General features: G+C 41.1%; 1 protein-coding gene across 1 annotated transcript; it reads right to left on the reverse strand.

The window, feature by feature from the left end:
* Window positions 1–22,653: 22,653 nt before the first annotated feature.
* LOC132383521 (tyrosine--tRNA ligase, cytoplasmic-like) lies at window positions 22,654–59,989 on the reverse strand. The gene is made up of 11 exons (XM_059954610.1): window positions 59,840–59,989; window positions 51,901–51,982; window positions 51,175–51,321; window positions 46,707–46,882; window positions 45,904–46,033; window positions 37,985–38,065; window positions 33,623–33,715; window positions 32,591–32,726; window positions 27,325–27,410; window positions 26,167–26,305; window positions 22,654–22,955 (listed from the first exon to the last, which is right to left on the reverse strand). The coding sequence occupies exons 2-10, from the start codon at window positions 51,955–51,957 to the stop codon at window positions 26,171–26,173; spliced, it is 1,041 nt and encodes a 346-aa protein (XP_059810593.1). The 5' UTR covers window positions 51,958–51,982; window positions 59,840–59,989; the 3' UTR covers window positions 22,654–22,955; window positions 26,167–26,170.
* Window positions 59,990–66,296: the final 6,307 nt, after the last annotated feature.

Raw genomic sequence — 66,296 nt, forward strand, 5'->3', positions numbered from 1 at the left:
CGGGCCACAGAGTCTCCTAAAAGCAAGTCTAACCCACAAACCGCGCTGATCAAACCTTACCCAAGGCCCAAGACTCCTAGTATTTTGCCATGCGTTATCAGTTTCTGGGCACCAGATGGCTGGAGGAAGACTGGTATTTCAGCTTTAGTTCCTGGGCAGGAAGCTCTGCACAATTGTCCTCATGTTCTGATACTGGATATTAGGTGTGAGTCAATACATGGGTAAAAGTTGTTAACCTACTGCAACTATATGGAAAATCAAATAACGATAGATGAAAGCTGCGAAAGCTATAAAGAACAAGGCGAGGACATGGTAACACTGCTTCTCTGCCACCATTCACAGCAAAACAAAAGGACTGTAGGCCAAATGTTAAGCAGAAATTATATTAATTGGAAATGTTTCAGTGACTTTGATGCTGGTAGCTAGCCTCCCTTACAAATCTGGCCAAGCGCCTAGGGTCAGTTAATCACCACTGACAGTTTCTACTGCTGAAGCCATTTACAATTATCCATGGAGCCTTAAAAAAGATTTAAGGCTTCTGCAGCCTCCCGTCATTTCACAATTCCTCAGACTCTCTCCAGCACTCGTTGTTTGAGCATTGTTCATCTCCCATCTTGTTCGTTTGCTACTTGCGTTGTGAGCGAGAGGAAGGAGCTTAACGCTAGTAAGGGATAGCTGGCTAAAGTGCTACAGCCTCAAGAACTTAAAGATCATGGGAGAATCGGCATCAGCAGTGTTCCCAGAAGAGCTACGATGGTTGCGTCTGTACTGAACATGTACAGACTTTTTTTCTTGTCATTATTCCCAATACAGTATAACTATTTACATAGCAATTACATAGTATTAGGTATTAAAGTAATCTAGAGATGATTTAAAGTATACAGGAGGATGCACATAGGTTATAAGCAAATACTACGGCCCTTTATATAAGGGACTTGAGCATCCACGGATTTTGGTATCCGCCAGGGGTCCTGGAACCAATCCCTGCAGATACCGAGGGACGACTGTATTGTATTTTTGTGGTTTGTTTATTACGGAAATCTGCCATGTGGTTTGGGGTGTGATAGAAGCAAATGAGTTAGCTTAATCTAGTTGAAAGGGGTAAGCCATGGGATGACTTTTTTTTTGTTGACACTCTAATTTATTTCAACCACTTACTATGGTAACGCTTACATTAATTGGAACATTATTGGACCGCTTAAATACGCTGGAAATAACTTGGAAAATGTGTAGGTCAGTGGTTGATGGTTGGGTTGAGTTCTCTGATCTTGGCAATCATTTGAAAATGTTTTTTCACCATTGAAAACTAATTCTGAGGTCACTAGTTATAACACTTAGTTATGCTGATTTGAACACTAAGATCACTATATCACTGATTTAGTTTTGACAGGTGTTTTTTTTAAATTGCTATAAGATCGTTCATCTTTGCTGGTTTCATAATAAAGGATTGGATGTGCTTCAACTTTAGAACTTCGTTGCTTGGAAGCACATCATAGTGTCGATCTCCTGGCTTGGTCTCTCGGTGGTTCTGGTTTGTTTTAAAGTAACAGCTACAGAAGGATTAGTTCATTACAGACAGTAAATTCGTGGAACAAGCATCACTCCCAACCACCAACTCTACGCTATTCTACAACATTTCAGTTTCTGAGGTGTAGATCAAGTAGAAAAGGTTCAGGGTTCATGCCCTAGGTTGGGTCAGCTTGGGTTCCTCATGGGTGTTTCACAGCATTGGCCAATAGTGACCATTGCTTCCCACCAACGAGTCTGTAATTGATGAATAGGTAGGAACTAAGCCAACACATTACCCAGGACTGCTGACACAAATAGAGTCAAGTACAGACATGTTCAAAGTGCTACTCCCCCGGCAGCAAACAGGACACCCAGAAGTTAACCAGCGGCCCAAAAGGGTGAACACAACATAATTGTATGTGTAGGAGCCAAGTGTTTATTTTCTGTCTGTACTGTATTTTGTGTTGCATTTTTTATTACGTACTGTGGTGATCTGTCATGTGGGTCGGGGTGTAGTAGAAGCAAATCAGTATAGTCACGGGTTCTTGCTTTGTCCTCATTAGTTTGGGGGGGAATGAGCCAGGGAATTGATTTTTTTTTTGTTGAACGCTAATTTGGTTACACTATCCTCATTTTGCTAATTCCGATATTGCTAAATTTTACCATTCGTCTTTGGTTTCGTAGTAAAGGATCGAACGTACTTTTTTTGACGGAGAACTCAGTTATTTGGAAGTGCATCACACAGTGTTAATTCACTCAGCCAGTCAGCCTCTCGGTGTTTTTTTCTGTTCGTTTTTCAAACAGCCGCTTAAGTATGTAATGCAATGACCTCCTCGAACAGCAATGATGGAAGCTCCAGCCTACCTGTTAGCACCAGGTGATGTTCAGCCCAGCCAACCAGACACCAAGACAAACTAGAATCAGAGTCCTAATTTGTAATTCTCCACAATCTACAGCAGCCCCATCGAATATGAAGGAGAGTGGGCATCTAGATCTTGTATCTTTCAGAAACCTATAAAATTATAAAAGGCATAGATAAGATAAAGGCAGGAAAGTTGTTTCCACTGGTAGGTGAGACTAGAACTAGGGGCATAGCCTCAAGATTCGGGGGAGTAGATTAAGGACAGGGATGAGGAGGAACTGATTTTTCCCAGGGAGTGGTGAATCTGTGGAATTCTCTGCCTAATGAGCAGTGGAGGCTACTTTAGTAAATCTATTTAAGACAAGGTTCAATAGATTTTTGTATTGTAGAGGAAGTAAGGGTTATGTGGAAAAGGCAGGTAGGTGGAGGTGGGTCCACAGCCAGATCAGCCATGACCTTATTGAACAGCAGATCAGGCTTCCTGCTCCTATTTCTTATGTTCTTACAACAGAAGAAAAAAAGTCTTAATACCCCAATGTATTAAACATGGATTCGGCGAAACAAGGATGCAGTATTTTTATCTAGTTTCTCCTTGCAGTGAACAAATTTCTTCCCCCCTCTTATTCCCCACCCTGATCTTTTACTTCTCAGCTGCCCCCTTCTTATTTTCTTCACTCTAGCCTCCTTCCTCTCCTCACCTGCTGTCACCTCCCCCATTGCCCCTCTTCCTCCGCTTTCTCCTATGATCCATACCCCTCTCCTATCAGATTCCTTCTTCAGCCCTTGACCTTTCCAGTTAGCCTCCCCCCCCCCCCCCCACCCACCACCATCTTTTTCTTCTGGCATCTTCCCCCTTTCTTCTCAGTCCTGAAGAAGGGCCTCGGCCTGAAACATCAGCTGTTTATTCATTTCCATTTATGCTTGACCTGCTGAGTTCCTCCAGCATTTTGTGTGTTGCTTTGGATCCCCAGCATGTGCAGACTCTGTCATGTTTACATTTTTATCTAACAATCTTGTTTCCACACGATGTTAGTAAGCTGAGGGGGATTCATTCCACTGAATTCAACTCACAGCTGGTATGCTAACCAGCTTTAACACTTCACCCAACAATTTTCCTCATTGTCTGAGAATACAATAATCTCCTTTTCACTCCTATCTCAGTCATCCAATAAATAATAAAAATCTATCTACCCTTGGAGAACAAAGGACATATTTCAAAAATATGTTGGCATCTGATGTAAAATGCTTATTAACTACTCAGGGTTTTTGAATAATGAGCAGTGTTTATCATAGCACAATTATTTTCCCTACAAAAGCACAGCTGGTGATTGACAGAAAGTACAAACATATTTTGCAATGCACTGAGGGAACTCTCTCCGTAGCGATGGTGCTTAATGATGGCACACAATTCCGTGCTGAAATAGGTGATCTACTGTTCTGCTGCTCCTGCAGGTACTGACACTGAGAGCTTTAACATCAATTCCCCTCTGGATTCATCTGCAGCACTGTTGGCTCTGGGGATGCCAGCCTCCATTACATCTCTTGTGGTTTGACTGCACTTTGTCAAACGTCCTGACAATATTTTGCACTTCTCTTTGACAATTTGCTTACTTGTTCAATTGTTCTGCAGTCTCATCCCATTGATTGGGAACATTCCATTATCCCACTTTAATCCCTTTATTCATTAAACCAGTGCCTTGTTCCTAATGGTGTTATTTAAAGTGCATATTGGTAAAGCTCTTTCAAACTGCCTGGTCCTATCCCAAGGGGCTGGATGCTAGTTGTCTTTTAAAGACACAATTGCTAAGATTTAAGACTTCTGAAAATGAGAATCCACATCAAGTTAATCTGAACAGAAGTATTCAAGATTGTAATTGTAACACCCTGGGAAAGGTTTCACTGCTGATGTAATTTTCTGTAGAAGCAGTGTTTGTTTGGGTTGAGTTTAGATAACGGGTGCTTTGGAATGAGGGCCGTCCAATGAGGGGAGTGTGTTTTCGTGCTGTGTGCCTGACACCGAGGTAATCTGGGTCTTGGTGTTCGGCGGAAGATGGAGAGAGATGCCAGAAAGGAGAGGTTGTAGACACCAGACAGGAGTGGACCTGGGAGTGGGGCCAGGAGTCGATGAGGCCTGGGGAAATCGATGGAGGACCAGCGGAAGGGAAACTGTGAGCTCCAACTTGTGCACGTTAGACTGTTTCATTGAAATGACCTATTTTCCTTTTGTTTTTCTTTACTAACCCTTTAGCCAAATTAAGGATTATGAAGCTAAATCATTTAAATCATGTGGTGTACTGTCTGTTATTTCATGGTACTGATTTGTAACAAGAACAAATCACGCAGCACCCACACAAACAAGAGGTTTTGCACCTCAAATTTCACATGTTTGCCGGGGCCAGAGATCGTCTTCCCTAGACTTACGCCACCGACAGAACCGGAGGGTTACATAATGAACACACAAAATGCTGCAGGAACTCAACAGGCAAGGCAGCTTCTATGGAGAAAAGTACAGTCAATGTTTCAGACCGAGACCTTACAAATTCCTCCAGCATTTTGTGTGTGTCTGCAGATTTTCTCTTGTTTGGGACAAGATTGTAATGAGCTCAGTCCACTATAGGAACTGTTTAATACATTATCTCACTCAAAACTGCCATGCAGCAATTTAACGGTTTTTATTGTTAAGACTTTTAACCATCCTTACTGTGTGTGTGTGTGTGTGTGTGTGTGTGTGTGTGTGTGTGTGTGTGTGTGTGTGTGTATTTCCAGCATCTGCAGATTTTCTTGTGTTTCTAGCATAACAGTTCAGTCTAGTGCAGTTCTAACATCGAATAGAAACATAGAAAATCTACAGCACATTACAGGCCCTTTGGCCCACAATGTTGTGCCGACCATGTAACCTACTCTAGAAGCAGCCTAGAATTTCCCTACTGCATAGCCCTCTATTTTTCTAAGCTCCATGTACCTATCTAAGAGTCTCTTAAAAGACCCTATTGTATCCGCCTCTACTACCTTTGCTGGCAGTGCCACACACCCATGTGAAAAACTTGTCTCTGTCATCCCCCTTGTATCTGCTTCCAACCCCCTTCAAATTACACCCCTTCGCCTTAGCCATTTCAACCCTAGGAAAAAGCCTCTGACTATCCACATGATCAATGCCTCTCATCATCTTATACAGCTCTATCAGGTCACCTTTCATCCTTCATCACTCCAAGAAGAAAAGGCCAAGTTCACTCAACCTATTCTCATAAGGCATGCTCTTCAATCCAGGCATCATTTTTGTAAATCTCCTCTGCACTCTCTCTATAGCATCCACATCTTCCTGTAATGAGGTGACCAAAACTGAACACAGTACTCCAAGTGGAGTCTAAGGTCTTATATAGCTGTGACATTACCTCATGGCTCTTGAACTCAATCCCACGGTCGATGAAGGCCAACACACCATACGCCTTCTGAACAATACTGTCAACCTACATAGCAGCTTTGAGTGTCCTATAGACATGGACCCCAAGATCTTGCTGATCCTCCACACTGCCAAGAGTCTTAACATTAATATTATATTCTGTCTTCAAATTTGACCTACCGAAATGAACCACTTCACTCTAACCTGGGTTGAACTCCATCTGACACTTCTCAGCCCAGTTCTGCATCCTATCGATGTCCCGCTGTAACCTCTGACAATCCTCCAGACTATCCACAACACCCCGACTTTTGTATCATCAGCAAACTTAATAACCCACCCTTCTACTTCCTCATCCAGGTCACTTATAAAGAATCACAAAGAGGAGAGGTCCCAGAACAGATTCCCGCGGAACACCACCGGTCAGTGTCCTCCATGTAGAATTGGAACCACTCACAACCACCCTTTGCCTTTTGTGGTCAAGCCTATTCTGTATCCACAAATCAAGGTTCCCTTGGATCCATGCCTCATTACTTTCTGAATGAGCCTTGCATAAGGAACCTTATCAATTGCCTTACTGAAATCCATATACACTATACCCAATGCTCTACCTTCATCAATGTGTTTTGTTATATCCTCAAAGAATCCAATCAGGTTCGTAAGACATCACCTACCCTTGACAAAGCCCTGCTGACTATCCCTAATCAGATTATGTCTCTCCAAATACTCATAAATCCTGCCTCTCCGGATCTTCTCCAACAACTAGCCCATCATTGAAATAAGACTCGTTGGTCTATAACTTCCTGGGTTATCTCTACTCCTTTCTTTGAACAAGGGAACAACACATGCAACCTTCCAATCCTCTGGTACTTCTCTTGTCCCGATTGATGCAAAGATCATCGCCAGAAGCTCAGCAATCTCCTCCCTCGCTTCCCACAGTAGTCTGGGGTATATCTCATCCAGTCCCTGCGACTGATCTAATGTAATACCTTTCAAAAGCTCCAGTGCATCCTCTTAATGTCTACATACTCAAGCATTTCAGTCCACTTTGTCATCCCCACAATTGCCAAGATCCTTTTCACTAGTGAATACGGAAGCAAAGTATTCATTAAGTACCTCCACTACTTCCTTCAGCTCCATGCATATGTTTCCACTCTTACTCCTGATTGGTTCTATTCTCACATGGCTCATCCTCTTGCTTTTCACATACTTGTAGAATGCCTTGGTATATTCCCTAATCCTGCTCGCCAAGGCCTTTTCATGGCCCCTTCTAAGCTCTCCTGGCACCCTTGTAATTTCCTAGAGCTCTAACAGTACCTACTTTCTTGAACCTTTCACAAGCTTTTTTTTCTTCTTAACTAGATTTTCTACATCCTTTGTACACTGCTTCTACATTATATTTGTAACCCCTGAGGAGAGGTTTCACTGCTAACGTAATGGTCTTTCTGTAGAAGTAGTGTTTGGGTTATGGTTAGAGATAATGGGTGCTTTGGAATGTGAGCTGGGTCCTATGTTTGGCAGGAGATAAAGAGGGAAGACACTAGAGAGACCCGGTCACAGGATTTGACCCGGTGAGGAACTGTGATTCAATGGAGCAAGGTGCTGTAGTCGACTGAGGATCAGTGAATATTACTTTCCGAAGAGTTGAACTCAAACTTGTGCACATTTGACTGTTTAATTATAATGAGCACTTTTTGTTTTTTTTTCTTTCTTTTCTTTATTAACCCTTTAGTTAAGATTCATCAATATAATTCCTTTAATCAAATGCAGTATGCTGTGTTATTTCTTGGGACTGAGTTGTAACAGGGTAGCAAATTACACAGCATCCACACAAACCAAGGTCTGGGGTGGGAGAACTGTCTCAATCTTGTGGGTTTGGTGGGACCGGAGTGTGTATTCCCCAGACTTGTGCAGCCAAGGAAACCAGCAGGGTTTCACGTTTTTCCACAATCTGAAATATAATGATTCAAGCAGATGAGTTGGCAGATGGAATGTAATCCCAAGAAGCACAAGGTAATGCATTTTAGTGAGTCAAATAGTGGTAGGACATGTATGGTAAATAGTAGGGCGCATTGGAAAGCTGATAACCAGAGATCTTGGGGTATCAACAAGGTAAATGGGGTGGTGAAGAAGGTGTACACAATGAATATAAAAGTTGGATTTTCCATAAAACACTGGTTAACCTGTATTTGGAGTATCATGTGCCGTTGTATTCACCACACTGTAAAAACGGTTGTGTCAGAAAGAGTGCAGAGGAGGTTCCTCAGATAGTTGCCTGGAATTCAGTCATGGGTAGAAATTGGATAGGCTGGTTTTGTTTTCCCTACAGTAAAGAAGATCAGGAATGACTTGACAGAGGTGTATAAAGTTGTGGGATAGACAATCAAATCAAATGCATATATTTAAGATCAACTGTGTCATGGACAGCCTGAAGCTCGACTGCATGAGGCTAGCAACTCCATCCTGAAAAAACCCAGTGCTACAGAAATGCCAACATAAGCTCCAAAGTGCTCATCCTTGAGAGAGGAAGGATACACCAAGAAGACGGGCTACACCTGGAGATAATGTGAAAGACTAGCCCAGGACAGAGGACTCTGGCAAGTTGCTGTTGGTGGCCTCTGCTCCAGTATGGGTGATGAGCTGAAGAAGAATATATTGAAGATAAGAGGAGGAGCTTTAAAGAAGATTTGCAAGGAAATTTGCTTCTACATAGATACCTTTAACTCTCTGCTACAGGAGATGGTGTCAGGTACAATTACTGCATTTAAACAGGCACTGAAATAGAGAAGACATAGACAGACATAGAACTAGTATTGACTGTAACAGATGGAATTAGTATAGAATGGGCCCATTTCTGTGTGTATAACTCTAAATTTATATCACTCACTGTCATGGCCTTTGTGTTGTTGTAAAATATACTTAAAATTCTATTCTTACTTTATAAATGCATTTTTGTTCTGGGTGATGATTATTTTGTTGAGTTTAGAAGATATAGCAGTTGTCACCGTTGTCACCGTTCTATGTACGGAACTATGCAAAACTCTTAGGCACATTTGCAGTATATAGCTAAAACTTTTACACAGTACTGTAGTAATTTTATGTATTGCACCCTACTGCTGACATATGTGAGTGATGATAAACCTGATTCTGATATGGGTCTCTATTGTAGACTGAGAGTGGGAAGGGAGCAGGGAGAGGGGAAACATAGTTTGGAAAAGGGGAAGGGGGAGAGGGGAGGGAGCAAGAAGCACCAGAGCGGCATTCTGTAATGGTCAATAAACCAATTGTTTGGAATCAAATGACCTTGCCTGGTGTCTCAGGGCTGGGTGTGTCTGCACCTGTGCCATACCCCACCCCACTTCGCCTCTGGCTCTCCTTCTCTGCAACCTGTCTCACACCCCTCCTGCAGCCTCACCATTCCCAATGTCCTTTACTCCCACCAGATTTATAAACTCGCTCTCTGGTCCATGTTGGCAAATGCTGTACTGTGCAAAAGTCTTGGGCACCCGAGCTACATATATATAAACCTAAGACTTTTGCATAGTACTGGAACTAGAGAATAGTGTATTTCATTGCCTATGTTTGCTGCTTGAAAATTTTGTATAGCAGCTATTTCTTGAATATTGTTGTTTAAAGCTGACAAAGAGGGCTAATCAACAGCTACAGTCAGGGGAGAAGCTGAGGCAGAGATTCTCCATATTCCTGAAGAAAACAATTCAATTATTACCTTCCTCTAGTCAGTTCTTATATGATAGTTGTTGGAAATTTTACATATGCTTGTGAAATATTACTGTTTTTCTACAGCTAAAGGCATTCCACCCTGTGGATAGCTGCATCTGTAACTACTGGAAACATGAAACAGAATGTTTTCTTTTTTTCAAGTAGGAATTTCCCCAAGGACTTTCTGAACAGGGCCTTGTCTGTTGCTCTTCTGTTTATAAACAGGGTTTGAAAAACCTATTTCTGAGAAATACTCTGAGGAAAACAGAAAAATCAAGTTTTTATCAATTGTGAATGGGATTTCATACTCTGCTGTTACTTTTGGCAATGTTAAGTAATAAGTGTTTAAGAGAAGTTTCAATAGGTACACGGATGGTAGGGGTATGGTCCTGGTGCAGGTTGATAGGAGTAGGCAGTTTAAATGTTTCAGCACAGACTAGATGGGACAAAGGGCCTGTTTCTTTGCTGTTCTTCTCTATGACTCTATTAAAAGAAAAGAATACCGACACTTTCCAATATTGGTACAGTGGTGCTGAAGATAAGTTTCAGCACTGATTCTCAATTTGGCATTTAACTCAGGCTGGTAGTTAAGAACTTCTACTAGTGAATATTGAATTTTTCACAAATCCAAAGGACAAAGTGAACTAATATCAGAAATTGATAAGTAATTGCCAAGGACAGATTTAATTAAAGAGAAGGGTTACAACAGAAGAACAAAACTCTGAAAGTTTTCAAAAAAAGTTAGAGGAAGCACAGATGATAAATCTCTACCATGCTGCAGGCGATTACAAAGACACTTCACGATGCAGTTGACTGCTCTTGACACTGGCAGTTCCAGTTCTGTACCCTTCTGATCCTGAGGCAAGTGACACTGTTCTGCACATGACCTTATGTTGTCTCAGATGTAGAAGATTATTTTGTCACCATCAGTCAGGGAAATTAAGTGATGCTTTTAACCAGTTACAAACATCTTGACATATTCAACTGAACAACTTGGTTGTTGCCCCAGATTTGCATTCCTTCAGGTGACTCCATATAAAGCAGAGTTTAGTATTATTGGGAAGTCTACAAAGCCCAGCTGTTGGTTAGAACTTGTATGCCCTTGAATGGAAACTCCTACAAAAAGGAGTGGATACGGCCCAGTTCATCACAGGTAAAGCCCTCCCCACCATTGAGTACATCTAAATAAAACGCTGTTGCATCATCATGGATTTCCCCCCCCCCCACCCACCCAACCCTGGACAAACTCTCTTCTCGCTGCTTCCATCAGGAAGAAGGTACAGGTCCCTCAGAGCTCTCACCGCCATGTTCTGGAACAGTTACTACCCCTCAGCCATCAGACTCTTCAACCAAAGGTTCAACCTCACCATCCCAATCATTGAAATGTTTCCACAATCAATAGACTCACTTTCAAGGACCCTTCCTCTCGTGTTCTTGATATTTATTGCTTATTTATTTATTATTTCTTCTTTTTGTATTTGCACAGTTTGTTGTTTTCTATAGTTTGGTGCTGTTCTTCATGGGTTCTGTTATGATTATTATTTTATAGATTTATTGAGTATGCCTGCAAGAAAAAGAATCTCAGGGTTGTGTGTGGTGACTTTGTGTAGTGGCTGTTGGCTTGCTATGTCTCTAGAGATGATCAGGTTCTGAGACCCATTACCTGCATGTCCTGGTATTAGTTGGTAAGCATTGCTCTCTGTGTGATTTGACTCACTCCCCACCATCCCTTCCCCCAATCCCTTCCTCACCTCATAGGACCTGATCATCTTCCAGGCATCAAAAACTGGCATTGTTGTTGATGTCAGTAATGATCAGTGGAAAATTAAAATGATCCATGCAGAGATTCAGGAGGGAAAAATAAAGTTACCTTCAAATTGTTGTGTCCAGGGGTTCCTAACCCTGGGGTTAACAGACCCCTCAGTTAATGGTAGGGGTCCATGGCACAAAAAAGGTTGGGAACCCCCCCCCCCAGCCTAGTCCTCGTCTTCTTTTCTTTCCCTTTATCCCCCACTGCCCTCGGCCCATCAGATATCGTGGGCACAGCTCAACCCAACAGATCATGCCCCCACCCCCCTCACCAGCCACACATGCAGTGAGGGCTAAGCTGTATGGGAGGGAGCAAATGACTAATAGAACCGATGTACAGATTTACATTTATTTATCACATGTATAGGACATTGCTGAAGCCTAATTTGGGATATTGTGTGTGGTTTTGGTCACCTACCTACAGGAAAGATGTAAATCAGGTTGAAAGAGTACAGAGAAAGTTTACAAGGATGTTGCCGGGTTGGGACGACCTGTGCTATAAGGAGAGATTGAATAGGTTAGGACTTCATTCCTTGAAACATAGAAGATTGAGAGGATATTTGATAGAGGTATACAAAATTAGGGGTACAGATTGGGTTAAGTACAAGCAAGCCTTTTCCACTGAGGTTGAGTGGGACTAGAGGTAATAAGTTAAGGGTGAAAGATGAGAAGTTTAAGAGGAAGATTAGGGGAAACTTCCACTTAGAGGATAGTGAGATGTGGAATCAGCTGTGAGAACAAGTGGTGCATGCAAGCTGGATTTCAACATTTAAGCAAAATTTGGATAGGTACATGGATGGTAGGGGTATGGAGGGCTATGGTCCCAGTGCAGGTCAATGGGAGTAGGCAGGTTACATAGTTTAGGTATGGACTAGATGGGCTGAAGGGTCTGTCTCTGTGCTATACTTCTCTGATGACTACTTCTGTAACAAATAATTAAATTAAGCATTTAAAACGAGGTATAACCAAAGTCTTTGATCAAGTATCTTGAAATACCACCAATTAACAAGTTTAATAATTTATGCTAACATTAAAGGAAATTATGTTAAATTACTTAATTACGTAAGTCACACTGCACCTGCCAAACTCTAAACAGGATTTAAATTGCAGCTTCAGGAGCAGTAGACATCAATGAGCAAGCTTCACAGAAGGTTGGGTATCACACAGTGAATGGTAGGGCACTGAGGAGTGTGGTAGAACAAAGGGATCTGGGAATAGAGGTCCATAATTCATTGAAAGTGGTGTCACAGGTAGTTGGAGTCATAAAGAAAGCTTTTGGCACTTTGGCCTTCACAGTTCAATGTACTGAGTACAGGAGATGAGATGTTATATTGAAGTTGTACAAGACATTGGTGAGGCATAATTTGGAGTATTGTGTGCAGTTTTGGTCACCTCCCAATAGGAAAGATGTAAACAAGGTTGAAAAGAATACAGAAAAAAATTACAAGGATGTTACAGGGGGACCTGAGTTATAAGGAAAGACTGAATAGGTTAGGACTGTATTCCTAAGATCATAGAAGATTGAGAGGAGATTTGATTACTGAGAGCATAGATAGGGCTAATGCAAGCAGGCTGTTCTCCACTGAGGTTAGACGGGACGACAACTAAAAGTCATGTTTTAAGGGTGAAAGATGAAAAGTTTAAGGGGAACATGAGGGGAAACGTCTTCACTCCGACAATGTGGAATGAGCTGCCAGCACAAGTGGTGAATGTGAGCTCGATTTCGACGTTCAAGAGAAATTTGGTTAGGTACATGGATCGTAAAGGTAAGGAGGGCAATGGTCAACGGGCGAAGGCAGTTTACATGGGTAGGTACTGACAGGATGGGCCAGTTTCTGAGCTGTACTGTTCTATAAGTCTAAATGAGGTACACAAGTCTCCTGGTCGTACTTAATAGGAAATTTTATACTTATGAACACCCAGTTCCCAAGTAGCCCAAACCTGAGCTTATTTTGTTTCCCATATTTGTTAAACTGAATGGAGACAGTGTGATGGGGCGGCGGGGGTGAACAAAAGAATGAAGTGAGAAAGCAGGCTGCGAATGAGAGGAAAGAAACGCGTGAGGGGGGAAACGAAACACGAGGGAGGAAATGACCGAAGGATAGGGCGGGGTGAACGGTGAAAGAAAAATGCCTCTGCCGAGTGAGATTTTCCGAGACAACATCGAGTATAAACACTCACAGTTCGGCTTTCACCGCGCGCTTCTCCTTGTGGGAAAGCGCGCCGGTCCCCACGAGACGCCGCTCCGCCGTGACAGAGCCCGCCAAGTGGTCTCGCCCATCGTGCTCTCGCCTCCCTTCGGTCCTCATGGGCCCCGAGGTCCAGGTTGTTGGGCGCTGAGGCTTGCCAAACGCCCACGAGGCACGAAAACCTTGTGGGCTACCCGCTAGCAGACAAAGGCGGCTTTGTGATCTCACTGAGAGCTTCCACGTTGAAGCTGATGGGGGTTTTTTTTGAGGCGATTACTGGTGCAGTCGAGGGCAAACATCGTTATGTCTCCCGCTGAGATACTTGGGTGTTGAAATGGGTGGAGTGCCATGTCTTTTTGTATTTTTTCTCTCTCCCTGGTGAGCAGGGTGCTGCTTAAGTTTTGGCAAGGACCTTCTAATAATTGGCCTTCTCAACTCCTTTTGTTCTGACCGTTCACTGGGGTATTAAAGACCAAATAACAGCAACCAAACACGAGGAAATCTGCATCCAAATATCTTTGTTCTTCCATTTGCAATTGTCAGAGAATAGCACCTCAATGCCAGGAATATTAAAGTATTATAAATTGGAATCACATACTGGCCATGATTATACAGCTCTTCAGAAGAAGACATATTTGTGATAAACTTGTGTTTTGAAGGAGTTTTCAACTGAGATATTAACGTATAATGTACAATTATATTAAACCCTAGTGTTAAAATGCATAATTGTCTTGTACTTTTTGATGGCAAGACTGTTGTCTTCAGCTGCACTTACGGATAATGCATTCATCACTTTGGTTCAGCTTGCTGATTATATTTTGTCGGATCAATTGTTTAAATTTAATTGACCTAAACATGCACTTTGAAGCTCTAGGATGAGTTAATTCTAGGTTTGAAGTTTTAGAATGATCGAACTTTCAGTGATTCAAAAGATCCTGTTTTATCTCAGTCAAGCTCTCCCTCAAAAGGAGTGAGGTGTTCTTAACTCTATACACTGTGATAAACTCCATAAATGGATAATTATTTCAGCATTTATCTTCAGGTTTCTGAGGATAGGCCTAAAACAAAAAAAAAAATTCAGAACAAATGGAACAGTAATCCAAAAGCAAAATACTACAGACGGTAGAAATCTGAAATAAAATCAGCAACTACTTGAAATAATTTACAGGAAAAGACAATGTTTTGGGTCAACGATTTGTCAATAACCTAAAATATTATCTCTGATGTGCTCTGTTGAAGATTGAGACCAATGACAATCAGGAAGCATGCCACCCACATCCTAGTAAGATGCGGGCATTCACCTGAATTGTTAACTTTATTTCTTCCTCCACAACTGCTGCCTGTAGGGTTACAGAATACTTTTCAGACACGATCTTCATGCAAATGGTATGAAGAACTTGATAACATATCTGTCTTGTTTATCAGCACCATCGGCACAGGTGCATCACTGTATGCTTAGTCCCTTGCTCTGCTTGCTTTATACTTGTGACTGTGTGGCTAGGCACAGTTCCAATGTTATATTTAAATTTGCTGATGACACCACTATCGTTGGCCCAACCAAAGGAGTTGAAGAGGAGTGAGATTGAAAACCTGGCTGAGTGGTGCCGCAACAACAATCTGTCTCAATGTCAACAAGAGCAAGGAGCTGATTATTGACTTCGGGAGGAGGAAACCAGAGGACCATGAGACAGTCCTCATCAGGATATCAGAGGTGGAGAGGGTCCAATTAACATTTCACAGGGCTCAATGTAGGTCCAGCATGGAAGTGCCATTGCAAAGAAAACCTAGCAGCACCTCTACTTCCTTAGAAGTTTGCAAAAGTTCAGCATGTCACCTAAAACTCTGACCAAGTTCTATAGATGTGTGGTAGATGGGTCACATCATAGCCTTGTATGGAAACACCAATGCCCTAGAACAGAAAAACCTACAAAAAGTAGTGGATATGGCTCAGTCCATCAAAGATTCACCTTTATGGACTCTTCATCTCATGTTCTCAAAATTTACTTATTATTTACTTTTTTTCTTTTTGTATTTGCACAGTTTGTCGTCTTTTGCACACTGGCTGTCCGCCCTGTTGGTGCAGTCTTTCATTGATTGTATTATGGTTATTGGATTTATTGTGTATGCCTAAAAGAAAATGAATCTTAGGGTTGTATATGATGACATTTATGTTCTTTGATAAATCTACTTTGAACTTTGATCAATTAAAATCAATCTAATTATTCCATAGACAATAGGTGCAGGAGGCCATTCGGCCCTTCCAGCCAGCACCGCCATTCACTGTGATCATGGCTGATCATACACAATCAGTACCCCATTCTTGCCCTCTCCCCATATCCCTTGACCCCACTATCTATAAGAGCTCTATCTAACTCTCTCTTGAATGCATCCAGAGACTTGGCCTGCACTGCCTTCTGGGGCAGAGCATTCCACATATCCACCACTCTCTGGGTGAAAAAAAATTTCCGCATCTCTGTTCTAAATGGCCTACCCCTTATTCTTAAACTGTGGCCTCTAGTTCTGGACTCACCCATCAGCGGGAACTTGCTTCCTGACTCCAGCATGTCCAATCCCCTAATAATCTTCACTTTTGATTAACTTCATCCATTGGTCAAAGATAAAAAATGTCTCCAGGTAGTAAGACAATGGAAACAGAACATGAACATAAGTTCAAAAAAGAAAATTCTGGAGTCTGTTTTAATAAAGAAAATGTCAAGCATGTGTATTTATTTCTTTTAAGTAGTTATTGTGAATGTAAAGGATAGTTGCGATCCTTTGATCTATTTATCTGTCCCTATCTTGCATTTACCAGCTGGTATGTCATGTCAGAATATCTACACCCCATCACAAAGTAATGAACTTCAAGTGAAATTTAATACAATATCTTGATTACCTGATCATTAATCATTTCTTGAGAGCCTCAGTTACAAATTGGATTTGTATGAAACATGGTGTGAGGACTTTATATCTGCTCAGATATAAATCTAGGAGCAACAAATGTATAATTTATTCACCAATTACAATTAAAACCTATCTCTCACTGAGGAAGATTGAAACCATCAAGGCAGGTGATTTCAATCCTCCAGCTCACTGCTGCAGGAGGAGGCATCTGTATGTGGTGGTCTCTCACTTGCTGCTCCCGGGGAGAAGTCCTTGCATTTGAGTGGTCGTTCTTTCCCTCGATGCTGTCAGCGGATGGCCCCAGAACAAGGTTTAATCGGCATGATTTGTAGATTTGGACTCTAATTCAGGTTTATGATGTTCTAGTTTCTAGTTGAAGTCCTGGTCGTTACTTTTTTGTCATTACTTTTGGGCAACTTTTGAATCGGGGTAGCTTCCAGATAGTGAAACACTGGGCCAAACTGTACTGAAATACGTCTTTTGATTTTGTGCTTTACGTTGTTTTCTCCCATATATTTTGTTGCCGTTTGAACAATTTTTTTTTGCACAGGGTAGGGGGGTGGGTTTGATGTTTGTTTTTAAACGGGTTCAAAGAAACATGGTTCTTCTTTGTTTCATGATTGTGAGGAAGATGAATTTCAGGGTTGTGTGCTGCATATATACTTTGATACTGAATGTACTTAGAATCTTAAGTTGGAGGATGTTAGTTTTTCAAAGAGACATTGAGAACATGAGGAAAACAGTTCCTGTATCCTGGAAATCTCATGTTAGATCATGAGTATATGTTCTGTGTGGCCAAACATACAGTATGTGACAAAGGCTGGCCTATCACAGACTTGCCAACCAAGATGCATGCAGCGGCATCCTGCAAATGGATTTGGAGGATTTGTAAACATATAGCACAGAAATGGAGCAGTAAGATGCCCATCCAGGCTAGTCCCATTTGCCTTTGTTTTGCAGAAATAACCCTTAGAATTAATCAGGGAGAATGCGGCAGGCAGTTACTGCTGAAAGGAGCTCCTTGCAAAATCTGCTCAGTCAAGATGTTGACCTTGATAGATTGTCCTTAACGTCATCCTACACCACACCATCTGCTACAGTATCACCATTACCCCACCCTGGTAAGAAGTTGATAAGATAACTTGACAAGTGAAAACCATCAGGGGATCGAAGCACACCAAACTCCTGCTTAAGTATAAAAGTACTTCAGGCAGAAATTCATAACCTTATTTCCTCCAGCAAGAGAATGACAAGGCAACGGGACCTTGCGCACGCCATTGTTGTGATCACCTGGAGAATGGAGATTAGAGGAGCCTTACTTCTCTCTGTCACAGGGAACAGTTATTGCCAGGATCACTTCAAATACCTTGTGGCAGTTGTAGAACATCTTCTCTCAAAGGTGAAATGGAGATTCCTTCCCTAAGGCAGAATAACAGACATGATCTTCGCTATATGTGGTGTTAGAACAGGGCACCTGGTCTCACCGTGTGTTCCCTTTTCCCAATCTCTCACCATTCAGATAAGAACCAAAATGAATAATTTCATTTTTATCCATGAGGGTGCGGAAGGCGATCGAGTGGTTAGCGCTGACTGCCAGCTGAAGGTGTCTGTGCATGGTGGTCTCACACTTTTTACTCCCAAGGGAACATTCTTGCATTTGAGTGACCTCCCTCTCTCCCTCCCTCTCGATGCTGTCAGCAGATGTTGCCAAAGCAAGGTTTAATTGAAGCGGATTGTAGATTTGGACTCTAATTCAGGTTTATATCTAGTTCTGACTAATCAAGAATCTATCAACCTCTGCCTCAAATATACCCAATGACTTGTCCTCTCTCCACAGCCGCCTGTGGCAACAAATTCCACACTCATCACTCTCTGGCTGAAGAAATTTCTCCTCATTTCTGTTCTAAAAGGACACCCCTCTATTCTGAAGCTGGCCTCCTCTGGTCTTAGACTCCCCCACTACAAGGAAACCTCCTCTCCAAATCTACTCTATCAAGGCCTTTCAACATTCAAAAGGTTTCAAAGAGCACCCCCCACCCCTTCTGCATTCTAGTGAGTACAGGCCCAGGTCCATCACTCATCTGAAAAGCCATTCAATCCTGGAGTCATTTTCACGAACCTCTTTTGAACCCTCTCCAACGTCAGCACATCCTTTCTTAGAAAAGGACCCATAACTGCTCATAACACTCCAAGTGAGGCCTCACAGTGCTTTATTAAGCCTCAACAGTACATCCCCACTTTTATATTCTAGTCATCAAAATCCAAAACAAGAGAGTCAGGAAATCCAGAGTAAAGCACAAAAAATACTGGAGAAACTCAACAGGTCAGGCAGCATCCACAGAGCGGAATAAAGAACCCAGGTTTTGGCCAGAATTAGAACTATAAAAAAAGTCCATTTTAGTGATAAGTAATTATAGTGATCAAGGTTTTGCCAGTTGTTTCAAGAACCAAATAGTTGCAGGGAAGCAGCTGTTCTTGAACCTGTTATTTCTTGCTATTTGTGGGACATTATTATTAGCACATTTGCCTAAAGTAGCCATGGTATTTCAGAATTCTTTGTCTGATGTACTTTTAAGGCCATTTAAAGAGATGAGCTGTAATAAAAATACAAAGACCAATTTTATTTTGTAGTACTTCCTGAATGAAAACCAATGCCTAGAATTTGAAATGAAAAGTTCAGTGTTGTAATTTGTGGTCACATTATAACTAAGGAAATCAAAGAGCAACTTCTGAACATTTAAATGCAGGAATTCAGAAACTCCTGAAGAAGGGTCTCAGCTCAAAAAGCCAACTCTTCATCCCTCCCCATAGCTGCTGCCTGACCTGGAAGCTTCATTTGGCTTACATCTATCATTACCTGGTTATCTATCGGAGATGTGATAACCTAATGACTTAACAAAACTAAGTTGTATTCCTTCACCCAGGACATGCCCTCTTTCATTGCTATCATCGGAGAGGAGATACAGAAGCCTGAAGGCGCACATGCAATGATTCAGGAACAGCTTCTTCCCCTCTGCCATGAGATTTCTGAATGAACATTGAACCCATGAACACTACCTCACTATTTTTTGTTTCTTTTGACACTACTTATTTAACTTAAAATATATATAGTTTAGGTTCTTTATTATGTATTGCATAAAGTTTGTCACATAATGACATTTCATGGCATATGCAGATGATATTAAATGTGATTTTGATATAAATTCAGAAACAGACCCTTCCATAAGCAATTTTAATATACAACATGCACACAACTCTAAATTTGAACAAAGCATCATACATATGCTGGCTTTCTGAAAGAACTCTCCAACTAATTACGCTCCTCTGGCTTTTCTTGGGACATTGAGTATTGGTCCTATCTAAAGTTTGCCAGAAAGTTTACTTGTAAGTCTGAAAATGGAAAGGTGGTAAATGGATTAAATTCAAATGCCTACTTGAAGGACCAAGTAATACCCACAACCAATTAGTTTTCATTAAAATGCAAACTATGTGAGTGAGTGCTCCATCCATGTTTTACACGTATTCACATCTGAATTTGTGCACGCTCTCTGATTTGTGTATAATTCATGCTGATTTGTTTTAATGTGTGCAACTGGTCTTCAGGTTTTCTATAACCAACACCCTTTGTGTTTTAATTCTAAAGGCAACATATATAGGTTATGGTTCAATTGTTATCAGTTACACTCAGCTACAGGCCATTTGAAGTAAACAATAACATCATCCCTAGTGGGGTGGCTTTTGAGCAAATCTTAAGTAGAAACATAGCATCTGTTGCATGTTTATAATAACTAGTCATTCAAGTGGGGGCGTGGTAGAAGTGAAGGCTATAAGTTATGCATTTGTGTTTTGTTCTGGGGACCGTTGGATATCACATCTTTTTTGACCACTTAGTTATGCTTAATTGCATCACTTCATGACTGTTTGGTTTGCTAGTTGTAATAAAGGACCTAATATATTTCTTCAACTCTGTGGAACATCATTACTGGAGTGATTGCAGGGCGCATCACACAGGGGTAACAACCCGTGCTGGGCCGCCAGCAGGAGCAATTGGTGTATTAGAATTGGCCATTGCACCTTACATATGAACAATATTCGTCAAAAAGTAAAGAGTGCATAACTAAATGGAGAGCTGTTACAAAGCCAAACCACCTACACATGCATAAAATAGAGCATCATGATTCCCAAGTTACACTTGTAATAGGTCTTGGAGGTTAAATAACTAAATTAATTAAAAAAAATAAAAATTATACTGATTGTTTTTAATTGAAACATATCAATCACCTCCAATTAGTTTCCAACAGAGTTCATAGTTTAAAAAAGAGGCTGATTATTTTGTTCTTTCTCAAAATAATTTAAAAACTCCCTATTTCTTCAATACACAAAATAGAAATTGCAGACATTTAAATATTAAAGAAATTGTTTTCACTTATGATCAGCATATCTAAGTTACAAGTGCATTGATATATTCTGTCCCAGCTAGAGCTTGAGGCAACTTAGATTTAGAGAAGTAAAGCAAAGAATTTCTGGGTCCCAATCAATTCTTAGGAAAAACAATTTCGGTTGCTTAATTTTTCAAAGATTATTTTATCATTTATACAACATAAAATTTAAGATGTCTCAAATCATTTAAAAGTCAGAATAAACTGAAAATTTAACGTGGGTCTTGGCAGCTGGTGATATTTCTGATGCAATGACAAATTCCTTGCTAGAACATGCAATGTCTTACTGCTGCACACTCAGACGTGCATTCTATGGATCACAAGTACACAATGAAATCTGGTTATAGTCCATTTTCTTGCACATTACTTCTTATAAGAATTAGCATCTGGCCCTTCAAGTTTGCTCTGACTTTCAAGTTCATGGCAGCTCTTTTACCTCATTTCAATTTTAATCTCAGCCCGAAATGACTTTCCCCTTTTTCGCTATTCGCTCACTCGCTCTCTCATTTATAGGAACAATCCACTTTAGAATAATCCTTCAGATTTCATCACAGTCACAACAACCTCACACTCAACACTAGCAAAACCAAGGAACCCTGGTTTGAGACACTTTAACGAGGAAAAAAAACCTCCTCTGCACTAACCCCTGTGAATTTTTAAAAATCTCAGCGAGATTACCTCTTATTCTTCTCGATGGTAGAGAATTCAAGACTTGCCTCCTCGATGTCTGTTCATACAGCAAGCCTGCTTTCCCAGGAACCAGCTTGGTGAATCATCATTCTCTGTGACATGTACATCCAATTTTATGGAAGCCAACCAAAACTGTTCTCAACACAGTGTAGTCTCACCCAATATAATTGTGACATGAATCACAATCAGTAAAGTCACACAGCATGGAAAGACACCCTCCAGCCCCAGAACCTGTCCAGCTGGTAAGCATGCATTTACATTAATTCCATGTTATTCTCCCTACATTCCCTTCAACTCCTCCACATTCCACCACCACACCTACTGTACACTTGTGGAGCAATTTACAATAGCCAATTAACCATCCCACTTTTTTTTGGGATGTGGGAAGAAACTGGAGCACAGTGTCAGGGAGAATGCACAAAAACCCCAGACAGCACCAGAGGTCAAGATTTAAACTGGGTTACTGACACCTCTTCCCCCCCCCCCCCCCCCATTAACAAAAGTCACACAAGATAAATATCAAAGCAGGCTCTGAGGCTGCGTGAACATAATTACTCATTTACCTTAAGGAATGAAGGCAAGTTACAGATGTTTACAGATAGTCTATGTATATTCAATTTAAGCCAGGGAGTACTACGAGGCCAAAGAAACCAAAAGCCATTCCGATGAAATTTAGAGGTATGGTCAAATTATTACCACTAGTTATGTGGGCTTTAATGAATATAAACATTCTTCCTGAGCAATTCCTCAAGATAAAAGTCAAATTCTGCTCCTGTTTGTGGCTTTACAAGTGGCTAATGATGGCACCATGGGAAGCACAGACTTTTTCCCAGCTACAGGGCAGAAGATGCCTGTTGGTGTGCCAGGAGGAGGTTAGTTTATGAGATGCTGTATTCCTTCTGCTGTTTGGACTTTATCAGGGCTATATACCAACTATGATATTTATAATTAGCAGATAGTGGACTTTTACTATCTAATTACTTGAGTGTCTAGTGAGCCAACTATCAAACATCTCAACTTAGACACAAGGTACATGCCGATGAAACGACTGATGCAGTGCAAGGATGTCACCTGAGCAATAAATGCATTCTGACACATTGATAATTGGTATATTAGATACTACTAATGAGAATGTGATTATTCCAAGATTAATAACTTTTATTCAATTCATTGATATTTCATTATTTCATGATTTCACCACTAGAAGACAACATAATATGCGTTTCAGCTGAGAGACTGCAATAATGTCCTCAACTGTACAGGGCTGGAGCTGAAGCCTTAAAGCCAGACGAAAAGCAATTTCTGTACTTTCAAGTAGGATGTATTAATTAACTTATACTTCCTCCTTTTAGCGATTTACATGTAATGGCACCAAGATTTGTCATGAAGTTCTTCTCCTTCCACTGGGCAATGCAGTCATCAGAAATCCTGAGATCTACCTGTAAAATAAATAAGCATTGATTTTAGAAAATTATCTTTGCGCAACATTTAACAGCAGTAATGGAATGTGCAAAAGAGATAAATGCTTCCTCAAGGATTAGTTGTGGATTGCTCCAACAGAGCGAAGAAATAGCAGAGTCCATATTGTCCTCTTTTGTGCTACACAAAATTCTACGTTAGGAGTTATTAATGTTAATGTCTGGACTATACCAGATTAAATCTAAAAGTGATGTATTTGAACTAAAGTTTTCCTCACTAAGGTTTGAACATTATTCCAAAATTATCTTAAGGGAAATTATGATGCAGAATTGGTGGCATATCTTTTAGGGAATTGTCCTGACATTGTCACCTTGCATGTCAAACTTAGAAAATTCTACCTGAGACTGAATAGGATCATGACCACTAATTTACTGTGTGCAAAGGAATGGCGATTGTCAACTACCTCAGCCTCTAGAGGTTGCTACTAGTCCCACATCTGATCTGACGCAGCTCTCTCAAGGGAACTTACTGCTTCCATGATCAGCAGAGAGGGTCCTTTATCAGTCAAGTAATTCTCACCAATACATTTTGTTTTTTATAAAAGGTAATTATTTTGTTAAAGGAGAGCAAGACTACAAAAAAATCCTTTTCGCAACTTCTTCAGGGCCAAAGAGGTTTATTAGTTGCACGATCACTAATAATTCCTGTAAAAACTCACTTAACCCCCACCTGCATGATATAGTAATACTCATGAATTTTTATTTATGAAAATTCTTAAGTTTACGACTTGCAGTGAGTTTGTTCTTGTTTTACAAAGGCTACAAAACTGTTTATGGAGAAAGAAGACAGCATCGAGTCATGGTTCAATACAGCACAAGTACAGGCTCTTCAGCCCAACACTTAACATCCCACTGAACCTTGCCTACTATACTTCTAAACATTCCTATAAAGGTCATCCGTTATGTTTCAAGCAATGGGGACCAAGCCTATCCATAACTCAGACCTGCTGATCCTGGCCACTTCCTGCACTGTTTCCAGATTAACCCCACCTTTCCTCTGACACTATGACCAAAACTGCAATTTCAGTTGCAGTAAAAGGCTCAAAGGAATCTCCTGGCTTCTGATGAACTGTGCATATGCAGATATCAGAACACGCAGTTAGATTCACAGTGAATGCCATAACATTGCCAAGATTAAAGCAGTACAGGTAGGGCCACCCTCTCTTATGAATGTGAATAATTTTATTCCAGGTAGAAAATTAAGGCAGAGCTTTGCAGTAAACTGCACAAATACAAATTATCAGTTAAGGATGCCAGGCTCAGGAAGTGAAGTCAACTGTCACTAACAAATCTGATCAGTTAAAAGGCCAATACTGCCCACTAGAGGTAAAATGGAAAATAAACAACCAACCCATGAACACACATTTAAGTCTTACCATATAACAATTACAGCACGGAAACAGGCCATCTCGGCCCTTCTAGTCCGTGCCAAACGCTTACTCTCATCTAGTCCCACTGACCCGCACTCAGCCCATAACCCTCCATTCCTTTCCTGTCCATATACCAATCTAATCTTACTTTAAATGACAATACCAAACCAGCCTCTACCACTTCTACTGGAAGCTCGTTCCACACAGCTACCACTCTCTGAGTAAGGAAATACCCCCTCGTGTTACCCCTAAACTTTTGCCCCCAACTCTCAACTCACGTCCTCTTGTTGGAATCTCCCCTACTCTCAATGGAAAAAGCCTATCCATGTCAACTCTATCTATCCGCCTCATAATTTTAAATACCTCTATCAAGTCCCCCCTCAACCTTCTACGCTGCAAAGAATAAAGACCTAACTTGTTCAGCCTTTCTCTGTAACTTAGGTGCTGAAACCCAGGTAACATTCTAGTAAATCTTCTCTGTACCCTCTCTATTTTGTTGACATCCTTCCTATAATTCGGTGACCAAACAATACTCAGTGACCAGTGACAATGCTCCAAATTCAGCCTTACCAATAACTTGTACAATTTTAACATTACATCCCGACTCCTATACCCAGTGCTCTGATTTATAAAGGCAAGCATACCAAAAGCTTTCTTCACCACCCTATCCACATGAGATTCCACCTTCAGGGAACTATGCACCACTATTCCTAGATCACTCTGCGTTACCTTAATGAATTCTACTGAGAACAAAAACAAAACATACATTAATCTTAAAAAACCAGAAAACAGCAATCAAAATTCTTTGGACACACATGCGGAGAGAGACGTTGGAACATTTAGTTACAACTGGAAAGCTGGAAGGAAAAAGAAGCAGAGGCAGAGAAGGAAATTGATAGACGGATTAACATCATGGTTAGAAACAGAGGAGGCAACAACTACAATTCGGAGGGTCAGGTCAGTGATGAATGGAGAGATACGCCCGCCTACGCCAAACGGCAAGGCACCTGAACCTTAATGAATTTATTACTTGTTAACAACTTCCTCAATCCATACAAATCCTAAAGCTACTCTGTCCATCAGGCTAGATAATTACATTTATTTGCTTTCACAATTCCAATTTTTCTATATTTTCAGCTTGTTATTTGCTCTGAATTCCAGCAATTAAAGTCTCTTGTGTCTTCAAACTCATGCCGATGTTCCGAATCAGGAAGGGCTCAAGACAAAAATGCTTTCACTTTTATTCTTCAGCTTTGATTTGCAGAAATGCTCCAATGAATCCATTACATTCTAGACACATTAGTTGAAATTAATCATAAGGCTGAGATATAATGAGGCTGACATTGGTCTCTTGTGATGGTACTAAATGAACATTAGGAATTCACATGCACTTTTACCCCCACCAACCAATTTCTCCTCAAATCATTTACTCACCCGATTCCGGGTCTGCAGGTTCCTTCTTCTATTATACCAGGTGTTATTATCCTGTGTTTAAATTCTAACAGCTTTCAATCAATCCCTTCCCCTGCCACCAATTAATCACCTCTCCTGCCTATCCCCTCCCCCACCCCTTGATCTTTCCTCTGATTGGTTTTCCACCCTCACCCCACCTTCTTTATGGGGCCCCTGCCCCCTCCTTCTGCAGTCCTGACAAAGGGTCACTGCCCAAAACATTGACTGCTCATTTCAACGGATGCTGCCCGATCAGCTGAGTTCATCCACCTTGTTTGTATGTGTTACAATTAACTTGTTTCCTTCCTGTTAAACAAGGCAAAGAATCAATTTGACTAAAATCTACTCACTTGGTTACTTCTTAGGCACAGGATAAGCTTCTTGGATTAGTTGTTGCATCTCTGGAGTCTGAAACTTCTTCCTGATTGGGTCCAACAGCTTATTTAACATGACTTCCACAGAATTCTTCAGGTCCCCAGGATGGATAGTCTGAGGAGAAAATGTTTTAATCTATTAATACACATAAATACTAACTAAATGTGGATATTCATGCAAGTGACACTGCACCTGCCAAACTCTAAACAGGAATTAAATTGCAGCTTCAGGAGCAGTAGACATCAATGAGCAAGCTTCACAGAAGGTTGGGTATCACACAGTGAATGGTAGGGCACTGAGGAGTGTGGTAGAACTAAGGGATCTGGGAATACAGGGTCCATAATTCATTGAAAGCGGTGTCACAGGTAGATAGGTCATAAGGAAAGCTTTTGGCACTTTGGTCTTCATAAATCAAAGTATTGAGTACAGGAGATGGAATGTTATGGTGAAGCTGTATAAGACGTTGGTGAGGCCTAATTTGGAATATTGTGTGCAGTTTTGGTCACCAACCTACAGAAAAGATGTAAACAAGTTTGAAAGAGTACAGAGAAAATTTACAAGGATGTCGCTGGGTCTGGAGGACCTGAGTTATAAGGAAAGATTGAATAGGTTAGGACTGTAATCCTTAGAATGTAGAAGATTGAGAGGAGATTTGACAAAGGTACAGAAAATTATGTGGGGTATAAATAGAGTTAATATAAGCAGGTGTCTGAGGTTAGGTGGGTCTACAACCAGGGTTAAAGGTGAAAGATGAAAAGTTTAAGGAGAACATTAGGAGAAACTTCTTCACTCAGAGGGTCGCGAGAGTGTGGAATGAGCTGCCAGCACAAGCGGTGCATGCAAGCTCAATTTCAATGTTTAAGAGAAGTTTGGATAGGTACATGGATGGTAGGGGCATGGAGGGCTATGGTCCTGGTGCAGGTGATGGGAGTAGACAGGTTACATGGTTTTGGCATGGACTAGAGGGGCTGAAGGGGCCCTCTGTGCTATACTTCTCTGTTGTCTCCTTCTATAACAAGCATAGTTAAATTAAGTATTCAAAACAAGATATATCCAAAGTTATATCTTGAAATACCACAAAGTAACAAGTTTAATAATCTTTGTTAATATTACAGGAATTAATGTTAAATTACTTGATCACGGAAGTCACTTTCAAGTTGATTATATTCTACGTAGGTCTTCTCGCCACCCCACTTTTCATCTCTCAAAACTACAAATTCTGAAAGGGAGCAGAAAAAAATACATTTTATTGCAGTTGAACAGAAATAAAACTAGAGTTTAAAAATAAATAATGTATACATCAACTATCCTCTAAGTCAGGGGTTCCTGACCTGGGTCCACAGAACCCTTGATTAATGGTATTGGTCAATGGCACAAAAAAAGACACTTGCTCTAAGTTTTGACTGACATATAATATTGCAATAGCAAATCCCTTTAGTCATTCAAAATTAAACTTCCCGTTCTTCCAGTCACAGGTGCAATACAAAGCATATAAAAGCACAATAGGAAAAGTGGGCCTCCATTCCATATGAAATTGGCTGAGCTACCTTTGATTGTAACTCCTTTTCTGTACCAGTTTCCCATAGCTCTCAATTCCTTGATCTTTCAAATATCTACAGACAGCTTAATACATCCAATAATATGGCCTCAACCACCCTCTGGTGCTAGGAATTCCAGTAATTTGTTACCTCCTGAGAGAAGAAATGTATGTGCATCTAATTTTCTCACTTATTTTGCTGCCATAACCCCTTGTTTGTGACTCTTCCACCATGAAGTCATCTCAATATCCACCCTGTTAATTCCTAGGATAAAATAACTGAAGTGCAATGGCAACTTTCTGAATTCTGTGAAAGACTTGGTAAGCGACATAGTAGTCCAGATTTCATGAGGAAATGTTGAGAACATTATCAAGAATTGATTAATATTATCTTGTGTAATTGACACCTACATCAGTGTTTCAGTAAATGTGAATGTGGCAATCAAGGTGTTGGTGTAGATGGGAGTCTTGATGGACAGTGTGCCGAAGCTGTAGTTCATTGGAGCAATGACTCCTCTTTGGGTAGGGAAACTGTCCAAGGAACCTGCGCTGCATGGGAGTAGGCATAGCAAAAACTCTAGAGGAAAACAATTCCAATGAATTTTGGGAAAATGATCTAAATTTTTTAAAACATCAGTGCACCAGATGCATTTAATTTTCTAAAAAACTAATGACAACATTTTAATAATTTGTAATGGTTTTGTGGGAGCAGGTGGTGGATGATTGTACGAGCAATTGGTACGCGTCACAAATCCTGACTGGGTGACCACTGAAGTCAAGCAGACAATCTCTGAAGAGAATTGGTAATGGCTGGGGTCTCCCGTCTTGTAAAAAAAGGAGGAAATGGCAAACCAATTCTGGAGAAAAATTTGCCAAGAACAACATGATCATGGAAAGACCATGATCACGCACTTTATATGACACATCACATAACAACGAATGAATCGTTTTTGGAAATCTGAAGCATTCAGTTACACTTACAGCTGAATTGAAGAGTAAGAATGTTTCTGTGAATAGAAGTTTTTTTTTAATGGAAGTAGCTCACTTTGATTGCACTGTATGAAATTCTACATCTAACTAGGACCCTGCCATGCAGTATCAGACTAGGGTCCCACCCACCAACCTTCAAGCCAAGATTTTATCAGGCAAGTTTGTAAATCTTTCTGGCAAGTTGCAAATTCTATCCTATTGCAATGCAAGTACAGAAAAGTGCACAGAGTGGAGGAGCAAAAAAAAAGTACTTGAAAGATAAGAAAAGGAAAAATTAGAAATTTATTTCTGGAGGTAGAGGAAGCACTTGGAGATATGTTGCATCTTAGATCACCGCCAACCGCTTGAACAATACTTTCTGTACATTGGAGATTTACTGCTCCCCGGCTATTCTTCAAATTGACACTCATGTCCCAAAAGGAGTAGTGTCAAATGTTTTTGGAAATTAAATAACGGCTGATCACTATATCAAACGCACTTATCAATGTTTGAACCTGCTGTCCCATCTCACTACATTTTACATCAGCCTTTATTGTGAAAGATACTAGCAGTATGCCAGAAATTTGACTGTGTCAGAGAGGCAGAAGTGAGTGTAGTTGCCGTCACTAAGGAGATCACTTGGACCAGATGGACAATACCCCAGGGTTCCGAAAGACATAGCTGAAGAGATTGTGGGTGCATTAGTAATGATCTTTCAAGTATCATGAGATTCTGGAATGGTTCCAGAGGACTGGAAAACTGCAAATGTCACTCCACTCTTTGAAAGGGAGGGAGGGAGGCAGAAGAAAATAAATTATAGGCAAGATAGCCTGACTTCAATGGTTAGGAAGAAGTGGGAATCCATTAAGAATGAAGTTTCGTGCTACTTGGAGGCACATGATAAAGTAGGCCAAAGTCAGCAAGGGAAAATCTTGTCTGACAAATAGAGGAAATAACATGCAGTACATATAGGCAGAGTCAGTGGATGTTGTTTACTTAGATTTTCAGAAGGTCTCTGACATGGTACCACACACGAAGCTACTTAATAAGATAAAATTACAGGAAAGCTACGAGCATCAACAGAAGATTGGCAGAGGCCAAGAGATGGAAAAAAGGAGACCTATTTTGAACCTACCAGATTCAGCAATTAAACCTGAAGACTTCACCAATTCACAACTTGGACTGAACTGTAGATTAAGAAAAGGCAAAAGATAGGAGTGTGTCTTTCATGATAAACTCACTGTGGTGCTCATACCACAGAGGGATGTGTCATGCTCTAGTTCCTCCAACCTGAAACATCTCATAATTAAGTGCCAACTGTTCTATTTAACAAGGAAGTTCTCCCTGACAGTTACTGCAAATCGCCGACTGTAATCAGACATGAATGCATCTTGCCATCAACAAACAAAAAATAGTCCACCCTGACACATTTCAAATCATAGTCAAGGGACTTCAATCAGGCTTGTTTGAAGAAATCTCTGTCCAATAACTATCAGCATATAATCTACACCACCAGACATCCCAACACACTAGACCGCTGCTATACTACGATGAGGAATACCCAACGTTCCATGCCCAGACCACATCTTGGGAAATCTGATCACTTGACTGCCCTTCTCCTACCTGCACGCAGATAGAGGCTAAAGACAAGGCTCTTTAGCTGTAAGAACAACAAAGAGGTCTTTGTGGGAGGCAGAGAAACAGTGACAGGATTGCTTCAAGTCAGTGAACCAGGCCATTAGAGGATCTGAAAGAACACACCACGGGCATCATGGACTTCATAAGAACAATTGTGGACTAGCGTGTCGCCCACAAAATCATTCAGGCTTCCCCATCCAGAAGCCCTGGATGAACCATGAAATCTGCAATCTGCTGAGGGCCAGATCAGTAGCACTCAGGTCTGGTGACCAAGATACAAGAGGTCCAGGTATGATATCCAGAAAGCCATCTCACAGGTAGAGTGGCAATTCCAGACTAAACTTCAATCATTGAAGGATGCTCAATAGCTGTGGCTGGGCTTGAATGCTATCACCTCTTACAAAGTGAAACCAAGCGATATAGGTAACAAGGCTTCGCTTTCAGATGAGTTCAATGCCTCTTTTGCTCACTTTGACCATCAAAACATGGAGGAATCTCCATGACCTCCCACAACCCTTCAGTGACCCTGTGATTTCGGTCTGAAGCCGACATGAGAACATCCTCCAGGATGGTGAACCCACAGACATTATTCTGCCCAGATGACAGACCTGTCCAAGTACAAAAGACCTATACTAATCAACTGGCTGGAATGTTCACCGATATCTTTAACCTCTCACTTCAGCAGTCTGAGATACTCACCTGCTTCAAGCAGGCTTCAATTTTACCAGTGCCTAAGAAGAACATGGTAACCAGCCTCAATAACTATTGTCCACTGTTATGTTTTGAGAGGTTGGTAATGAAACCTATTAACTCCTGCCTGAGACGTGACTTGGACCCACTCCAATTTGCTAACCACCACAACAGGTCCACAGCAGATGTCATTTCATTGGCTTTCCAATCACCCCTGGAAAGCAAAGATATTAGGATGCTCTTTATCAACTACAGCTCAACATTCAATACTATCATCCCCTCAAAACTAAACAATAAGCTTCAAGACCTTGGCCTCAATACCAGCTTGTGCAATTGGATCGCTTGCAGACCCCAACTGGTTCAGATAGGCAGTAACATCTTCACCATGATCTGCATCAGCACAGGTATGCTTAGCCCCCTGCTCTGCTTGCTTTACAGTTATGACTGTGTGGCTAAGTGCAGCACCAATGCTATGTTCAAGTTTGCTAACGGCACCACTGCCATAGGCCAAATCAGCATATAAGAAGGAGACTAAAAACCTGGCTGCCAGAGAGAGCTGTGGAGGCCAAGTCATCGAGTGTATTTAAAGCAGAGGTTGATAGGTTCTTGGTTAGTCAGAGCATCAAAGGTTACAGGGCGAAGGCAAGAGAATGTAGTTGAGAGGGATAGTAAATCAACCACGATAAAATGGCAGAGCAGACTCGATGGGCCAATTGGCCTAATTCTGCCCTTATGCCTTAAGGTCTTACACACTCCACACATTTGAATCTTTTCCAGAAAAACTACACCGAATATTTAATGCTGCCAACATCATTACTCTTCACAATTTCACCTCCCTTTGCATGCCCCATAGCCTGTACAATACTTTCTCAAATTTCCCTCATTGGTTACTCTTACATTTAATTTCTCCTCATGACTTCCCAGTTAAACATTTTGCTTCCTAAAGCTCTCAGGTGGCATGGTTGCGTAGCTGTTAGCACAACCCATTCCACTGCCCTTGACTGGGGTTCAATTTCCCAATGCTGGCTGTATGAAGTTTGTACATTCAATGTGGGTTCCCTCCAGGTGCTCCCATTCCTCCCACATTCCAAAAACATACAAGTTAGGGTTAGTAAGATATCGGCATGCCATTTTGGCACCGGAAGCATGGTGACAATTGCTGCTTGCCCTCAGACTGTTCTGGTTGTTGACACAAATGACACATTTCACTGTATGTTTCGATCTTTAAAATCTTTAATCCTTAATCTCAACCCTCAGTCTTACTCTAATTAACATTTTAAACCTTTTGATCTTTTAATTGATATATTTTCTTTGGAAATGTTTGGCAAATGGCTTGACTAAATTTGTTGTTAAAGGCTGGCATTTGCTAGGTAACGCCAATGGCATTCTGCATGCCAAATTCACTGCCCATGCAAAGTGGAAATGGCACAATCTCTATTATCGTTCAATCTGGACCAATCCTTAACCAATCAGATAAAGTGACTGTGACAGATAAAGCATTCAGTTCTGCAAGTACAGGGCAGTGATCATCTTTGGCCAGAAACAGAAGTATAACTTATTCTCACCTCCATACAATGGAAACAAGACATGCCTCACAAAGGACAAAACACCATTGTTCTCCACATTGCCAGGTTCACAGAACGCCTTTTTTAACTTCTTTTTTACATCTTCCCTGTCATCAAGCAGATCAATTTTGGATTCCTAAAAGCAACATTTACTGCATTATCAAAGAGACTACCAAAGCAATTACATTCAGTATTTTGTGTCTTTTGCTTTACTTTTCGTATATAAATATGATAACACCACTATCTTCTTCTAAGATTTCCGTTACATTTCTGACTTGTTACAGAATCAAATTCTGGCTTAACAGTATATATAGACTGATTAACCATTCAATGGTTTATATCTTGTGAGAGCCGAGGAATTTTTTTCTAAGAATCAAGACATTAGCAGATATTCATACCACAACATCCATTTTCTAAGCATTAAGGGCAATTTGAGTGGCATGGTAGCATAGCGGTTAACACAACGGTTTACAGTACAAGTGACCTGGGTCAATTCCTGCCACTGCCTGTAAGGAGTTTGTATGTTCTCCTTGTGACTGCCTGGGTTTGCTCCTGATGCTCCGGTTTCCTCCCACAGCCCAAAGGCCTACTGGTTGGTAGGTTAATTGGTCACTGTAATTGACCTGTAATTAAGCTAGGGTTAAATCGGGGTTTGCTGGGCGGCATGGCTTGAAGGGCCAATTCCATGTTGTATTTTAATAAATAAATAAAGTTTAACATCACTGTCTTTCCTATTCTCTCCTGACATAGATGGAAGCCATTTAATCCTTCAGGCTTATGATGCAGTTTGGAGTGAACACATTAATCCCATTCCCCAAACACATCAGGGTGACACCTAGAGAACATGATCCCCATTAGATACGATATCATTAGCCTGTATCACCTCGGGGCCATTACTTTCCCTTTCTTGTTGAATTTTATTCTTATTTTTGGATGACGATCTAGTTATGATTTATAACAAGCCATGGGCATTTACAATTTTGTTTCTCAATTAGTAAAATTATCCAGAACAATAGAAATTGAAATCAATACCTCTTCTGAGGAGCTCATTTTCCCTCCAGTCAGGCCTGGGACCATAGGGTTCATTAAATGAATGCGCTTGGAATACCCAAGAGCTGGAAGGTACTGAAGAAAGAACAATTAAGAGTTAAATACATCCAGATACTGCTTGAAGATTTTAGCATTCTGCAACCAAAAGTTGGTGTCCACCTGAACTGAGAGGAGGACTGATAATCTTAAAAAACATTTGCATCATCCTGACAACGTTGTTTAGAAAGCTTTATCGTCAAAGTATCTCTGAAGATTACTAATAGATTACTTACGAGTTATGTTTAATCCTGTTAAATTTTATAAAGTGATAACTCTAGATTTAGATGATCAATGAAGTTATGTAATCTAAAGAGTTGTCATTCAGATCTAGCAAGATATCAACATTAATAGCATAGGGTATCATATATTAATTCCATGTTTAATAATGTGATCAAAAACTAAGCCAATGAATAGTCTCAAAAGTACAAGGAAAATGCAAAGAGAAAGAAGTTGTTACATTTTAGACATCACATTCTATAAATCAACAACTGTTGTGCATTGAATTAAGTTATTTAAATTTTACATTTTTATCATCATTTGCTTGGTCCTTGAAGCAACTGAAGCAGCAGCATCTTGAAACAATAACATAGGGAATATTCAGCATTTCAAATGAATCTTAAAAATTGCATTTTCCAATAAGATATTAATATTTCTAAAGATTTAAAATATATGCAATTAATAACCTATCCAGACATCTCCAGCTGCATTACTCATAACATTGAATGCTAGTTCTGGCAAGACCAACAGACACTTGGTCTCATAAAGCACAGATCATTACAAATTACTTTAGATCAAGTAAAATAACTGAGGTATTATGCTTGTAACATTGGAAACACAGTCATCAGTTTACATATATCAAGTTTCCAAAAAACAGCAATATTATGTTAGTTGGAGTTTATTGAGGACAAAGCTTTATCAGGGCACCAAGAATCACCCATTGTTTTAGGTTTTATTGTGGGATCCTGGTTTAACATCCTATACGAGAGATGCCAGCTGCAGATGGTGCAGCAAATCCCATCCCTCTAAATCTTGAACTAGAGAAATAACCTAGATTATAAATTCAGATTTCTATGACAAGGTATTCTTAATGTAACTGAACAAAAAAAATGCGTACTTTTCCAATAGATACAAAAATTTCCTGTTGAACTCAGCTGAAAATCAACTGTATTGCAACACAAAATTTGAAATGCTCCTCTGAAAGGACACCCCCCAAATATCATTCTGTAAATAATTCTAACTTTTAAACTGGAAGTTGAATTCTGGGATGTGCTTTTGCAACCTAATATTTACAGAGTTGTTCTGGGACAAGAGGACATTCTAGTCTTTGCCAGTTCCAAGTAAATCATTGGATCTGCTCTTACACCTTTGCAAACCAAATTATTCTCCAAGTAAGAGATGCTGAACTCTTCTTCCGCAGGTTCCGTCTCCGAGCTTACTTCTTTGACAAGGTCTCTCTTACCCCCACCGATGACCCCTTCTCCCGTCTTCAACCCTCCTCCTTTTCATGGACACCCCGCTCTGGTCTTCTGCCTGCTCTGGATCTTTTTATTGCTAATTGCCAAAGGGACATCAACTGTCTTGACTTCACCACACCCTGTTCCAATTCCAACCTCACTCCTTCCGAACGCTCTGCTCTCCGCTCCCTCCGCACCAATCCCAACCTCCTATAAAACCTGCTGATAAGGGGGGAGCTGTTGTTGTCTGGCATACTGACCTCTACCTGGCCGAGGCACAGCGACAACTCTCTGATACCTCCTCTTATTTACCCCTTGATCATGACCCCACTAAGGAGCACCAGGCCATTGTCTCCTATACCATCACCAACCTTATCAGCTCTGGGGATCTCCCATCCACTGCCACCAACCTCATAGCTTCCACACCCCGCACTTCCCGTTCCTACCTCCTACCCAAGATCCACAAACCTGCCTGTCCAGGTAGACCTATTGTCTCAGCTTGCTCCTGCCCCACTGAACTCATTTCTGCATACCTTGACACTGTCTTATCCACCCTTGTTCAATCTCTTCCCACCTATGTTCGTGACACTTCTCATGCTTTGAATTTTTTCAAAGATTTTAAGCTCCCTGGCCCCCACCGTCTTATTTTCACCATGGACATCCAGTCCCTATATACCTCCATCCCCCACCGAGATGGTCTCGAAGCTCTTCACTTTTTTTGGATTCCAGACCTAACCAATTCCCCTCTACCACCACTCTCCTCTGTCTAGCGGAATTAGTTCTTACTCTCAATAATTTCTCCTTTGGCTCCTCCCACTTCCTCCAAACCAAGGGTGTAGCCATGGGCACCCGTATGGGTCCCAGTTATGCCAGCCTTTTTGTTGGCTTTGTGGAACAGTCCATGTTCCAAGTCTATACCGGTATCCATCCCCCTCTTTTCCTTCGCTACATCGACGACTGCATTGGCGCTGCCTCTTGCACACATGCTGAGCTCATCAACTTCATTAACTTTGCCTCCAACTTTCACCCTGCCCTCAAATTTACCTGGTCCATTTCCAACACCTCCCTCCCCTTTCTTGATCTTTCTGTCTCCATCTCTGGAGACGGCCTATATACTGATATCAACTATAAGCCTACAGACTCTCACAGCTAACTGGACTATTCCTCTTCCCACCCTGTCTCTTGCAAAAAGGCTATCCCCTTCTCACAATTCCTCCGTCTTCGCCACATCTGCTCTCAGGATGAGGCTTTTCATTCCAGGATGAAGGAGATGTCTTCCTTTTTTAAACAAAGGGGCTTCCCTTCGTCCACCATCAACTCTGCTCTCAAACGCATCTCTCCCATTTCCCGCACATCTGCCCTCACCCCATCCGCCCACCACCCCACTCGGGATAGGGTTCCCCTTGTCCTTACCTACCACCCCACCAGCCTCCAGGTCCAACGTATAATTCTCCGTAACTTCCGCCACCTCCAACGGGATCCCACTACCAAACACATTTTTCCCTCTCTCCCTCTTTCCACTTTTCACAGGGATCGCTCCCTACGCGACTCCCTTGTCCACTCGTCCCCTCCATCCCTTCCCACTGATCTCCCTCCTGGCACTTATCCTTGTAAACGGAACAAGTGCTACACCTGCCCTTACACTTCCTCCCTCACCACCGTTCAGGGCCACGGACAGTCCTTCCAGGTGAGGCAACACTTCACCGGTGAGACGGCTGGTGTGGTATACTGCGTCCGGTGCTCCCGGTGTGGCCTTTTATATGTTGGTGAGACCTGACGCAGACTGGGAGACCGTTTCGCTGAACACCTACGCTCGGTCCGCCAGAAAAAGCAGGATCTCCCAGTGGCCACACATTTTAATTCCACGTCCCATTCCCATTCTGATATGTCTATCCATGGCCTCCTCTATTGTCAAGGTGAATCCAAACTCAGGTAGGAGGAATAACACCTTATATACCGGCTGGGTAGCCTCCAACCTGATGGTATGAACATTGACTTCTCTAACTTCCGTTAATGCCCCTCCTCCCCTTCTTACCCCATCCCTGACATATTTAGTTGTTTGCCTGTTCTCCATCTCCCTCTGGTGCTCCCCCCCCCCTCTTTCTCCCTAGGCCTCCCGTCCCATTATCCTTTCCCTTCTCCAGCTCTGTATCACTTTCGCCAATCATCTTTACAGCTCTTAGCTTCATCCCACCCTCTCTGGTCTTCTCCTATCATTTCACATTTCCCCCTCCCCCCACTACTTTCAAATCTCTTACTATCTTTCCTTTCAGTTAGTCTTGACGAAGGGTCTCGGCCCAAAACGTTGACAGCGCTTCTCCCTATAGATGCTGCCTGGCTTGCTGTGTTCCACTAGCAGTTTGTGTGTGTTGTTTGAATTTCCAGCATCTGCAGATTTTGTGTATTCTCCAAGTTATTTATTGAGATACAGCGCAGAGTAAGGAGTTTGTACGTTCTCCCTGTGACAGAGTTGGTTTCTGTGCTAAGCTCTTCCAGCCACGGCAGCCAGCAACCCTGGATTTAATCCTAGCCTAATCACAGGACAATTTGCAATGACCAACCAATCTACCAACCAGTACATCTTTGGCCTGTGTGAGGAAATCTAAGCACCTGGAGGAAACCCACGCAGTCATGGGAAGAACGTACAGGCAGCGGGTGGGAATTGAACCCAGGTTGCTGGTATTGTAAAGTAACCACTACACTAATGTACCTTAATAAATTTCACATCCAACCAACTCGCTCAACCTTTCCTCATAAAACATGACAACAATATGACAAGCACAGTTAGACATTCAATACTGCAACTGCTTAATATTTCAAATAACTGTAAATATTTTGATAACAGTAGTACCTTTTCTGCAAAGGTGAATATTTTCCTCTGATCAATCCCACCAAACTGTGCATCAACCTTCAAATACTCTTCATCTAGGGCCTAAAAGGAGTGAGAAAATATTTTTAAAAAAACAACGTTAACACTTGGGATTAAAATAAAATAAAACTTTTAAAGTTTTCAATTAATGAAAATATTGAAGCTTTGAAAACAAAGAAAGCTGTTAATAAAATGAATTACTTGCCACACAAGATCATTTCAACATTTGAACAGGGCTGGCATCACAGGTTTATTTTAACCTAGGGCCCTATGGGGGGTTTTTTTGTAATTTATTTTTTTTAATTGAAGTTCATCATCAAACATTTCCATAAGATGTATTTCAAACATTGTACATATATATCACCAATCTCCACATAGTATTTATCTGAGGTATACACATAGAAAAGAGTGGAAAGAAAAAACAAGCAAAAGGAAAGAACTATGTACAAGTAGGGAGTGATTTTTTTTAAAACAACAGATTCATTGATTTGTGAGAATAAGATCAGGCCTATGAGGCATTATGTAGTTAAACCATTTTTCCCAGTATGAATCAAATTGTTCCAGCTTATGATTAACAGATGCTGTTATCTCCTCCATTTTGTAGATGTCCATTGTAATTTCCATCCATGCATTTAAAGTTGGGCTCTCCTGTGATATCCATTTCCTAGTAAGAGTCTTTTTACCAGCCACCAACACAATATTCATTAAATATTTATCTCTTTTCAACCATTCTTGAGGTATATATCCAAAATATATAAGGGTATTTCACATTTAAAGATGTCTTGTAGGGCATTGTGTATCCCCCTCCAATAGTCTTCGATAACAGGGCAGTCCCAAAAAATATGATATGATTTGCATTTTGATTTCCACAATTTCTCCAGCAAACAGGGAGGTTACTATCATAATGGGATTTCTGAGAGGGTGTAATAAAATATCTTATTAAGTTTTTCCATCCAAATTCCCTCCATTTCTGTGAACTGGTACACTTCCATTGATACCTCCATATTATTATCCATTCTTCCTCAGATATAATTATCCCTCCTTCCTTCTCCCATTTTATTTTAATGTATGAAGTCCAATGTGTTTTAAGATTTGACAACTCCTTATACATGCTTGAAATGATTCTACTACCATTATCTGAATTATATGCTTTTATAAATAGCTCTATCAAGCATGTACTTACCTTTGTTACAATAAGTGTCTTATTAACATATTGTCACATCTGTATATACCGATAAAAACCTTGTTTTTTGAATGTGTTTCTCTTTAAGCATTTCAAAACTGAACAGTGTTCCTTCTTTCATCATGTTGCAAAGGACTGTTATTCCTTCAGCTGTCCAGTCCTTAAACCTAGCATCCAATTTATTTGGTGTAAAATCCGAGTCATATCTCCCTCTAGATTATATTCTTTTATAGCAGTTTTCCATATTTTAAGAGTCAATTTCACCCATGGGTTATCAATAGTATTGATGTACCTTTGCAGGTTGTTATCTGCCAAAATTGCTTGTATGGGGATGGGAAGTACCCGCTTGTCAATGTTTTTGAGCTGTGCAGCAAAATAATAATCTCTAAGAGAAGGTAGGCCCCATCCCCACTTTTCCTTTGCTAATTGCAAAGTTTTGAGACAAACCCTAGGCCTTTTTCCTTGCCAAATATACCTTGATAACATCTTGTTCCATTCATGGAATTGATTTTGATTAATCTCTATTGGTAGGGTCTGAAAGAGATATAACAGTCTGGGCAGTATATTCATTTTAATAGACTCAATCCTTGAACTGAGACTGAAAAACGAATCATGTTCCATCTTGCCATATCTTCCTTATTTTTTTATATTAAAAAAACCTAAACCTAAAAAACCTAAAAACCTTAGGAACACCACTGGGATTGTGAAATGAGCCCAGCAGAGATTGCACTTTCTGAGGAAGCTTAAACAGGCATCACTCCCCACTAACATCTTAACTACATTCTACAGAAGAGTGGTTGAGAGTGTGCTGACCTTTTGCATCACAACCTGGTACTCCAGTGTAGTGCTGCCAACAAAAAACCCTTGCAGAGGGTGGTTAGGGGAGCAGAGAAGGTTATTGGGGCCTCCCTACCTTCTGTCCAAGACCTCTTTCAGAGTCGATGCCTCCAGAAGACACGGTACATCATTAAAGACCCCTCACACCCTCTCCATGAACTGTTTGTTCTTCTGCCATCAGGTAAACGTTACAGGAGCATCAAAAGTAAAACCACAAGGCTACTAAACAGCTTCCTCCCACAGGCAGTCAGACTGCTAAATAGCTGCTCTACCTGACTCTGCTTTGGACACTTTTAACTTGCACTGGACACTTATAACTTGTTTTTAACTGACATGTGGCTATTGCGTTTTACTATTTATTGTTATGTCTATTATTTACTGTTGCGTTTGTTATGTTATGATTGCACTGCTCCTGGGAAACGCTGTCTCATTCAGCCCTGCAGAGCTGATGTATGGTTAGAATGACAATAAAGTTTTTGAATCTTGAATAAAGGCTGATAATTACATTCTGATAATTCTGCCAAATCTTTTGGCATAATGATGTCCAAATATTTGAAAGGCTCTGTTTGCCACGCCCAGGGTTATCTACTTTCAGTTTCTCTTGGTGGGTTATAGTAATATGAAAGTAATTGGGTTTTATCTATGTTGATCTTGTATCCTGTTAATTGACCATATTGTTCAAACGATTGCATCAGCTTAGGTAAAGAGTATGTTGGTTGCTCTAGATAGATCAAAATGTCATCCGCGTAACAAGCCAATTTATGCTCTGTCCCTTTAATAGTAATTCCCCTGATATCTACATTTTGTCTGATGTATTGAGCTAATGGTTCCAGACATAATGCAAAGAGTAGCGGTGACCATGCATAACCCTGTCTTGTGCCCCTTTCTAGGGTAAGACTATTTGATAAATATCCATTGATTTTAATCCTAGCAGTAGGGTTGTCATATAGTATCTGGATAATTTTAATAATTGTGGCTTGGAAACCAAATCTATGTAAAACTCTGTAAAGAAAATTCCAATTAACCGACTCAAATGTCTTTTCAGTGTCCACGTTTCTCATTATTGCTTCGATTTTATTTTTTTGTATATGATCCATAATGTGAAGTGTCCTTCGTATATTGTCTTGTGTTTGGCATTGTCGTATAAAACCTGTCTGATCGTTACATATCAGTATGGGTAGAAACTCCTCTAATCATTTGGCCATGATGGAGGTAAATAACCTATAATCTACATTAAGAACAGATATTGGTCTAAATGACCCGCATTCCATTTTTATCCTTGCCTTCTTTCGGTATAGCTGAGATTATCGCTTCCTTCATTTGTGCTTCCTTCATTGTGGCATTTGTGCTTTTTTTTTAAGAGCCCAGATCAGTGTGGGGAGTAAAGCAGGAATTAACTCATTTTTAAATTCTTTGTACCACTCTGCCGTATACCCATCTGATCCTGGTGACTTGCTTAATTTAAGCCTACTGTTATGAGTGATGGACAGACTTGATGGACAATGGGGTGCAGAGTTAACCATTCCCCCTCCCCCCCGAGAACTACGGACTATTGCTGCTGTGACGCTGCTATTGAGAGAGAGAGAGAGATAAAGCCCAGGCAAGAACATCTGCTACAGATAAGAGGGGGAGGGAGACTGTTGATTTACTGTATTATGACTCTTCCTGGATTATTTACCTTCTACTACAAGGACTGTACTTTGCTCATTAACGTTCCTCAGGAGATAGCAGGAGTGGCCTGATTTGATGGGCACGGTCATTCAAAGTTGATGGATAGCTGAGACCCCGTGAGTGGGGATAAAAGACAGGTCTGGAGAGACACCCTTCAGACACACTAGTGGACACTGACTGAGTGTTGGGAACCCACAGAAAGGTGGGGGGCTTCAGAGACCGAACCAGGAGATCGGTCAGTAAAACTCACAGTGTTACAGCAGGGCCGGTGGGGACTTGTGTGTGTGTCCACTCATGCCAGAGTGACGAGTCCACCACAGAAGACCAGAGGGGTCATAACTGAATGACCACAACGACACGACTGGTTAAGAAAGCAACAAAAGGTTTGCCTGCCGCAGCTGTTGCTGTTACATCTCGCTCGCGCTCTCTCTTTCTCTCCAATGATTTCAATACAACCATAACTACTTCAGCATTTATGAACTGAACTCTATACTTTCCTATGACAATTCATTTACCCCTAGACATCAATAGAGCTTGTTTATTATTATTACTCCTACACTTTTAGGTTTATTACTGTTAACTTGTTTTATATGTATATTTGCATTTTTGTTATTGTATTGTGTAGTTTACTAATAAACACCTTTAGTTTGGTACCACCAGACTCCAACGGATTCTTCTTCCTCTGCTGGTCAGACACACAGGGTACGTAACACTACTAATTGCAGCTTTTAACTCAACTTCAGTTATGTCAGCACTCATCATTCTATTTTGTTCTTCGCTTAAAGTGGGTAACTAGAGAATTCAAGAAGGTGGCAATTTGGGTTATGCTTCCCCCTGGAACTTTGGAATATAGAGTTTTGTAAAACACTTCAAAAGCTTCTTGAATTTCACTTAGCTTATTTTTTATCATTTTCGTTCTTGGGTCCCTAATTCTATGAATTGTATTTTCTGCTATCTTTTTTTTTTCAGTTTCCACACCAGTATTTTCATAGACTTTGATCCACTTTCATAATGTCTCTGTTTCAGAAACATTAAATTTTTCCTGATTTCTTGTGTAGCCAAACTATTAATTTCATTCCTAATTCTTTAAATTTCCCCTAATGTATCCTGTACCAAATTCAATTTGTGTTTTTTCTCTAGTTCCTTCAGCCTATTTTATAATTCCTCTAATGTTTTATTCCTTATTTTTTTCTTATATGAAGATATCATTATAATTTTCCCTCTTAAAACAGCCTTCAGAGTATCCCATAAAATGGGAGGTGAAACCTCTCCATTGTCATTAAATTCTAAGTAGAGGCCAATTTCTTTTTTAATTTGTTCCTTAAAGTACGGATCATTGAGTAGACTTGAATTTAGTTTCCAAATAGTATTCTTTGGTTGTAGGTCAAAATCAACAGATAAATATATAGGTGCATTCACTTACATCTATTGTTCCAATTCCACAGGTGTTTATTTTGTCTTTGTCTTTTCCAAATGTTATGAAACAGTCTATTCTTGTACATACAGAATGGGAAGCAGAATAATGAGTGTAATCCCTTCTGTCGGGGAAAAGGTCCCTCCATATATCAATTAGACCAACATCCTCAATAAACTGTATTAACTTTCTTATGTAAGGATTTTGTTTCATAGGCTTTTCTATTGGAAGAGTAAGTTTGGTTGTAATTGTAAATTTAAGTCTCCCCCACATATCAGGAGACCTTCTGTTTCCGCTACCATAATATCAGTAATTTTCTGAAAGAAACCAATATCACTTCCTGGGGGTGCATATATATTCAATAGAGTAACTGAATTTCCATCTATATTCCCCCTTACCAGAATGTATCTGCCCTCTTTATCTCCCATTTCGAATGCTTTTTCAAAAGTTAGCTTACTTGAGATAAGAATAGCAACTCCTCTCCTATGTCCTGATTTATATGAGGAGAAAACAAATTAGTGAAGCCCATTCTCTTTAGTTCTCTATGCTCATTATCACAAGCCCTCCGCTCCTTCGGGAACGTTGTAAATTCTGTTATCTTTCCACCATATTCGTCCCTCCAGGTCAAGCAGTTTATCTTCTTGTTGATTTAATATTTTTATTGCCTTACTTAGTATCCGTTCCACGTTTTGAACTCGATCTTCCACCTTCACAATTCGAGTCTCTGTCACCGCTATTTTTTGATTGATGTTGGTGAGCTCTGACTTAATATCATGTAGCTGCTGTTTTATATATTTCTGGAACTCCCCTATCTCTTTCAAAATTTCGATCATATTTGCCGCTTCGCCTGAACAAGGCCCAGCGTCCGTCTCGCTAGCACACGTTCGGGTAGGAGAGCCGCTCGCTGCACTCCTCTCAGCTGCAGGCTCCGCAGTGTCGCTTTTTTAATTTCCATTCTTTTTCCCCATTCTTGCTCCTCTTATCAGTTCAAATACTTTTGAAAAATACTATATTTGATGGGTTAATGGGGCTTAATACGCGTTTTTCCGGAGGAGCTAGTGACTTAAACCGCCATTCTCGACGATGATGTCACTGGAACCCAGCCCTATGGTTTTGAACAGGCTACAAAAGGTTGTGCTTTTATTAAAATATAAATGAATGACTGAAAAAAAAATCAAAAATGAATAAGTAATATTTCAGACATCATTTGAACACCTGGTTAATTACCCACGAATTTACATATGAGAAATGGAAATTCCTGTCAATCTATTGACAACAAAGATTTAAGAGAAAGGATATCCCTTACTTTAATAAATTTCAGCTGTGATATGGATAGGAATTTAAATTTGACTGCTTTGAGGGGGCTCACTAAAATAATACATATATCGTGCATGCAAGCATGCATTCTCAATCTGCTTCATGCTCAAATAATATAGAACAGTACAGGCCCTTTGCCACAATGTTCTGCCAACCTTTATTTATTCATTGAGATGCAGTGTGGAATAGGCCCTTTGAGCCATGACACTCAGCAATCCCCCAATTTAATCCTAGCCTAATCACAGAACAATTTACGACGACTAACTAACCTACCATCCGCTATGCCTTTGAACTGTGGGTGGAAAATAAAATCTATAAATATCACATCCATCACTCTACCTTCATTGATCTGTTCTGTCACTTTCTGGAAAAATCAATCAGGCTCATGAGGATCAACCAGTCCCACGCAAAACCGTACTTTCTGCCTCTAATCAGACTAAGTTTCTCCAAATGCTCAACAGTCCTGTCCAATTGTTTGCCCACCACTGATATAAGATTCAGTGGTCTATAATTCTCAGCATTATCCCTATTACCTTTCCTGAACAAAGGAATTACATGTGACACCCTCCATTTTCTACTATGACTTCCGTGGCCAATGAGGATACAAAAATCAATGCCAACTGCGTAGCGATCTCTTCCCTTGATAACCTGGGGTATACCCATCCAGCCCAAGGAGTCATCTAGCCTAATGTTGTTCCAAAGTTCCAACACATCCTTTTCCTTAACCTCGACAGGTTCCAGCACTTTAGCTTTTTCTATGCTTACTGCGCATACATCCCCAGTATCTCCCCAGTTCCTGCCCAATAGAATCCTAATTTGCCCTTCCCCAATTAAACACTATTCTATACTGTCTGCTCCTTTCCTTGTCCAAATATTACGGAGTTGTAGTCACGGTTTCCGAAATGCTCACCAAGAGATCGGTCACTTGACCAGGTTCATTGCCTAGTAGCAGATCCAGAATGGCTTCTCTTCTATCCAGCATAAACCTTTCCTCTATTCCCCATTCTGACCTTTCCCTTCTTGTCAACAGCCTATTACTTCCCCCGGGTGCCCTCCTCCTTCCCTTTCTGCCATTGTCCACTCTCCTCTCTTATCAGATTACTTCTTCACCAGCCCTTACCTTTCCCACCTACCTGGCTTCACCTATCACCTTCCAGTCAGCCTCTCCACCCATCACCAACTTCTTATTCTGGTAACTTCCCTCTTCCTTCTCAGTTCTGAAGAAGGTTCTTGGCCCAAAACGGCAACTGTTTATTCTTTTCTGCAGATGCTGCCTGACCTGCTGAATTGTTCCAGCACTTTGTGTGTGTTGCTTTGGATTTCCAGCATCTGGAGACTTTGTGTTTGTGATTGACCTCTCTTCTAGTCAGCAGGTCCACATATCGTGTCAGGAATCCTTCTTGGACATCATCACAGGTGTCAGAGCCCCTTTTCCTCACCATGTACATTCCCTTTGTTATCAGTCTTTCCCCTTCCTACCTGTAACCCAGGATACAGGAGACCACTGAGGAGAGGATGTTCCACTTGTTTAACTACTTCCGCACCAGCTTTTTTGGCATCATGTTGGGTCACTACAGAGGACAACTTGTAGACATCCAAAGTGTATTCCCTGAAAACACAGCCACGTGCTGAAGTTAGAGAAACTGTTCAAAGTTCAAAGTAAATTTATCATCTAAGTACATACAAGTCACCATATACAACACTGAGATTCGTTTTCTTATGGGTAAACTCAATAATCCATTACAGAATAATAGCCATCATAAACTCAGTGAAAGACTGCACCAATCTGGGCATTCAACCAATGTGCAAAAGGTTCAGTGGTTCAGTTTATTGTCAAAGTATGCATGTACAATACAACTCTTGATATTTGTCTTCTCCAGATAACCGTGAAATAGAAAAAATCATGGGGGGTGTTGAAAGAAAAAAATCATTATCCACTCCCCACATGAAAAAGAAACAAAACTTGCTAAGCCAAAACACCCCCACCCCCTCCCTCACACAAAAAAACTAACGGATCGTCCTCATGGAAATCGGCAGTTGTAACATCAAACCCCAAAATCCCAACCCAAAAGACAGCAAGGTGCAAACACAAAAAAAAAGCAATAAACATTGAGAACTTCAGATGAAGAGCCCTTGAAAGAGAGTCCATAGGTTGTGGGAACTTTTCAATGATGGGGCAAGTGAAGTTGAGGGAAGTTAACTTGTTACAGCCAAACAAAATAAAGACTTTCAATCTATGAAATGAAAATCATCTTTTCCCCATTTAGATATTGATACCTTACCTGCTTAACTGAAAATCGGTCCCTTTCACAAATTTGAGTTTTTCTGTTGGTACACCTATACTTTCCAGCATGGCTTTTATAGTATGCTCATAGTACTTCGTTCTCAGTTGAAGCAGCTCCCAAGGAGCTTTCATGTTGTCCAAATAAGCATGCAAATCAGCAAATAAAACAGTTACCTGAAGCAGAAGGGGAAAACAGAAATTTTAATTGTTTGTAAGAATTTTTTTATTGCAATTTCTGCTATTTCTGGAATGTGCTATAGCTTTCCTAGAAGGTATTCACACATATTGAGATCCTGCACAGTGCTTCAGAAGGCTAACTCATGACATTTCCAGATTTTTAAACTCTTTCCACATGTTCACTACTATGATGTGACACTTTGCAAGTCCCACATCCAGAAAACAACAACAGAAACTTTCTCCATTTAGGCACCATGAAGACCACTGCCACCATCTTTGCAAAAATGTGCTCCATAGTCCAACAAGTTTTATTCTCAGGATGTTTGTAAGCTTGATATAATACAACTAAGTAAGTCGGGGGTCAGAGTTTTTCCTCAATTAAAAATATTCGGTACTCACAATGTACATTGATAAAGAATTTTAGATTTTTACTTTCAGCTAATCCTTAAACTCAAGAACTCCCACCGTTAAACTCTCCACTGGCCTTTATGAAGGTCATTAAAATTATTGTTAGCAAAATTTTGATTATCTGTCCTAAGATCCACTCACTTGATTGGAGTAATACACAAAATGCTGGAGGAACTCAACAGGTTAGGCAACATCTATGGAGAGGAATAAAGATCACTGAGATCCATCATCAGAATTTCAAGCATCTGCAGGATCTTGTGCATATTAATTTATCAGAATCGTTTATTTTCTTGCATACTACTCACTGATCCATTCTGTTTAAGGTGCTGTATTATGAAAGACTGTTCCTTAAGGTTGTTATAGCCGGGGATGGTAATAGGGATAAGCTTCTACTACCTATTAAATGCCCGCAGCAGTGCACACTTCAAATAGACTCTGACCAACCAAGTCCAACTCCTGCCCTTCACCTGTGGCTTAGCTACTAAGCCTGGCGGAACTGTTTCTACTCTCAGGAGAAGCGGCAAAGGAGGGTTGCTGGCACCTTAAAACTTGTCCCTTCGGGCAGGTGGGGCTCATCATCCATGGTTGGCAGCTCGTCTAGGAGAAGGAAAATTCCAGCCTCAAACCTTCACTGCCTTGCAGTTCTTCCCACTCGTGGAGAAGGCTTCGGGAGTAATCTCTGAGGGAAAAATCCAGAGCTGGAATCCCCAAAGGCAGAGCTATATTGACTTCAACTCTGACTGGCAACTCCTCCAACACTGCAGGTGCCAAACAGTATTGGTCTCTGTCACCTTTTGGGTTATCAGATGTGTGGATGGAGAGTGTGATACATGGTAAAAGCTTGTTCTCCATATTGTACTGCCCTGACTTGCATATCCTGTAGACAGCTAAGACTCAACACCCACGGTCAACCCTGACTAATGGAGGCCCTCGATTATGAAAGGTGCTATTGCTATCAACAATGACAGAGTATAATGGAATTTTTAAAAAAGCAGAATTATCAGGGATTCCTCTTCAAATCTCAGGAATTAGCCACTGGTGTACTTGGCCAGGTATTGAAAATCTTTGTTGAATAACTGGCTGGAGTGTTCAAAATCATCTCCAGACTCTCACTACTACAATCAGAGGTTCACGCCTGCTTCAAAAGGGTATCATTCATCCCAATGCCCAAGAAGAGCACGATGGGCTACCGGATACTATTACAGCTCAGGACATCAAGAATTCAAAGTTCAATTCCAACATCATCTGTATGGAGTCTGTATGTCTTCCCCACGTTACGTACCCCGTAACTAGGTCACTTACCAGCAAAGATAGAGAGGTCCGTTGAAGTCTGATGGTACTATTTTTAAAAGTCTTTATTTATGAAGGGGCACAAAAATAAGATTAATACAAACATTCAGATAATATACGTTGTCATTACTCAATCTAAAAGCGCGGGTCTAATAATAACCATCAATAAGAAACAGCTCGATCGTTTGTCTAGGGGATAATATATTGTCCGATGGAAATATAAAAGTCACTCAGTTCCTGCAGGCTTCAGCCTTTGAGGACCGCTGGGTTTTCACTTGTTGGGGAGAGAGAGAGATTGGTGAGAAAAGAAACTTGCCCGGGTCTTTTATGAAGGGAATCCGTTGAATCGGGGAGAGGGCTTCTCCGTTGTTAGCTAAAAGCTGGTTTCCGTGGTGCCAGTCACCGATTCCAGCCACGGAATCGAACGCACGTGACTTCCTTCAAATGGCTTCCCGCTACTATGGGATCGTTAGCGTTTCTTCTGGTGCGTCTGAAGGGGCTGTTCCCCCCAGACCCTCTTTTATACTTCCTCACGGGGTCTCAGATGTCAATCAGGTTGGGGTGATGCAATCTCTCTCTCAACCAGCCCACTTTGCCCAAGGGCTTGCACATAGCATAGTCCCCAATCCACAAACGTGGTCTCCAGGAGACAATGGTCAATGTCGCGTTATTTTGCATCGCTGTGGAACGAGGCATTCGGCACGTCTCTCTCTCCCATTTCCTGGGTCTACTGACCCCCCCTCAACTAGTGCTCTTGCGATTCTCACAAAGGAGGGGGCTGCAGACATAACACCCGTGGAATGTGTGGGTTTTCTCTGGGTCCTCCAGTTTCCTCCCACATTCTAAATAAATACTGGTTATTATGTTAATGGGGTTATAATAAATTGTCCTGTGATTAGGCTAGGGTTAACTATGGAGGGATGGGCTTGAAAGGCCTATTCTAATTAACAGTATCTCTAACTAACTAACATTCCTAACTGTGATGAAATGTTTTGAGAAGTTGGTTATGGCTAGAATTAACTCCTGCCTGAGCAAGGACCTGGACCCAGTGCAATTTGCCACCTCACTGGCTCTCCACTCAGTTTCGGAAAATCTGGACAACAGCAATACACGACCTCAGTCTGCCGTTTATCGATTACATCTCAGCGTTCAACATCATCATTCCTCACTAATAATCAACAAGCTTCAAAATTGGGGACTCTGTACCTCCTTCTGCAACTGGTTCCTTGCCTTCCCCATCGGAAGACCACACTCACTGCAGAGCAATAATAATGTATTGCTGTCACTGACAATCAACACCTCCAAGGTACTGCTGACCTGGGCTACTTGTGTGGCTGGACACAGCTGAAGAGACATCTCTAAGTTTGATCACTTTACTGTTCTTGACTGAATCTCAGATGGCAACAAGGAGGCATACAGGAATGAGATAGATCAGCTAGTTGAGTGGTGTCAGATAGACAGACAGACATACTTTATTGATCCCGAGGGAAATTGGGTTTTGTTACAGTCGCACCAACCAAGAATAGTGTAGAAATATAGCAATATAAAACCATAAATAATTAAATAATAAGTAAATTATGCCAAGTGGAAATAAGTCCAGGATCAGCCTATTGGCTCAGGGTGTCTGACATTCCGAGGGAGGAGTTGTAAAGTTTGATGGCCACAGGCAGGAATGACTTCCTATTACACTCAGTGTTGTATCTTGGTGGAATGAGTCTCTGGATGAATGTACTCCTGTGCCTAACCAGTACATTATGCAGTAGATGGGAGACATTGTCCAAGATGGCATGCAACTTGTCATAACAACAACCTCGCACCCAGCATCAACAAGACCAAGGAACTGGTCATGAACTTTAGGAAGGGAGAACACACAGCAATCCTCATTGAAGCGATGTAGTGGAAAAGGTGAGCAGCTTCAAGTTCCTGGACACCAACATTTCAGAGGATCTATCCCAGGCTCAACATTTTGATACAATTACAACAGCGGCTCCACTTCATTGGGATCTTGAGGAGATCTGGCATACTACCAAAGGCTTAAAAATTTCTGCAAATGTAGGGTGGAGTGCATTCCGACGGGACGCATCATGGCTTGATTACGGAGGCTCCAACGTGCGGCATCGAAAGAGGTTGCAGAGGGTTGTAGTCTGAGCCAGCTCCAACAAAACCACCCCCACTCTTGAGTCATCTTCAAGGGCCAGTGCCCCAAGAAGGTAGCATGCATCATCAAGACCCTCACCATCCAGGACAATTCCTCTTCCCATTACTACCATTCGGAAGGAGGTACAAGAGCATGAAGACCTACTCTCAACATTTTCGAAGCAGATTCTTCACTTCCACCATCAAGTTTCTAAACGGTCCATGAACCTATGAATACTACGGTATTTTCCCTCTTTTACACTACATTTTTGTAACTTACAGGAATTTTTATGTCTCACACTGTACTGCTGCTGCAAAACGCCAATGATAATAAACCTGACTCTGATTTATGCTACCAGCTTTCAACAAAATCATGACTGAACCAATAATATAGTTTGGACAACAAAGTCCATGGAGAAAAAATCTGCACATTTCCTATTTGCCTATCATCTCACCTCACAGCCAGCTTTCAAGAAGTCAGCGATCTTTGACATTGGCACAAAGTATGCTACGTGGGGTTTTCCAGTTGTGGCTGTTCCCCAGTAAACTTTCAGGTCTCGCTCTTGCAGAATGGAATGCAACTTATCCTCACCCAAGACCTCCTAGAAAAAAACATTTGTTGAACTATTTAAGTATATATTAAGCTTAAAAATACATTCTTAAACTGATTTTTTTGCTGAAAATGCAAAATATATAATAAGATTAAATGACTGCAGTTCAAGAATGTATAGACATAAAAGTGAATTGATCCTCAAAATGTAATCAATTATCCACCAAGTTATTTACCAGTTATACTGTTCTGTGCTTTTTTACCAAAAATATTACATCACTTTTTATCTTTTCACCATATATTTACTTTCAGTGACAATATTACATGGTCTGCAGTTTGCACATTATTCAGGGTGAGAAGTTTTAATAGATTTATATTTACAAGCTCAATATAATGAGAAGAAGGTTAGGGTTTCAACATATTTCACCATTCAACTCATTTAAAGTTCCAGTTAACTTTGCATTCACCAGCATTCCCGGTAATCAAATCTATGTATTCAAACAGAAAGAAAAGTATTTATTTCTTATCAATGATAATTGCATTCGCCAGCATTCCCGGTAATCAAATCTATGTATTCAAACAGAAAGAAAAATATTTATTTCTTATCAATGATATTTGCATAATGTCACACCTGCAAGTTTCGTGTGATAAGACTGATCTTCTCCTCAACATTTCTGCTTTCCCCCATGATGCTGAATGCTTCCAATGGCGATCTGCGAGAAACCGAGAAGTCAGTTTTACCATAACATTATTGTTCACAAACAATGCCAGTAAACATGAACTTCTCCTGCCCACTATAATTGCATAGATGATAACACTTGTAGGCTGTCCCCAGTACATCCTTAAGTTGTGCCAGTGGTTAACGCAAACAACACATTTCGCTGTATATTTTGATGTACATGTGAAAAATAAATGAATCTGAAGAACTGTCTAATATTTCTAGATTTCTGCATGTACAACTGTGCAAGAGTAAAGGTTGCCTTTAGTGTAAGACGAGGTCTCTTGAGAAAGCTTTTACACAAATCAGTAGGAGGTGGGTTACCAATTCAAAGATTCAAGGACAAGAAGCAAAACTGAGCAACTGGTACAGTACTGTACTTTTACATTAACATTTGAGAATAACTGAGGAGAAATAAATTGGGGAGTCACCTGCCATCTCAGTGGATGCAAAACAGATCCTTTGGCACCATTTTGAAAAGGATAGAGAAACTGGCTCTGATATCCTGTATAATGCTATAATGCTTACTTCTAAAGCAAAAATACAAATATTGTCCTCTTTTTTAAAAAAAATATTTAATGAGTGTGGAATAGGCCCTTCCAAGCCTTCGAGCCAGGTTGCCCAACAATCCCCCAATTTAATCCGAGCCTAATCACGGGACAATTTACAATGGCCAATTAACCTAACAGCCGGTACATCTTTCGACTGTGGGAGGAAACCGGAGCACCCGGAGGAAACCCACATGGTCACAGGAATAATCTACAAAGTCCTTACAGGCAGCGGCAGCAATTGAACCCAGGTTGTTTGCACTGTAAAGTGCTGTGCTAATCTCTGTGCTACCCTGGCCCCTTGCTGGATAAAGATTACCTACCATGCTTATTACAAACAGGACTATAATTCAAAAGTGCTTTCTTGCTATGGCAATACTAACAATACCGAAACTGTCTATAAATATGTTAGAAGGAAGAAAGCATTAATGAAATTCTTATTTTCACACTGTACACACCCATCACTGTGTGGTACGTGGCAATGCATATTCAGAACAAATCTACCAGCTTAAAACAATGCATTTGCAAGACAAAGTGGACAATCAAGATCAGAATTGTATTTTGCCACCGTCCGTAACTTCCAAGTATGGCAAGATTCAAAGTTGTTTCTCACACATACGTTGAAACATATGGTGAAATGTATTGCTTGCATCAACAACCAACACACCATAGGGTGTGCCGGGGTTAGACCACAATCGTCGTCACACATTTCAGTGTCAAGATAAGAACTTAAGAAACAGGAGTAGGAGTTGGCCATCTGGTCCGTCAAGCCTGCTCTTTCCCTCCCATAACCCTTCATTCCCCTACTGTGCAAAAATCTATCCAACCTTGTCTTAAATATATTTACTGAGGTAGCCTCCACTGCTTCACTGGGCAGAGAATTCCACAGATTCACCACTCTTTGGGAAAAGCAGTTCCTCCTCATCTCCATCCTAAATCTATTCCTCCGAATCTTGAGGCTATGTCCCCTTGTTCTAGTCTCACCTACCAGTGGAAACAACTTTCCTGCCTCTGTCTTATCGATCCCTTTCAGAACTATATATGTTTCTATAAGATCTCCTCTCATTCTTCTGAAATCCAGTGATTACAGTCCCAGGCAACTCATTCTCTCATAGTCTAACCCCCTCACCTCTGGAATCAAGCTGGTGAACCTCCTCTGTACTATTTCCAAAACCAGTATATCCTTCCTCAAAGTAAGGAGACCAGAATTACCCAAAGTACTCCAGATGCAGCCTCACCAAAACCCTATACAGTTGCAGCATTACCACCCAGCCCTTAAATTCAATCCCTCTAATAATAGCCAACATTCCATTTGCCTCCTTGATAGTCTGCTGCACCTGCAAACCAAGCTTTTGTGATTCATACACAACCACTCCCAAGTCCTTCTGCACAGCAGCATGCTGCAAGCTTTTACTATTTAAATAATAATCTGATCTTCCATTTTCCTTCCTAAGTGGATGACCTCACATTTATCAACAATGTACTCCATCTGGCAGACCCCGCCCACTCACTGAACCTATCTATATCTCTTTGTGCAGACTCTCCATATCCTCTGCACAATTTGCTTTTCCACTCAATTTAATGTCATCATCAAACTTAAGATACACTACACTCAGTCTCCTCTTCAAAGATTGTTAATGTATGTAACACAGAGTAAGGTTTCACTGCTAATATAATGGCTTCTCTGTAATGTTCCACTGCTGAGGTAATGGTTTCTCTGCAGCAGCAATGTCTGAGTTATGACTAAAGATAATGGGGCATGTTAGCCAATGCACAGGATGTTGTTCTTTTTTGTGTGTCTGGGAGCCAGGAATTTGCGGTCTTTTGCTGGGAAGAGATGAGGAGAGAAGATGCGAATGGAGAGAGTTGGTAGACAGCCGGACGGAGTGGACTTGGACCAAGGGTCCGGAGGTCAGCGACGATCGATGGAGGTCGATGGTGGACAAACGGCCTCATCTGTGAGCTACAACGTTGTGCGTTAGACTGTTTCATGAGAATGGACCCCTTTCTGGTTTTTTTTGCAATTAACGATTCAGCTTTATAATTCTTAATTTGACTATATGGTTAGTAAGAATATCATGAAGAGTTGTGGGCTCGGCACCACTCACCACTGATTGTCCACCAGAGTAACACCCACATATCCCACCTCTCTGCTTTCTATTGATTAACCAATCCTCTATCCATGTAATACATCACCCCCAACTCTATGCATCCTTATCTTATGGATGTCTTTTATGTGCTGGCACCTTATCGAATACCTTCTGGAAATCCAAGTAAATAACATTCATCTCTCCCCCTCTATCCATTGGGCTCATTATATCCTCTAAGAACGCCAGTAAGTTTGTCAAACAGGATCTGCCTTTGCTGAAACTATGCTGTGTCTGCATGATAGATCCATTTCTATCTAAATGCCTCGCTATTTCTTCTTTAATGATAGCTTCAAGCACTTTCCCAACTACAGATGTCAACAGAGCAAGCCCACAATGCTCCACACAACAGCAAAATAAGTCCCGTTCCTCACCCCCATGCACACACACAGTCCTCTAAGCTCGTCAGCCTGTATTCTTTGGCCTCTAGCACACCCAGATTCGGATGTGGACACACAGGCATTGGGTATTCGACTACCCCAGCAGACCCACGAATCCGGCCAACGGGCCTCAACCTTTTAGTCTTCCAATTGGAGCCTCGGGCCTCAATTCTCAGACTCACCTCGAACTCCATCCTCCCTGATGACAGGACTCTGAACGCTAGGCCTTGGAACTCTGGTCTCACCATTCATGAACGCACAGCAATCAATGGACCTTGTTCCTTCTGTCTGAACCGAACTCTGACTCTGGATGCTGCTGACAACTTGACCCTAAAATGAGCCAACATCCATCGTCTGTCAGCCAGACATTCCAGCCAGGTTCACAGGGATGCCCCATATCCTTCATTGCTGCGTCACTCTCCTTTGAATATGATGAGGACACTTAAGCCTGACCTCCAATTCCCCAAAATCTTTGTCCCTAAAACTCCAAGCTGACCCCTGACAACCCTCTCTGTCCCCAAAACCATCCCTACAAACCCAAACAAAACACTAAAAATATTCACTGGGGGGGGGGGGGGGAAACTAAAACTTGGTTACAACTTCAACAGAGGTCACAGTTCTGTGCCATCTTGAGACTGTAACCTTTTGACACCACTTGTCCCCAAAACCTGCTTAAATGAATAGCGTACAAGAATTTGCCACACATGGCATTAGACATGTAGAAAAATGAGGTAACAATCTGGTGAGGTTAAGAACACAAAATGCTGGAGGAACTCAGATGGTCAGGCAGCATCTACGGAAATGAATTGATAGTCAATGTTTTGGGTTGAGACCCTTCTTCAGGACTGAGTAGGAAGGAAGGAAGGAAGATGCCAGAATTAAGGGCGGAAGGGAGGGGAAAGAGGCTAGCTGGAAGGTGATAGGTGAAGCCAGGTGGATGGGAAAGGTCAAAGGCTGGAATGGAAGGAATCTGATCAGAGAGAAGAGGGCACCATAGGAGAAAGGGGACCCAGGGGAAATAACAGGCAGGTAAAAGGTAAAAGGTCAAAGTGGGGAAATGAGCAAGTTGGGAGAGGGAACCCGTTGAAGATGTAACATGTGTGCTAATTAACAAGAGCATACAGCAAACAGAATCTCACAGTCCAAATCAGATGCAATCAAAACTCTGCAGTTCTGCCACATCCGGCTATGAATAGCAATTAAACACTTACAGGAAGACAATTCCTAAAACTCTTCACCTAGTACAAGTGCCAAAGACAAGGATGCACCTTCTGTAACCATCTACTATCCGAAGTTCTGAGTGGAGGATCCATCAGTTCCCCAAAATCACAGGCGGCCAGGTACACCACTGTTATCTTAGAATCCCAGATGACGATGAGGAGCCAGACAGGAGCGAAGCAGATCGGCTAGATGAGTGGTGTTGCAGCAACAAACTCGCACTCAGTGATTGTGTATGTAAAGTAGGGAGAACATTCACCGGTCCTCATTGGGGAGACAGTGGTGGAAAGGGTGGGAAGCCTTAAGTCACTTGGGTTTCAACATCTCAGATGACCTGTCCAGGGCCCCACACATCAATGCAATCATGGAGACTACTTCATTAGGAGTTTGAGGGGATTTGGTATGTTTTTATAAATTGCAAATTTCTAAAGGCAACACGGCCTGGAGTGAGCCCTCCAGTTTACAAGATCGGATGAGGCTGCAGAGGGTTATAGACTCAGCCAATACAATCACAACTCTCCCCTTCAAGGGTTCAATATGTATGCTGTTATGTTGCAGTTGGATGGCAGGGTGGAAATACAATTCTACCAAAGCTGGTAATAACCTTCACCCCACTGGCCCCCAGGTCACCCTTGGACAAGGTGTAGTACCTGCCTAGCCCCTCGATCAGGGTCACATTTCTTCACCACCTGCCATGGCAGCAGCAGATGCATCTCACAAGTCCTGTTTATGCGACCACTGATGCCAGGTAGACAATCTCTGAACAATATTGATAATGGCTGGGGTCACCCATCTTGTAAAGACACTTCCCAGAAGAAAGCAATGGCAAACCACTTCAGTAGAAAAATTTGCCAAGAACAATCATGGTCACAGAAAGACCATAATTGCCCATGGCACATAACAATGATATTTTGCAGAACTAACACAGTTTAAGAGGACAAATTTTATTATTCTGGTGCAATAATAAAATTTATTATTGAGCAATGCAAGGACTGACAATTTTCTGAAGTGAGAGGGGCAGCCACTGCATTTGATATACAAATAATAAACTATTTCTAGACTCTGCAAGCCACAGATGCTGAAAACCTGAAACAAAAATCAAAGATCCCAAAAATACTGAGCAAGTCAGGCAACACCTATGGAGAGAGATTCAGAATCAAAATCAAAATGTTTAAACATCTATGGAGGATAATGAACAGTTGATATTTCAGGCCAGAAACAATGACTACCTATTCCTGCCCAAAGATGCTGACTGACTTGCTGAGTTCCTCCACCATTTTGTGTGTGTTACTCAAGATTTCTACACCTGTAGAATCGTCTGTGTTTATGAACCCCTAGTATCTGTTTCTTTGGTACCGCTGGTATCAGTCTTAGATAGGCTACTGAGCAACCCAGTGGCTTTAAGAAACCAGAGACTACCATTCAAATGTTACTCTGGTAGCAGTGGAGCTTAAACTTATAAAGCCAGTAATTAGAGATTACCATAAAATTAATAGACTGTTGTAAAAATCCATGTGGCTTACGACTGTCCTTGAAGGAATGAAAGATATCATTCTACCTGGTCTGGCCCAATCCCACAATAAAACAAACAGATTTATTAGGAGCTCCTCTTCTGTTTTCGCTCTCCAGAATAGGTAGACAAGCTCTTAACTCTATTGTTAAACATACATTAATAATTTGGTTTCAATTTTGTTGATTTTTTGAATTAAATGATTTTCTACTTTCTAGTAATATTTATTCTAGTTTCTTTTTTAAACCATCAACTTTGGATAAGGCTTTTTTAACATAGAAAATTAAGGGAATAAAAACTTTTTTAGATTTGTTTTAACAAAATTGTTTAATGTCTTTTTCACAGTTAATGGATAAATATGATATCTCTAACACACATTTTTTCAGGTATTTACAGGTTAGCAATTTTTTACCGAATTACTCCTTGGCCTGCTCTTTAAATTTGGCTTATGTTATTTTTCAGTTTAAACCTTTTCAAAAACCATTAATAGCTATCACTTATAAACAGTTAATGAATGCTCGCATATCACCTAATGATAGGGTTCAACGCACCTGGGAAGTAGAACTTCAACATTCACATTCAAATAATCAATGGAGTAAAATTTATTACTTAGTCAATAATTCATCTATCTGCGCACGCCATATCTTAATTCAGTTTCAGATAGTACACACGCCCCATATGTCCAAAGATAAATTGGCGCATATTTTTCCTAATATAAGCCCTATTTCTGACAGATGTAACGCAGAAGTGGCTACTCTAACTCATATGTTTTGGTCGTGTGTAAGTTTAAATAATTTTTGGAGGGATGTGTTTGGAATATTATCTAAAGTTATAGATATGGATGTTCAACCTAATCCACTTACAGCAATTTTTGGGATTATTCCAGAGGAAGCAAGCAAAGTGTCTGCTTCCACCCAACATGTGATAGCTTTTTCAACTTTACTGGCTAGGAGAGCTATCTTGCTACACTGGAAAGAATCTAACCCACCTTCTCTTTTCTATCGGCGCTCCTCCATTATTTCATGTCTAAGCTTGGAGAAATTTAGAAGCCGGATATTTGATACATCCTTATTTTGAACAAGTCTGGCAACCCTTTATTCAACATTTTCATATGATTTAATTTATTTATTTTTATTTATTCTCTTTGGGGAAAACCATTATCCATGAAGGTTTGGAGATGACTGGAAGAATGTGTTTTTTTCTCTTTCTTTTTTTCTAATTTTATCCTCAATTGGATTGCCCGATCTTTCTTTTTCTTTCTTTCTCTTTTTTTTTGTTTCAGTTTAGTTAGTGGGTTTATTTCCAATCTTTTTTTATGATTGCTATGAGGAGTTGTAGTTTTTTTTGACCATTGTATATATAACAGCATAATATTTTATCTATTTGATTTTGACATTATATACTTTGTTTTTATTATTGCTGTTAATATGACTTTTATATTATCTACTTGCTAAACTCCTTTTCCGATTTGTATATTCTTTATTTGAAAATCAATAAAAAAGATGGAAAAATGAAAAAAAAACAGAAAATGGTGGAAACATTTAGGAAGTGAAGTACCATCAGCGAAGAAGAAGAAGAAACAGAACTAAAAGCTTTTGGTCTTATAGGAATCTGAAACTTAAAACATGAAGTTTGTTTCACTTTCCTCACATGTTGCCTGGCCTGTGTGCTTCTAGCATTTTCTACTTCGCGTTTCCGACATCTGCAGACTTCCTTTTATTGCCAAACCTTGCATTATGTTTTACTATTAAATATCCTCTGACCAGCCTGCTGTGTCACCCAGCTCCAGAGCAATTTTGTATGAGCAATAAATGCTGTATCCTTGCCCGCGATCCTCAACCCGAAAAATAAATAGGCAAAGGCAAGTCAGATGTCACCGCACTCGCGAATGCTCCATATAAACCAATGCTGGTGGAACGCAGCAGGACAGGTAGCACCTGTAGGAAGAAGCAAAGCCCAGGCTGGCTACAGTTCTGACAGGACCCCAGCCCACCTGAATCCGACCAAGCCCTGCATCCTCCGGCACCAAATCCTACCAGATATCCTTACCGTGTGCAGATCAGCTTCGGGAGCCAACGATGAATGACCGTCTACCTCCACCGCCAACACCTCACGTTGTTCAATTGCATCAGCGACCTCCGGTTACCAGCTGGCATGAGCATGCGCATGACGCTCAGGTCGCACCAATCGCACTTCACTGCGTCTGCGCAGACCGACCAGCGCCAGTTTGAGCCGTTGTTCTTCACCGCACCTGGGCGAAGCACCTGTCGCTGTATCAAAAGAAAGTAAGAAATAGGAGCAGGAATTGGCCATCCGGCCCATCAAGCCTGCCCCGCCATTCAATAAGATTATGGCTGATCTGTCCGTAAACTCAGCTCCATCTACCTGCCTTTTCCCCATAACCTTTAATTCCCTTACTATGTAAAAATCTATCCAACTGTATCTTAAATATATTTAGTGAAGAAGCCTCAACTGCTTCCCTGGGCAGAGAATTCCACAGATTTACTGCTCTGGGAAAAAACGTCTTTTCCTCATCTCCGTCCTAAATCTTCTCCCCTGAATCTTGAGGCAAGGTGTCCCCTAGTTCTAGTCACACCTAATAATGGAAACAGCTTTTCTACTTCTATCTCATCTATCCCTTTCAAAATGTTGTATGTTTCTATAAGACCTCCTCTCATTCTTCTGAATTCCAGAGAGTATAGTCCCAGGTAACTCAATCGCTCCTCATAGGTTAACCTCTTCATCTCTGGAATCAATCTGGTGAACCTCATCTGCACTGCCTCCAAAGCCAGTATATCCTTCCTCAAGTATGGAGACCAGAACTGCACACAGTACTCCAGGTGCGACCTCACCAGTACCCTGTATAGTTGCAGCATGACCTCCCTGCTCTTGAATTCAATCCCTCTAGCAATAAAGGCCAACATTCCATTTGCCTTCCTAATAACCTGTTGTACTTGCAAGCCAACTTTTAGCGATTCATGAACAAGCACTCCCAAGTCCCTCTGCACAACAGCATGCTGCAATCTTTCACTATTTAAATAATAATCTGCTCTTCTATTATTCCTTCCAAAGTGGATGATCTTGCATTTACCAACGTTGTATTCCATCTGCCAGACCTTTGTCCACTCACTTAACCTATTTATATCCCTATGCAGACTCTCCACATCCTCTGTACAATTTGCGTTTCCACTCAGTTTAGTGTCATCAGCAAATTTTACTATGCTACACTCAGTCCCCTCTTTCAAATCGTCAATGTAAATGGTAAACAGCTTCGGGCCCTGCACCGACCCCTGCGGCACCACCGACTGCCAACCGGAGAAACACCCATTTATACCAACTACCTGCCTTCTACTGGTTAACTAATCCACTATCCATGCCAATACACTTCCTCCAACTCCATGCATCCGTATCTTATTTATAAGTCTTTTGTGCGGCACCTTATCGAACGCCTTCTGGAAATCCAAGTATATGACATCCACCTGTTCCCCTCCATCCACTGCACCCATTATGTCTTCAAACCAGTAAGTTTGTCAAACAGGACCTGCCCTTTCTGAATCCATGCTGCATCTGTCTAATGGAACCACTCCTTTCTAAATGTTTTACTATTTCTTCCTTAATGACAGCTTCAAGCATCTTCCCGACTACAGACTGGCTTATAGTTGCCCATCTTTTGCCTACATCCTTTTTTAAAAAGTGGCGTGACATTTGCTGTCTTCTAATCCGCCGGTGTCTGCCCAGAGTCTAGAGAGTTTTGATAAATGATTACAAGCACATCTACTATAACCTCCGCCAATTCTCTCAGCACCCTGGGATGCATCCCACCAGGACCAGGGGACTTATCTACCTTCAGGCCCTCTAGTTTGCTCATCATTATCTCTTTAATGACAATGATTTTATCGAGGTCCTCACCTCCTATTTCGTCCATAACACCATTCTGTGGCATATTAGACATGTCCTCCACCGTGAAGACCAACACAAAATAGTCCTTCAATGCCTCAGCCATTTCCTTATCACCCAATATCAATTTCCCCTTCTTGTCTTCCAAGGGACCTATGTTGACTTTAGCCACCCTCTACCGCTTTATATATTTATAAAAACTTTTGCTATCTGTTTTTTATATTTTGCGCTGTTACTTTCATACTCTGTCTTCCCTCTCCTTATTTCTTGTGTGGTTGTTCTTTGTTGCTTTTTAAAGTTTTCCCAATCCTCCAGCCTCCCACTACTCTTTGCAACTTTGTACACATGAGCTTTTAATTTGATACTATCTTTTATTTCCTTAGTTATCCAAGGTATCAGACAAGCAAATATTATTTACAGTGATTAGAAAGCCATAAGGTAAAGTTTAAAGTTAATTTTATTATCAACGTACATACATAATCACCATATACAACACTGAGATTCATTTTCTTCCAGGCATACTCATCAATTCTGTAGAATAGTAACTACAACAGGATCAATGAAAGATCAACCAGAGTGCAGAAGATAACAAACAGTGTAAATACAAATATAAATAAATAACAAGAACGGGAGATAATGAGCTAAAGAATCTTTAAAGTGAGATCATTAGTCGTGGGAACTTCCCAATGGAAAGACAAGTGAGTGCAGTTATCTACTTTGGTTTAAGAGCCTGATGGTTGTGGGGTAGTAACTGTTCTTGAACCTGGCGGTGCCCATCCTGAGGATCCTGTACCTTCTACCTGATGGTAGCAGTGACAAAAGAGCATGTCCTGGGCTGTGGTGATCTCTAATGATGAATGCTGCTTTCCTGCAAGAGCATTTCACAGAGCAACACACAGATTGTTAAGGGAGGGGATTGGAGTAAAGAATATAGTTTTTATAAACTTATGATGTACGCAATCTGTTAGCAAAGTCACCATTTATTTCCTGTCCCAAATTGTCCTCAGTGGTTGCTAGGCAATCACCTTCCAGGTCTGAGGTCTATGTATCTGAGCTAGACAATGAGTGATAGGAACACAAGGGAGGTGAAAGAGGTGAGAGAAGAGAGAGGAAAATAACGTGTTCAAATTCCTCAAACTGTGCTCCACTTGTCAGGTGGTTCAAGTTCAGTTTATTGTTATTCAGCTGTACACTTGTATACTGCCAAACAGAACAATGCTCCCCCAGATCAAGGTGCACAACAGAAAAAGTTCCCTCCCTCTCCCCTAATCTTCTATTCCCCACTCTATCCTCTTACCTCTTCTCACCTGTCTTTCAACTCCTGCTGGGTCCCATCCTCCTCTTTCTCCTATGGTCCACTCTCCTCTCCTATCAGATTCCTTCTTCTCTAAGTCCTTTACCTCTCCCACCCCCTGGTTTCACTTGTCACCTTCTAGCTATCCTCCTTTCCCTCCCCTCACCTTTTTATTCTGGCATCTTCCCCCTTCCAGACCCAAGGAAGGGTTTCAGCCTGAAACATCAACTGTTTATTGATTTCCATAGATTCTGCCTGATCTGCTGAATTCCTCCGGCATTTTGTGTGTGTTTCCTTGGATTTCCAGCTTCTGCAGACTTCCTCATGAGTACAAGGTCAGTGGCACTTTATACCTGGGTGGTCAGGGAGTTCGATAGTCTCGTGGCCTGGGGGAAAAAGCTGTTTGCCATCTTAACAGTTCTTGTCCTAATGCTGCGGTACCTCCTGCCTGATGGTGGTTGGGGGGTGCAAAGAGATTGTTAGACAGATGGGGGGGGGGGGGTTCATTGACATTGCTAAGGTGTATGCAGCACTCCTGAAAATACCTCAGATGGGTGTCAATGTCTGAATTGTGTATTAAATTCATGCATGCAGTGAGTTATTTGCCTCTGACAAAATGCAGTACTGAAATAAAATGCAAGGAGCTGAAACACCTTGTGTGGCTTATTCATAGGCTCTTCATGTGCACCATGGAGAATCTTACACTTGTTAAATTCTTAAATAGTCTCGTGAAAAGGGGCGAGAACAATGCGGTAGCATTTATTGTTCGCAACCAATATTCATTTAGTACACAATATCATTCCATAATTAACATTATCTACAAAAGTTTGTAATTAATTCGCTAGTATTAGGAAGTCAACAGACCTAAGACAAAATGAATTTAAAACCTCAGTTAAGACAAATTTATAACCAAAAATTGTTATTTATTCGTCAATAGTCAGAACCGTGAAACTTTGAAAGAATTAGCAAGCCATGAGGTATCTCACATGGTTTCATTCACCAGAAGCTCCGTTGAAGGTGATACAGAAGACATATTGCAGCTGCAGTGTCCGATAATCAGCCTTAAAGTGAATAAACAATATCTCAATAGCAGTTTGCTTTTACATACTGTTTTCTAGTGTCAAGATATGTCCCATGGAATTTTCAGAAGGGCAAAATGATTTACCTACGCTTGAATGAAGATGTGTAATATTTTGGAAAGCAAATGTATATGGGGTCTGGTTCATACTTGGTTTTTGAACTTGTTCCTACTTGAAACAACTTTCTTGATTTAACTTCATCATCGTTATTCTGTGCCGTGTCGTATAATGTGGGCGATCATGGTCCCGTGACTATAACTGTTGTTTGCAAATTTTTCTACAGAAGTGGTTTGCTGTTGCTTTTTTCTGGGCAGTGTTTTCACGAGACGGGTGACCCCAGCCATTATCAATACTCTTCAGAGACTGCCTGCCTGGCATCAGTGGTCAATCCTCTCCACATCCACATTAAATAGGCATTTCAATATTCAATAGGTTTCAATGAGACTCCCCCCGCCCACCCTCATTCTTCTAAACTCCAGCAAGTATAGGCCCAGAGCCATCAAAACCTCCTCATATGTTAAGCCTTCATTGTTGGGATAATTCTTGAGAACCTTCTTAGAACTCTCTCCACTGCCAGCAAGTTAACCATTAGGGAATCCTGCACAAGGGCTGCCAAGTCACTTTGCACCTCTGATTTTTGAACTTTCTCCCCATTTATGAAATAGCCCACATCTTTATTCCTTCTACCAAAGTGTATGACCACGCACTTCCCTACACCGTATTCCATCTGCCACTTCTTTGCCCATTCTCCCAATCTCTCAAAGTTCTTCTGCAGACATCCTGCTTCGTAAACACTGCCCGCCCCTCCACCTCTCTAAGTAGCATCGACAAATCTGGCCACAAAGCCATCAGTTCCTTCGTCCAAAGTATTTTCATAATGTGAAACAAAGCAGTCCAAATACCGACCCCTGCTGTACACCACCAGTCGCTGGCAGCCAACCAGAAAAGGCCCCCTTTATTCCCACTCTTTGATCCCTGCCAGTCAGCCAATGCTCGACCCATGTTGATACCTTTGCTGTAATACCATGGACTGTTACCTTGTTAAGCAGCCTCACGTTCAGCAGCTTGTCAAGGGCTGTCTGAAAATCCAGATAAACAACATTCACTGACTTAATCCTACCTGTTATTTTCTCAAAGAATTCCAACAGATTTTTCAGGCAACAAGTTCCCCTTAAGGAAACCATGCCAACTTTGGCCTGTTTTATCATGTGTCTCCTAGTACCCAAAACCCTGCCCTTAATAATAGACTCCAACATCTTTCCAACCACTGGAGTCAGGCTAACTGGTCTATAATTTCCTGTCTTCTGTTTCCCTCCATTCTTAAAGAATGAAGTGATATTTGCAATTTTCCAGTCCTCCAGAACCATTCTAGAATCTAGTGATTGTTGAAAGGTCATTACCAATGCCTCCACAATTTCTTTGGCTATTTCTTTCTGAACCCTGGGGTGTAGTCCATTGGGTCCAGGTGCCCTACCTACCTTTAAATTTTCAGCTTCCCAATCACCTTCTCCTTAGTAATAGTAACAGCACTCACTTCTGCCCCCTGACCGTCTTGCATTTCTGCCATTCAGCTAATGTTTTCCACCGTGAAGACTGATGCAAAATACTTACTAAGTTCATCCACCATTTCTTTGTCCCCCATTACTACCTTTCAGTGGCATTTTCCGATGGTCCAGTACCCACTCTGCTCTCTCTTTTACTTGTTATATACCTGAAAAACATTTGGTGTCCTCTTTTATATTATTAGCTAGCTTACCTTCATACTTCATCTATTGTCTCTTTAGGCTTTTTAGTTGCCTTCTGTTGATTTTTAAAAAGCTTCCCAATCCTCTACCTTCCCATTAATTTTTGCTATATTAAATGCCTTCTCTTTTGCTTTTAGGTTGTCTTTGATTTCCCTTGTTGGCCTCAATTGCCTCATCCCCAATTTAGAATTCTACTTAATTTTTGGGATATATCTTCACTGCACTTTTCTGAACGGCTCACAGAAACTCAAACCATTTCTATTCTGCTGTCATTCTGGCTATGGTCCCCTTCCAATCAACTTTGGCCAGCTTCTCTTTCATGCCTCTGTAATTCCCTTTACTCCACTGGAGTACTGATCTTAGCTTCTTCTGAAACTACTGGGTGAATTCTATCATATTATGACCACTGTCTTCTAAGGGTTCCTTGACCTTAAGCTCCCTAATCAAATCTGGGTCATTGCATAATACCCAATCCAGAACTGCTGTTCCCC

Source organism: Hypanus sabinus, chromosome 30 (genome assembly GCF_030144855.1).
Source record: "Hypanus sabinus isolate sHypSab1 chromosome 30, sHypSab1.hap1, whole genome shotgun sequence".
In the NCBI taxonomy this organism is placed as follows: Eukaryota; Metazoa; Chordata; class Chondrichthyes; order Myliobatiformes; family Dasyatidae; genus Hypanus; species Hypanus sabinus.

What these genes read in the sequence shown, in the direction of transcription:
- LOC132383521 (XM_059954610.1), bottom strand. Translation starts at nt 51,957, where the DNA reads ATGGGGGAAAGCAGAAATGTTGAGGAGAAGATCAGTCTTATCACACGA. An exon ending in CTTGTTTCCATTGTATGGAG is followed by an intron (nt 27,411 to 32,590) that starts GTGAGAATAAGT and finishes GCTCCCTTTCAG; the next exon opens with AATTTGTAGTTTTGAGAGAT. An exon ending in AAAGTGACTTCCGTGATCAA is followed by an intron (nt 26,306 to 27,324) that starts GTAATTTAACAT and finishes TTTTCTCCTCAG; the next exon opens with ACTATCCATCCTGGGGACCT.